At 37.3% G+C, this 72089-nt stretch overlaps 1 protein-coding gene across 1 annotated transcript; it reads right to left on the bottom strand.

The window, feature by feature from the left end:
• Nucleotides 1-466: 466 nt before the first annotated feature.
• On the bottom strand, nt 467-59784 carry SP3 (Sp3 transcription factor). The gene is made up of 7 exons (XM_027055468.2): nt 59645-59784; nt 58875-59029; nt 58221-58343; nt 48960-50319; nt 10299-10491; nt 4696-4892; nt 467-2226 (listed from the first exon to the last, which is right to left on the bottom strand). Exons 1-7 carry the CDS (start codon nt 59649-59651, stop codon nt 1910-1912), a joined length of 2352 nt encoding a protein of 783 aa, XP_026911269.1. The 5' UTR covers nt 59652-59784; the 3' UTR covers nt 467-1909.
• Between the last annotated feature and the right edge of the window lie 12305 nt (nt 59785-72089).

Consider the following 72089-nt stretch of genomic DNA (forward strand, 5'->3'; position numbering starts at 1 on the left):
TCCTTTCCTTTTCACTCTGCCCTTATCATGATTAGACCTACACAAACTCAAAACATAACTTTTTCAACTAACTCGTGCCACGGTTACCAAAGTATGTCTTACATTATCAAGAATCTTCACGTAAACTCACATTTTTAATAAATCAAAATATTCTGCACTGCTTTAACTGCGGAAATAAAAACAAGGTTTGCAAAATGGGATTATTACAATCAATGTGAATCAATGTGGACTTAGAATTAAAAGATTTTTTTTCAAAAGTTTTATTTAATGAGCTCATTTTCAGGAGAAAATCAGTCAGCTGCTAGGGCCTCTACTCCTCCCTTTTCAAGTAAATATCCCTTCTCCCAATAATTTCAGTGTCTGAGATCAAGAATCTGTGAGCAAAAGGTGAAGAAAAATGAACCATACAGAGTTTTCTTACCCCATACCACTGCAAATATTTTAAATGCATAGGAATACAACAAACTCAAAAGAAAAAAAATAGTGTTTTATTAACTACCACACTGTTATAATACACTTTAAACGTACAATAAGGTAGCCTTTAAGTTTGAGGTGGTCTTAAGAATAACAAATGAACAGAATTCCAAATTTTGAAACAGGTGAACTGCTGCAGTTATAGGTACACATTATAGCTCTTACAAGACCAGCAATGAAACTTTATTTTGTACATTTTTTAATAATTGAAAATATAAACAATAATTAAAAAATAAAGAGAAAATACAGCATAATAAAAAACATACATTGCTCAATTAAATGTACTGGATACATAGAAATTTTAAGGGAAGAAGCAAAAAAGGAAAATGGTTGATATTTAAGTGCAGACTGACTACCTAGACAAAAAAAAAAAAAAAAAAAAAAAAGACTTAAAAAAATATCATAAACCTCTAGTTTTCTATGACTAATATCCATATGGTTGGAGTATCGTCACTATGGAAGTGATTTTATGTTTGCATATGTTATACTTTACTGGTAATTTACATGATGGCTTTTAAGGCCCTGGCAGACATATGGTTTTTGGAAACAAGATTGGATTTAAAAAAAAAAAAAAAAAAAAAAAAAAAATCACTGCTAAGACGCAATACACCTTATTTTTTTTGGTCCTCCAATATTCAAGAAAAGGGATAATTCACTTTAACATTTTCTTACCACCCAAATGCCTCAACCTATACATTTTAAACTTTTTTTTTAAACATTGGTTATATTGCCCAACTTCGTTATTGAAAGAATATTAACAAGACATTATTTTGGCAAATTAAATCTTAAACATGGCTTTTCAACAGGATTTTAAAAGGTGACTATCCCTAGAGTTCCATGTTAAAATGTAGTTTTCAAAATCTTACAAGAGTAATGCTTAAAATATTGTACATAGTTAACCTAATTAAAATAATTAGCTTCAAAATGACAAATTGATAAGCTAAGTAAAGCCTACACTATGTAACATTTGCTTGGAAACTTGATTTGTCAGTTATGCATAATAAAAATTCCAGTCATCAAGAAAATTACAAAAATTTTTTTATCATAACATGATTTCTTTCACCCACCAACTTTTTTTTATCTTACAATAGATAAATACCAACATGTTCTCATTTTTACACTAAACCACACAGGATTGATGCATTTGGTTAGACTACCATTCGCATTGTTAAATTCAATTTTCTCTTTATATAACTTGGTAAAATTTCATTTCTTCTAGATTCCAAAAGTACCTACAAAACCCATGCAATTTTACCATTTTTAATATACTATGGAATATCATACAAAGTAAGGCATTTCAGTGTCATGTATAACCAAGTTACTGTCAATCCAAAAATTTTTGCACATCAATAAAAAGATATCTAAGAACTTAGGAACAATATTCTTCTCACTACTGTATAAAAATAACCACAATGAATAAGTATTTGTGTAATATTTACTCCATTGTCTCGTTTCCAGAAACTGTGACAAGCTGTAAAGGTATTTCAGTGTTGGTAAGGATATCCTGATTGCTGGTGGTGGAAGTATTAACAGTTCCTATCCCTGAAACAGAACCTTGTTGAATATTTGCAAGGATAAGTGTTGTTCCTCCTGCAGTAATCAAAGCATCGTCTCGTGCAGCTTCCACAGATGCCAGCACTGTACTGCTAGAGTGAATACCTTTTTTATTCTGATGTGTTTTAATATGTTTGGCAAGGTGGTCACTTCTCATAAAGCGTTTTGAACATTCTGGACAAACAAATTTCTTCTCACCTGTTAAAAAGAAATTAGGTTACTTAGTTTTCTAAATTCAACATGAAAAGACTGATCATCTGCTGAGAAAGAAAATAAGCCAACACTGACAGAGACAAGAAGCAGAGTTCAGTTCCATTAAAAGTGTATTCGTTTCGTGAGCGGTCCTTGCAAGATTTCTCACACAGAGTACTCTTCCCTCAAAATAAATCTGTCCTCTTTACTTCTGAATGAAAAGTGATCTTCAAAGTTATAGACTGATATCTGGATACGACTTGAATACCTCAGCTATGCCAATAGTTTGTTTTGAAACATCTGTTAGAAGACACCGTACAGCTAAAAAATGACCATCTGCAAAGAGCACACTGTTTTAAGCTGTATTTAAGGTATTATTAGCATGTCATATCCACGATACTAAACCTTTTAAATGTGAATTCAAGGAACTACACAGGGTACTTAAGATTAAAGCAAAAACATAGCCTGTGCTCCAATAAGACTGATAATCCCAGGAATAATGGAGATGGCTAGCTGATGTGATTTTAGCTGGAATAGTCAAGAGCAAGCCTGATATACCATGATGTTATAGTTAATTCAAGACCCTGATGCCTAACTTTATTTCCCCAGTATGAATAAAATCCTTTTTTTAAATACAAAAGACTGACTGAACTTCTATTATGTTGAAGACAACTACAAAAGAGAATTACTGGAGGAAAAGGCAAAAGGCAAATCTAAAAGGAATCCAGAGAGAAATCAAGTAGTAAACAAATCTTGTATTTTGTGATTCTCTTCAAAATTCTTACCTATCTCTTATTTCAGCACCTCCACCTTAAGTAGGTCCTCATCAGACCTCACGCCTGAACTATGCTGCAGTGACACCCTAAGTCATTCCCCCTCTCCTATCCAGTCAGTCAATGGCAGACAAATCTTCCTTAAATACCAAATCGTATCAGTGTGAAACTTCACCATGACACTAAGTGGTACGGAAATATAAGAATAACTTGCAGATTATGAAATAGATTCTCTACTGCCTAACTTAAAAGGACCTCCATAACATAGCTCAATCCTACTTAACAGAAATGTGCTATATAGAATCTCACCTTCACTCATGGCAACTGGTCTCTCACCTCTTCTATTCACATATCATTCTATTCTTCTGGGAAGGTATTTCCCAAAATTTCTTTTGGAATTAATCCTGAGAGATGCTCCACGGAAAATGGCACAACAATCAAAGGAGGCTGGGAAATGCTACACATACTACATCTCCCAACTTAAGAGATGCACAGTCTTCTTAATGTTCAATTAATGGTCCTAGGAGGTGTTGCCTTGAAGGTAGCTGGACTAAACCCTGTTTAACTCAGTGTTTCTCACATTTATTTGATCACAGACTTTTTTGTCCCCTTTTATGTTATTCCTTTTTATATCCTGATCAAATTCCACAGAGGAAAATTCTGTTACCAGGCCACTTTAAGGTCCCAGCCCACTGCCCAACAATGTCTTACTATCCCATGCAACACTGATCTCTGTCTCTAAGTATACTTGACCTATTTTCTTATTTTGTTTGCTGCAACTTGAAACAGGTTAAGCTCATCTGTCTAACCTGACAAATAAGACAGAAAATAAGTAGCACATGTAATATATATACTACTACATACTTCACAGGTTATTTTATATATTTAAAGACAATGTAGAAGGTGTGAAAGTAGAGTGAGAGCTTATTTGCTTACTCTAACAGAGAACCTGGATTTGAATCCAGATCTAGGACCAACACTTTCATTTCACCATGCTTCTTCCTTCTAAGCTTTATTGTGACTATAAATATATATTTTTCAATTCTTCAGTGTTGAGCATAGACTGATGAACACCTTGACCACTGTATGGTAGCAGGAGAAAACTCTAAGATACATTAACTTAGGATTTAGTTGGAGTCACTCCTAGGCTCATTTCATGTAACAACCCCACAATACCATGAAAAACAATCAAACAGAAGAGTTCTTCCATCAATAATGCCCTGGTTATTCCTCATTGAAATGTTTTTTGCTTACCTCACAGATACTAAAACGAGAAAAGGTAAAATACTTCAATTTATCAGAAGAAAAAAGAATTATTCTTTACAATGTTGAAGAAAAATAAAGACAGATCAAGAGTAAAAGCAGACAACTAATTTAAAAGGTTAACATAATAAACAAGAATTGCATAAATGTGGCTTAAGACATTAACGTTACAGCAAAACAAAAAAAGCTAACTATATAAAAAAAAAAAAGCTAACCAAAGTCTGCATAAAATAAAATGTTATTTTACAAGATAAACCATATTGGCTTATTTGGAATTATTGTTCTTAAATTGGTATTACTGAAGATAAAAATTGAATGTAACTAGTCATATTTTAAAAGATTCAGATCAGTAAGATGTGGGGAGAGGGGGGAAACTTCAAGATACTATGTAGCCCTATAAGTCATTTTTTTTTTTCAGTTAAAAGTAAATATTAGTAACCTGTATGTGTTCTTCTGTGCCTCTGTAATTCATCACTTCGAGTAAATCTTTTACCACAGAACATCCAGTTACAAACAAAAGGACGCTCCCCAGAATGCCAACGCAGATGAGCTCTCAGATGTGAGGTCTTCCCATAGACTTTACCACATCCTGGTATATGACAAATGTGTTGCTTCTTTTTTCCAAGATTGGTACCTCTAAAAAACACACAGAGAATAATATATACTTCTATGGAAATATTCAAGTAAACATTACTACTTCTATATTCCCAAGCTGAATTTCAAATTGAAGACGTTAACGCCATGAGGTCAATCAGAAACCAAGACCATTTAAGATCAATTTAAATTTAAAAAAATGTGTGTGTGTGTATGTGTGTGTATATATATATATATATCTCAAACATGTAATATCACATTATTAATTTTACTTCAGATTTAATGTGATTGCTGTCCAAATGTAAACATGCTCAAGAATTATATAATTTAAAAGGACATTTCATAAAGACAGATTGTACAAATAAAGCTACTTAAGTATTCTGTCAGAACCATTCACAAATTCAATGCATAGGCCCAATCCATGTCCTAGTGGTATAAGAAACTAAATAGTCTCTTCAAAGTCACAATGTCAGCTAATTTAAAAATTAAATAAACCAAGAAATGACTACATAACCAATCACAGGTACAATAAAAACGATAGGCACCTTAAGCAGACTTTAAATTAACATGACTTAAGCATATTTATTCCTTTATTTGTATAGCCACACCCTGAATATACACGGAGACTTGGGAGAAAATCGTAAAAAAAAAAAAAATCTAGACAAAGCTACTGTCATAGCTCCCTTAGCACTACAGAAAATAAATATAAATCAAAATTATCTTTATAGTTAAAATTCCTTTCATATTAACCATGCAAAGATACCCCAAATTACACATCAGAGATATAATAAAATACAGTTTCTCCACAGCATAAAATTTGACATTTGTTACATTTCAGTATTTGATACCAAGAACAGGGTTTGGGAGATATGTGCTTAGATGAATGAACACAGGTATTTTAGCCTAAGCAAGAAGAAAACTTTTTTGATTCCAGAACTGATATTCAAATAGTATTAAACACTATAGAAAGTGTTATTTCCCAAGCTTTAAAAAAAAAAAAAAAAAAAAAAAAAAAAATTGGGCTGGTTACTAAATAAAAATAAATGAGTTTATAAAAAACATGACACTTTAGACTCACTGTCAAAATCATATAAACTCTGCAATGTTTCGGAGATTAAAAAAAGGTACATTTAAGACCCCCCGCCCCGACTTCCCCTCCTCCCCCAATCTCACAGTCTAGGTATATAGCCTGTAAACTGTCCATAAGCCTGAAAATCCTCCTTTATATATTATACCTAGCGTTTTTCAATTTTTACTGGAAAAATGCATATTTCCCCACATTTATATTTTAATGTACTCACACTCAGTAGCATGTGAAATTGCCATAGGACAAACAGTGCTAAACGGTGCAGTGCTGGCTGTTAGATGCCATAGGTGTTCTGAACAGGGAGACATCAATGTGGGCTCCAGTAGTTAGAGAAGGCTTCGTGGAAGAGGTGGGTAGGATTTAGATAGAAAGGAGGGAAGGCATTCCAGGCAGAGGAATAGCATAAGTAAAGACAAGGAGGAGTCATGCTGTTGTCTTAAGGGCAAGGACGTCATAATCTAACACAATTCTAGTTTCTGCTCCAGTCCACCCCCAATTTCTATAACTCTCTTCCAAGAGCTGAGTTGAGTGAAACAGGTTTTTCTGGCTCACCTGCAATGCCAAAGTATTAACCAAAGCCAATATTTCATTTAATTTAGTTTTTAAAATTTACTTTATTCTTACACAGCCCTAAGAAAAAAGAGTAATGTTTGTGGTTATTGGTGTAAAAACCAATTTCACATATTGTGTTCACCATAGCAATTTCACAGAGAACCCAATTCAGTTCACTCTTGTACTCATGACTTCTTGCCTCTATGCTAAGTGTACCACTCAGGTGAATCCATGTGCTTTTAAAATAAACTCAAAAGTGCTAAATACTTTACTAACTAAGCAAAATTTAGCTTGAGAGCACTAACAAAGCACAAGATTGTAACAAATTACAGCAACAAATCTGGGTTCTCAAAGAACCAAAGAGCCCGGGAGAGGTATTTTCAATTGAATTATAAGAAAATGAGAAATACTATTTGAAAATGGGACAGGCATCTGGGGGAGGGGGGGGGGGGGGAGATGGGGACAGGATGCACACAAATATATCGAATTTAAGGGAAAAGCCTAACACCCGGGTCCAAATTTCTATTTAAAAAGGAAATTTTATTCAAGATAAGATCTAGATATGTTAGATATGGATTTATGACACGTGATGTGAAGGAAAAGAACTTTCTCAACAAATAAATATAAAGGTAATAATAGAAGATTTAGTCGTAAGTTTTCTTCTTGATTTATGTAATCAAACCACTAACACCTATACCACCTAGAAAAAACAAACAACTTTGAGTTTCTATTCCTAATTGCCTAAACTTGTTCTCAATAGTTTAACAATGCCAAGACAGAGTGACACAATAAATAATGCTGAATGCTCAGTATGGGAATTAAGAAAAGTGAAGTAAATCAAGTACTTTCTTTTGCTTGGAATGGAAGAAATGAGACACCAACTGAAATTGCTGACAGATTTTGCAAAATAACTTAATTTTTAAAATATGGACTGATGTTTAATCCACACAAACCCCACATAACAATAATGCTTTTAGAATTTATTCTACTTTATTAAAATTACCTGCCTCTTCCACTAGAGTAAAAAGTTTCTGAGGGCTGGTTCTGCTTAATAAGTATTGGTTAAATGCCCAGATGAATACAATTTTTAAATATTTAACTATATTTTACACCTTGCTCAAGAAGGTAAACAAAATTTTGTTCTCTGAATATTCCACTTGATATATGTGTATTTTTAAGAATATAGCTGAGGGAAAAAAGGCCAATATTCTAAAATTTTTAAAGTACTGCCCACCTCACCTTTGCAGAACCCTTTAGAATGCTCTGGATTTACTGTATGCTATGCTTCTACTAATTAGATGCAACAACTATCAATGATACAATTTTGCCTGTCATGTATATATCAGTTGAAGTTTGTTCAAATGAGCTCTAAGAAACCATAGTTTTTTTTCTTAAGAGCTTCCATTTTGATTGCTTAGAATAATTTTAAAAAACGAACTCACAAAAGTTCTAGAAAAAATAAGTCTTTTTTTTTAAGGTATTTCATAAAGACTGATTCACTAAAACTTTTGTGCATAAAACAAAGTTTGCAAAGTTTTAAGTGGTGGAACTCTTCTTTTACTTGTATAACAATGCATTATACAAACCACTGACAAAGGCAATGTAAAACTAGGAAAAAATATCTGCACATATGACGGTTAAACACACGAATTAACAGATTCACAAAAGACAATTCACAAAAGAAATCTTAAAATGGTAAAATAACACACCAAAAAATGTTCAATCTCACAATGTAACAAAAAATATACTAAATGAAATAATAATGAGGAATTATTTTTCATACCAGACTTTAAAAGGTATTAAAAAAATGATGAAATCCATTGTTGGCAAGGGTGTGGGAAAGCAGATACTTTCATACACCACTGGTAGGAGTCTAACTTGAAACAGATAGAAAAGCAGACAATTCCCTTCGATCCAACAATTTCACTTCTGCCAACTTACAGTGATGAAGTAATCAGACAAAGGTGCAAAAATGTATGTGTAAGATTAGAATGACAGCAATAAACTCTCAAAAAAGATGTTAAATTCTTACGCATCCATACAACAGTATTAACAGCCACTAAAAACTTGATGTAGACTCTATACAGACTTGGAAATATGGTCACAAAAATTTTCAAAATAAGAGCAGACATGTAAACAGTGAGAATGATTCCACTTTAAAAGATACGTAAAGTCTGAAAGGATATATACAAAAATGTTATAATGGTTATCCTGACATGGGGTAGAAGTTTGGTATTGTTTTAATATTCTTCTAGATTTCTGAATTTTTATGAGCACATATTAGTTTAATAAATACAAATCTAAAGGAAGTTCATTTTCAAGAAAATGCGTTAAGTAAAATATAGGCCAGACCTTGACCCTCAATTAGATTGGACTTTCACGAACAAATTTATCTTTAAAGTTCCTCTAAAAAGGAGAGTAAATTTCAGAAAAGTTATTGTCTAACCAAACTTACTTAAATTGGCCAAAACATGTCAAAGAATAAATAATATTTCAAACAAATAATTACCCAGTAAATAAAAATACCTAAGGATCTGATATAGAAGCAAATCCACTCAAGAGGTAGTAAGTACAGTTTAGTGGTTAATGCTCTGGAGTAAGAAACTGGGTCCAAATCCCAGGTGCATGTTGCTCTTAAGAATCATTCAACCTCTCTGTGCCTCATTTATAAGACTTTCTAACATCTAAAACTCAGTAAGCCCTCAATGTTAGCAGTTATTAGTCATTGTTACCATCACTGTGAATGGGCTGGCCAATGTACAAATCAACTAATGACACCAACTCGAAGGCAGATAGGCTCTATTTCTATTAGCTTAAGCTCATTAACTGTGTTAATAGTATATTTTGTCTATTTATGGCATATTTCTGAGAGAGATGTGTTAAGGCTTTTCACTATGACTAGGGATTTGATTAGTATGTCATTAAGAGTCGTATCAGTTTCTGCTCTCTATATATTTCAATGTTATGGGGGGAAAGTATCGTAACTATTACATCTCCTTTGGTGAAAACTTCGTATTATTAAGAAACCTACCCCTATTTAACCATGTGATGATTTTCACCCTGATCCTTCATTGTCTGATAGTAACACGGCTATCCAAGTTTTCTTGTTAACATTTGCCTAATAAATCTTTTTCCACCCCTTCAACATTCCTGTGCCAATTTATCTGAGATGCTCCCTATAATTAACATAAGGCTGGATTTTGTTTTTAAAATACAATCTGAGTTTCAAGGTCTTAATTATTAAGCTTAATCCATCCACATTTAATATAATCAGTGATCTGTTTTGAGTTTTTCCTGTCATGTTATTCTGTCTTAACATTTATTTTTTTAAAGTACAGAATTAAAATACTACAGTTCCACTTTCTTAAAAAATTCCATCATTAAGCCTTATTATTCATTTCTGTTGAAAATAGAAAATGTTTATGCTTATCAACTATTTCTGAACTTATTTTTATATAACTGCTATTCTCAAGCTAAAAATCAACTCTTTATCTGTATTTAGGCAAATCTCATTGCTGGTTTGCAAATAGGCTAATTTCTCATATGGGCCTGTTAAATGGCATCTGTTACATTTCTTTTTAAGGCAAATTAAGTAACTTTAGTTTTAAAAAAGGCACTTCGATCTGAAAATTCTATCTTACATATTTTGTCCCCTAACTTTTTCTGCCACACTCATACAGACATACACACAAAATGATCATGTAATGAGAAATTTTCCATAATTAAGTGATACCGCATGCAGTATTTCAAAAATTAGGGTGATGATATTAGCAGTGTTAAAAAAAAGAGTATGTTTCATGTGTGCATACCTCCCACCACCTTCTTTACAGTTGGGACAGGTGCAAGCTACCCTTCGAAGTCTTTTTCCTTCTTGATGTTGTTGGTCCCCTTCTTCATCTACCACCTGCACTCTTAAGTGTGTTAGATCATTGGTATTCAATGTAGAATCACCACTGAGCTGCCACTCTTCAGGATCAGGTTCTTCTTCCTTGATCCTAATATCTAAAGAAAAAAGCAAATACAGATGAGAAGCAGCCCACTGGCCCAAAAAGCATGAGATGTGAGCCTCTCTAAGGTAAAGTGAATACTATGTAAAAGTCAAAAATCATGTCTATGGAACATAACCATTGGTCCTAAACATAATCATTGGTTCTCATTTCTATCTTACTCTAAATATCAAAGAATTCAGCCAAAAAGAGAATAAAGCCAGCATGAGAGCTTGCTTTTTAAAAGATTTATTAAGAAAAGTAATTTTCATATGTGGAATTTAAGATACAAAACAGATGAACATAAGGGAAGGGAAGCAAAGATAATGTAAAAACAGGGTGGGGGACAAAACATAAGAGACTCTTAAATACAGGGAACAAACAGGGTTGCCGGAGGGGCTGTGGGTGGGGGGATGGGTTAAATGGGTAAGGGGCATTAAAAGGAGGACACTTGTAGTACTAGGTGTTATACACAGGGGATGAATCACTGGAATCTACTCCTGAAATGATTATTGCACTACATATGCTAACTAACTTGGATGTAAATTAAGGAAGGAAGGAAGGAAGGAAGGAAGGAAGGAAGGAAGGAAGGAAGGAAGGAAGGAAGGAAGGAAGGAAGGAAGAAAAAGAAAAAGACATTTTTTTTAAGCAAGCGAAGGCTAAATCACAAGCAATCTGAAACTTCAATTATATACTCGTTCAGCTTATCAATAAATCCAACAGTCAATTCAGATTGGAGCAAATTCTAAAACCCTTCACAGCCTATATCAATTGTTCCTATCAATAGGTACTATGTGAATGCAAAAGAAGGGATCATTCACTTGAAACTGTTACTCACAAATCTAACCTTTAAATTAAGTCATCATTACTAAAATATCTATAATGGCCACGATGTCACTATGGAAGGAGACAGAAATATGAGAGACAGTTTCTATTTTCAAGGAGTTTTATTACAAACTAGATTGGGAAACAAAATGAGGAGGCAATGGTAAGGAAGAATGGACATGGCAGGAAGTTGTGTCATTTTCTCAGCAGAGCCAAACATCTTTATATCGATAATGATACAATATCATTTTCTACATGAAAACGAAGACGTTTTTCATCTCAGAAAACTTTTTTAAAGAAACAATACAGGATTTAAAACAAACACTGAATATAACCATCTTCGGTAAAGCAAATTCTCACAGATTTTTATTCTGATTTATGTAGTAAACCAAAAATCTTAATGGAAAATTATTATTTTAAATCCAAATTAGTCACTAATAATTGGGGCAAAAAATAGCTTTAAAAAAATCAAATGTGTCTTGTAACTGCTGAATTTAAACTAATGAAAATTAGAATGTATAACCAACAACCAAGAAAAACACCTCAAACAGTGTAAAACTAGTTTATTTTATCAGGATAACCACAACAAAGTATCGGGGGGGGGGGGGGGGGGAGTAGGAAGAAAGGGAAGCATGGCATGGGCAACAGGGTAGAGAGCAGTGCCATTCACCAAAATAGGAAATACTGGAGAAAGACCAAGTAGAATTAAAGAAGGACAGTTAATGAGTTCAAGGTTCAAGACCATGGAGTCTGAACGAGTACAGAAGCAGGACCTATACCTTTGGAGCTCAAAATAGAGGCAAGTGCTGGAGATACAGAAATTATCGGTATATATACAGTGATGGGAGTCTTTCCAAAGAAGTAGGTTAGATCACTCCACGACTATAAAGAGTATGAGAAAAGAAAGTAGCCAGTGAGGAATACAAACATTTAGGGAACAGGCAAAAGAGGAGGAACCTGCAAAGGAAATTAGTATCCAGGAAAATGTGCTACATCAATGAAAGAATGTGTTTCAAGAAAGAAAGGAAGTGGTCAACATCAAATACTGCAAATAAGTTAAGAAAGAAACTAAGAAAGTGGGCAAGAAGTGCGAATGTGTTTAATAACAAGTACAGATAAGTTCTTCAAGAAGTCTGGTTTAGGAGAGAGACAAAAATATGGCAATAGAAGCTTGAGAGGACCAAAGAGGAGAATTAAGGGGAGAGAGTGTTTTGTTTTATTTTTAAAGACACAAAAAACTTGAACATGTTTAAATGCTTATGAGAAAGATCTATTACAGAGAGACTGGTTGAAAATACAGGATTTGGAAACCCCTAAAAAGTGAGGAGGGGATGATGACCCATAGAACCTACAAGTTCAGCTGATGGAGCACAGCCACAACTCCCTCTACAAGCACATCTGTTCATCCCATCAGTAATTAGCTGCTATGTGCTGTGAACAATGCTAGACTCCAGATGCAGAGAGAATTCGATGGCTAGAAATTGAAGGAAAATTGGTTTCTATTTGCTCAGTGAAAAGATGAAGAATTACACTATATATAAAATTCCTCCAAATACAAAACATAAATGTGTATTGACTTCTGTTCCTTTATAATCTGATGTCCATCTGTATCACTATGACCAGATACGTAAGTACTTGCACAAATATTGCATAATACTTAGCTTTGTAAGTTAAAGAAAAGACACAGTACATGGATACCACATATCCATAGTAGAGTAAGTTTGAAGTCCACACATGAGGCAGTTTATCAGATGTTTTTAAAGCTGCTCATCTTACATTATTTGTGATGAGGCAGCAGGTAAAAAGGAGGACAAAATACTAATATCAAGGATGGATAAAGCAGTCTAGAGAGACAGAAGACTTGAAGACACCAAAGAGAAGAAAAAAAAGCAATTGATGAGAGAGGGCAAGAATGAAATGCAACTTGACTGAGGGAATGAAGATATTATATAGCACATTCTGCCCCCCATTGCTAGTTCTCTTACTGGAACCTACAAAATACGTTTAAACATTGTGTCATGGACATAAATACTCACAATTTAGTGTCCTTTCTTACTGAATCTGAATACAGCACAAGCAAAAAAACTTCACATGTAAATTGAACCCATCTTGTCCACCAACCAACCTTCTCCTGGCATCTCCTTTAGCTGACAGCATTACAAGTCACCTAATTTTTCGGACTATCAACTCTAGCTGAGTCCTGTCAGTCCAATTGCCAGCCTCTCATCTTCCTCTTTTGCTAATCCATCTTCTCCACAGCCTCTAAAATGTTCTTCTTAAATAAAAATCTAATGACATCACCTTCCTGATAACCATACTTAACACTAATTCTCTATTTTCTACAGTATAAAGACCACACTCATTAACTTGGTATTCAAGAATGTTCTCAACCTGGCCCCAGCCTGGTCTTCCAAACCTCACTATTAAAAACACTGAAATTCTCAGGGCTCCTGGGTGGCTCAGTGGGTTAAGCATCTGACTCTTGATTTTGGTTCAGGTCATCATCTCACAGCTCGTGGGATCAAGCCCCACACACATCAGTGGGAGCCTGCTTGGGATTCTCTTTCTACCCCTCTTCCACTTGCACTCTCTCCCTCAAAATAAATAAACAACAATTAAAAAAAAAAAACCCACTGAAATTCTCACCATTTTCAGAATACATGCCCTCTCTCAATGTCACTCCCTTGTGTGTGCATCTTGCCTGGACTGTTTTCTATCTCTTTTCCTTTTTCATCGAACTAACCTCTATTTATCCTTAAAGGCTACTTCAAATGTCATCTCTTTTATATATACTTATGGTAGAATTATATTTATTGGCTCATACATCCCTTTAGATATTGAGTGCTTCACTCCAAAGTGCTCAGAAAATACAATCTGACTAAATGAACAAAAACTTCCCTAAGGAGGAACTTCCAATATAGGCAATAATCTACCTGGAGAGACTTTGCCCTCTGCTTCTCTATGCTCCTTCTATCTGCAAATAATACATAAAGAGAAGTGTTTTTTTTATAAGATTAAAAGTCATTTCATAGGGACAGGACCACTAAGTGTTCACTAAAAATAATAGATTAATTGCCCAAAATGTGTTACACCAATTTTTAAATCACTCCACTTGTTCATACGCAATCTGGGGTATTTTAGAATCTTAATGATAAAATTAATTAACCCAATAAATTGGAAATAATTCCCCTTTGTTAACTGCATATCATTTTAATTACAGACACCTTAAAAATAAGTCTCCAGTACTAAGCAGTCAAGGTTACATCTTCCTCAATAGCTGAGTGTACGACAGGAAAATATTTTTTACTGTGCTCTATTAATGTCTTACATGTGGTACCTAATCATTCTTAGAAATCTATTTGTAAGGCTCAGAGGAAAGGGAAGTAATAATCCATCAAAATAGACCATATAAGTATGAAGAAGTACCCAGTATTATTAGGTATCAGGAAAATAAAAAGCAAAATCACAATGAGGTATCATACCACCACAATGGCTAACATTCAAAACAGACCAGGCCAACTGTTGGCAAAGTAGTGGAATAACTAAAACTCTCCCACACTGCTAGTGGGTGTATAAATCGGTGTAATTTTAGAAAACCTTTAGACCACATCTTCTAAAACTAAACCTATGCATACCCTATAACCCAAGCAATTTCACTCCAACAGAAATGCATACACTAAAAGTTCACCTTAAATGAAACAATTCCAATGTCCACCAGTATTAGAATGGAAAATAAATCATAATATATTCATTCATACAGTTAAATGTGTTAAAACAATGAAAATTAACAACCTATATGCAACAGGAATGAATGTCACAAACATAATTTAAAACAAAAGGCTCACATTTTTTCTCTCTCTGTCTCTCTAGAAATTCTATTTTTATATAAAGCTTAAAACAGGTAAAACTACTCTACGGTGACTGCCTATCTTTAAAAAGGGGTAATAACTGGATCTAAGGAGATTGCTGGTTTGTTCATAATGTCCTATATTTTGATATGGGTAATTTTTCCTAGGTGTTCATTCTATAAAAATTCATCAAGGTACACACATATGATTTTACATTTTTCTGAATGTGTATTATACTTCAATATAAATATTATTCTAAATAAAAATTTTTTTGAGTAATCTATAGATTACTTAGGAATTCTGTGTCAATCAGCTTCTTTTGTTGCGGCTTCATCTCTAGTTCCTTATAATCAACTAACACCTTTCCCCGACATAGGAATTTAAAACAAAACAAAACAAAACCTTTAAGAGATGAGTGTGCTCTAAAAATTAAGCCCATAAACTGAAGTTTAGAATATAATATTATTCACTTAACAAGTATGTGAGTGACAATAATGTGCCAGGCACTGTTGTAGGTTCTAAGGATAAACAGTTAATACAACAGTTACCTTCATCAAGTTTCCTATTTAGTTGCGAGAAGACAAAACAATTAAGTAAAAACACAGCATTTTAGGTGATAAAGTGTAATGAGAATGGTAAAGAAAGCAGGAAGTGAAAGGAGTGAAATACTAGCTGTTTTAAATAGAGGGGTCAGAGAAAACTGCCTGGAGGCAAAGGATGAGCAAGGTGGAAAAAAGTATTCTGGGCAGAAGGAAAAGCAAGTTCGATGCATGTTTGGTGTATTCAAGGAAAAGCAAAGAGGCCTGTGTGAGTAGAATGAAATGAATATGGAGAAAGTGTAGTAAGAGATAAGATCACAAAGTAAAAATGTGGAAGAGGAGGAGAGATGATCATATATGATGTTACACGTTGCATATTACCTCATAGACCATTATAAGGACTTTACATTTCATTCAGAGTGAGGGAAGCCACCAAGGCATTAGGAGTAGAAGGGTGATATAATTTAAATTACATCTTACTAAAATAAATTCAGTATCACTCTGGATGCTGCATTAAAGAGACTGTTGGGCACAAGGACATAAGTAGGGAAACTAATTAAATTAGGGAGCTAATATATAATTACCAAAGCAAAAGATGATAGTGGCCTAAAATTAAGGTGTTATTGAGGAAGTAGTAAGGACTGGCCAGTCAGGTAGAGTCCATGACATTTGCTAACAACCTGTTAATTACTAACAGGTTTTTTTGTGAGGTGTGAGAACAAGAAAGGAGTTAAAGACAATTCTAAGGTTTTTGTGCTGTGTAATAAAAGAGATGGAGCTGCCATTAACTGAGATAGGGTAGACTGGAAGGTGAAAAGACTGTGGGAGAAGGGTGCCAATCAGGCCCCCATTTTTGGATATGAAAGTTTGGAGGTGCCTATGAAATAACCAAATGATGATGCTCATCAGGCAGTTGATGGCTCTGGAGTTCAGGCAAAAGCATGCCCTGCAGATATAAATTTGGACATCCATCGGCATATACAGCTGATTATTGAGAGTGACTTGGAATGGAATACAGACAAAAGGAAACCCTGGGCACTTCAACGTTCACAAGTAGAGGAGACTAAAAGGAACCAGCCAGAGACACGAGGAAACTAGTGTCCAGAAAGCAAGTGAAGCAGTCATTTCAAGAACATAATCATAGGTGTCAGTGCTTGATGAGTCAGGTAAAATGAAGACTGAGAAATGACTTTTGGATGTAAAAATGTGGTAATCACTGGTGATCTTGACAAAAACTGTTGCAGTAGAGAAGTTAGGACACAATCCTGCCTAGAGTAGATTGAAAGAATGAAAGATGAATTGCAAACAAGTACATACGACACTTCCCAAGAGTTATGCTGGGAAAGCAAGCATTCTAAGAATGTCACTGATGTTCCTAAGCTAGCCAACAAAGGCAGATTTAACATGTCTAGTAGCAAATACATGTATTAATATATACTAACAATATAAAAAATGAATATGCTTAAAAAAACAAATGTGCTTATTTGAAAGGACTTTGGGTACATAAGAAAAAACAAGTTTAAATGCAAAAAAAAAAAAATTGAAGCAATATAAATAGAAATTCTCAAAGAGGGATGCCTGGGTGGCTCAGTTGGTTAAGCACCTGACTGTTGATTTTAGTTCAGGTCATGATCTCATGGTTGGTGGGATCAAGCCCCATGCCAGGCTCTGCACTGACAGCATGGAGCCTGCTTGGGATTCTCTCTCTATTCCCCTCTCTCTCTCTGCCTCTCCCTGCTGGTGCACATGTGCAACGCTTTCTCTTTCTCTCAAACATTAAAAAAAAAAAAAGAATGTTAAAATAAACAGCACTTTTTTTTTAAGTTTATTTATTTATTTTGAGAGAGAGCGCGGGGGGGGGGGGGGGGGAGAGAATCCCAAGGGCTAGAACTCACAAACCCCGAGATCATGACGACAGCCAAAATCAGGAGTTGAAGGCTTAACCAACTAAGCCCAGGTGCCCCAATGGCACTATTTTTAAAATTATATTTACTCTCTACCTCAAAATGTTTAAATTTCCTTTTCATCTGGTTTGGTATATGGCAGTATTGTCTCACGTTTATGGTTGTTTTCATGGCCTACCATAATAAAACAAAATAGGAAGGAAGGAAGGAAGGGAGGGAGGGAGAAAAAGAGAAAGAGAAAGGAAGGAAGGAGGAAAGAAAGTTTGGCTGCTTTTGTGGATTAGGAAGATAAAGCCAGCCAGTGGTCTCCAAATCTTTGATTGGCACTATTAGTAAAGGTGTGAATATGCACCCCATAAATATTAAGCATATACACTCTAATTGACTATAAAATATTAGAAAACAAATACATGTAAGAGATTAACAATTTTAATTTTATTGTTAATTACAGTAGCTCAATATTAGATAATGCCACAACAAAATATTTAGGGCAAGATTCAATGTTATCAATAGCAGAGAGAAAGTGACTACTCTGCCATTTTCTTGGGTGTTCAGTGATAACTTCATTTTCTTTGCTAGTCAATGCATGGCTTCTTTACGTGGATATTAAAGACACTTGTCCACTTTAAAGGTTATTTAGTTAAAATCAGAAAATATAAATTCATTCAATTCAAGGATATATAAATAGCAATATGCAGCATCGTGCTAAAAGCATGTAAAAAGAGAGAGAGAGTGAGCAGGCATATCATATGTAACACAAACAGAGCTGACATGGAATCAATGAAGGCACCAGTGGTAATCTGTATGTATAATCAATATTAGTCAGGCATTAATAACCCAGGACATGCATAGATTTCTATTAAAAATATTACCAGAAAATGCTAAACGCTTCCTCCTAAGACTATTTATCAACAGAGCTAATAGAATATTTAAGATACATTCTTAACTGGTTTATCAAGTCTGGAATATGCATATTTAATTTAAATAAATAATACTAGATAAATATGAATTACCATACTGTTGATAAAATGAGATATTCTCCTTTATCAATAGTATATCATTAGGATTTTTGTTGTTCTTATCAAAGGCTTTCATATTCTGCCTTCAATTTTTTAAGCTCTGATGAAATTATTTCATTTGATTCTAAAGTTTTATTTACATTTTCCCTTTAATCAGTTTCACCTGCCATAAAAAAAAAAAAAAAATCACCTGAACAGAATTATAGGATAATCCTACAAGATCTCATATATTATTTTAATTAGATTTTCACATTCATAATTATTCAGATTCCTAAGGCTATGTGAGAGCTACCAAGTCTCTTTTTCCAATTTTTCTTTCAAGGAGCTAGTTCTAAACTCCAGACATTGATTCCTAGAAATATAACTGTGCTAGTCTAATCAAAAGAAATTAACACTTTAGGGGAAAGTTTTAAAACCAAACTTTATTCCTTTACCTATTTTAAACAAAATATATGTACATATATTATCTGTGTTTTAACATGAAGCAATCTCTTTCCCACAAATCCTATCTCTCTAAACCTAGATTATTCTTCTATGACTGCTCCCTTCCCCCTACTTAAAATTAATCTTTCATCTCTACTAATCTTTTTCAAATCCTCCTTCTCTTTTTTATAGTTTTCAGAATCATCTTCAAAGCTTTTCTACCCAAGTAGAGATTATACAATAGGATTATTCATCCTAGTAAATATAGACAATAGAAGCTTTTATCAGATACACACACACACAAATGTAAACATAATTAGAAATAACTGATTTTCTAATATGCCTTATAGAAGACTTCACTTTATAACCATACCACAAATATATGAGAAAAAGGCTATGTGACTTGCAATTAATATACTGTAAACAGTAAAATATTAAGTCTCTGTTAAAGGGAGCAGCGTTCTATCAAATAACACTTAAGATTTACTCCTTGTTCAGACACTACTGTAAGCACTTAATATATATTCCTCTACTTAATAGATAAGAAAACAAACAGTAGTTTCAAGTAGTTAGAAGTCACATAATCAAAAATGGATAGAGTCAGAACACAAGGAAAAAAAATTATGCAAAACATACTCCAACTATTGCTAAAAATCGGTTCTCTACGGGGGTTAGTTCCCAGGAAAAGTAGCTTAAGTAAGTTAGCTTCCCTACATATGAATATATGTCTTTAACTGTAGTTTGATCAAATGAAATCAATGTGACTTTTAAAATCTGGGGAGGATAAAGAAAATGTTGTATATACCTACAATGGAATATTGTACAGCCTTACAAAAAAAAAAAAAAAAAGGAAATCCTGTCACATGCTACAATATGGATAAACTTGAAAACATTATATGCTAAGTGAAATAAGCCATTCACAGAAGAACAAATGCTGTATGATTCTACTAATATGAAGTATCTAAAGTAGTCAAAATCACAGAAACAAAGTAGAAAGGTGGTTGCTAAGCACTAGGGAGAGGGAAGATGGGAAATGGATACAGTTTCAGTTTTACAAGAGGAAGAGCTCTAGAGATCTGTCCCATGAAGGTTGAGTGTTAACTACAGAACTAGACACTTAAACATGGTTAAGATGGTACATTTAATGTGATGTGCTTTTTACAATTAAAAAAAAATCTGGAAAAATCTTCCCTGTTGCTTCCCACCATAGAGGACTTCATTTGAGGATCCTCACAGATAAAATCTTCAATGTCACAGATAACAAGTTCAGAATAACTGTAAAGGATACACATCAATATAAGACAGTACTGCAGACAGTATAAGGCTCCTCCCTTCCCCCATAAGTTTTACAGACTAGTTTTCCTCTCTCCCTCAGATAAGAAGAGACTTTAAAGTTACTCTAAAGTTTAAAAAAAAAAAAAAAAAAAGATAAAAGTTGTTCTCTACCACATCCCCAGGTTAAAAAACCAAAAAGGATGACAGTTTCCAATAATCCCTGACTGCTAAGGAACAGCAAGAAAGTGATCTGTTACAAGTGGTTATCACAACTCTCTCTATTCATGCCCTAATAGTACCAAACATTCATTCTAAGAGTAGATTCAGTTTTCGGAGACAACTGAAGATGAACTGAAGTGACATATTATGAATATATTAAATACTTAAACTGGGAGATAAAACATTGCTCTTTATTCAAAACTGTGACCATAACATAAGCTGGATCTTATAGAAGTTAATTAACATTCTTACCACCTGATTTCTAAATATTCTATCCCTGGAAACAACTTCCTAGTCTAAGTATATGATGACAAAATTACACTTAAAAAAACTCTTTTTCCTTAGTAAAAAAGCAAGGGTGGAAATCTACAAAAACAGCAACCAAAAAGTTATGTATGATTCTTTAACCTCACCTCACACAATCCTATTCTCAGTTTTCATGCCAGCTACCCAATAAACTTCTTCCATGTTCATTACTAAGTCATTCTCATTTCATGTTGCAAGAACTCTCTTCTAAAATACATGGTTTGCAATCCTCTCTTAAAATATCTCTTTACCAATACTGAGTTGCATGTTAACTAAAATTTTTAAAAATATATTTCTTTAAAAAATAGTCATTACAGATTTCAGTTATGCTTTTTAGATACTACATATTATCATAACTTCTTGAAATACAATGGCAATGGAATACAGCATAATATAAACTCATTTTCTCAAATTTAAATAAGGTAGGCTCTTTTCATTAAGTTTTAATTATAAAAACTTAAAATTAAACACTGGAGAAGAGTACTACTACTTCAATGTTTATTTGTATACCACTTTATTTTTGTTAATGTTTATTTATTTTTGAGAGAGAGAGCACACGCACACAAGAGAGGGAGGGACATGGGGGGGTGGGGGTGGGGGACACAGGATCCAAAGCGGGCTCCGCACTGACAGCAGAAAGCCCGTTTGCAGGGCTTGAACTCACGAATCATGAGATCACAATCTGAGCCGAGGTTGGACACTCAACCAACTGAGGCTCCTGGGTGCCCTTCGAATCACTTTAAAAATACACTGAAAACTTCTAAAATTCAAAACCTTCAAGGCATGAGTTGTTTAGGATGGTAGTTTACAAGATAACCACAGGGTACCATATTTTGAATGGAAATCTCTCCAGAAATAATTACATACTTACCTAGTTTCTTTAGCAGAACCTGAAAATATTATTTAATCTTTAATGACTGCAATTCATTATTAAAATAATTTGGTACTGGACAAGCCCTAGAACACTGCACTAAGTCCAGAATTCCATTTTTTTATTTCATATATCTACTTTTTTTTTTTGCCTTCTTCCCAACTCTAGTGATATCAACCCTGTCTCCCAAGCTACACACCCATTATCCTTTCTAATGTGTATCTTCTAACCCAACTTGAAACTGGAAATCAGCCAAGTTTGTTAAAAATTGTATCTGAATACTGGAAAAATTAGGCCTAAAGAATCTGAGGCTTCTCCTAAGGCTTCTCCTGAGGCTTCTCCTAAGAAACTCCAAAAACTATGCCACAGTGGCTATACCTGTTGCAGCTTAAGGGCTTTCAAACTGTCTGTAAAGGACACTATAAACTGTAAATCTGTCAGTAGAGAAAATGAATACGTAGGGTCCCAGGTCCTCATGTAAATCAGAGCAACTCCATGAGGTCAGTTTTACATACTGAGGTTCTGATAGCCATACTGCTACCACTATATGACTAGGAAAAATAATAGTTTGGGGTTTTTTCCCCTGCCTCATTTAAAAAAAATTTCTCCATTTAAACAAAAGATTCCTTTTCCTCAATGTCTCAGAAATGCCTGTTTTTCCCCCTAAGGATTATTCAACAACACTTTCTGTGGATTTTCAACAATCTTAACTTGAGCTGCCATCATCAGGAATAGGAAACCACCTATGTGTACCACCTATGTACAACTTTGAACAATTATGTTTAGTTGTATGTTAAAAGTTTCATTGTTTTTCTATCTTTTCCTTTGTCTTCTACCTAACATCATCTCTTTGCCATACCACCTACATAAGAGGGGCACCTTGTCATTCTTGGGCTTGGCTATCACAAGGAAAATAAACCGAAAAGCCGCACCTCAGCAGTTTTAGAATTTATCCATTTTCCTTTGCCCTTAGATTCCAATGTCTTCAATCCAAACATTTAATGAGCACCTACTGTCACTAAAATTATAATCTAACCCATCAATCAGGACTAGTAAGGTTGTGCTACAGTAATAAACAATCCCAAATCTCAATGGCTTGACACAACAAAATTATTTATTTCTCACTAATTTTACATATCCAATTCAGATTTGCAGGGGGGATCGGCTGGCTCATCAGTCCCTCATGAACCTAAATGCTACCTGACACACACTTCCAAGACTGCCTTGATGAACAAGGTAAAAAGGAATGTGGTAAACCACATCCTGCTTTTAAATTTCAATTCAGTTTATTGGCCATAATTCACATGGCCACACCTGACTTCAAAAATGACAGGAAACATCAAGAGAACAGAATTGGACTATTTATGAAGAATCCTGACTCCCAAGTCCCCTTCGTGGTCAAACATTTAATTTATTCTCCTTCCAACAAGGGGAATACACCTGTCCCCTACCTGTAGAACACATCCTGAAAATTCCATCTAGTAATAGCATTGAGCTCAAAGACCAGGATCTGTTGATGGTATGGAAATAATCTATCAGATCCAGATGTGGCCCCTCTTCACAGAAACCTATTTACTAAAACAAGTTATCTAACTCTCCCTACACATAAAAAATACACAATGATATATGTAAATATAAGTATAACCATAAAAATGAGGTAAGAATGAGGTTAAGTATAACCATAGAAAACCACTCTCACTCAAAAGAAAGGGAACAGGAGACACAACAGTCAGTGGTTCATAGTAATTCATAAACCTCGCTGAACAGACGGGGTGGGGGCAGGGTATACTCTGATCACTAGGAGGAGTTTCTCAGCAGTGTTCTCTATGCCTCTTAGCTCTACCCTCCAGGACGTTTTTCCTTGTCTATTATCCTGCTTACCACAAATGAAGTGGACACAGAATGTGCCTCCCCAGCTAAGCAGAATTCTCAGCCTGCTGGTACAAGGTTAAAGGGCAGGGACTAAGAATATTAAATCTCAATCAGTTACAATTTTTTCACACCTTTTTCATGCTTGTGGTTTCTTCAGCTATACAACTCCCTGAAAAACTTAGAAGGCTTTCTTATATGTTTGATTCTAGCCATTTCCAAGTGCCAGTATCTAGACCACAGATTTTTTTTCTAGATACAGCTTAGACTGACTAGATTTGCTGGCTTTCTTGTCACATGAAACTGTGTCTACTTAATTGTGAGTACTTAGGGCTTACTTACCTTTACCTGGCTTTAGTAGGGAAGCCATACTTTCATCTCTTTTCCCTAATCAAAATGAATTAGTAGGCCGTTACTCTGAGTCACCTTAATGCATTCAGATATTTTAACAATGGATGATGGTCATCACCTTGTTTGGATCCTTGCCATAAGACTTTTAATTATTTTCTCAAAAGGCTTCTCAGTTTCATCTCTTACTGACTGAATGTGAGAACCAGTTGCTTCTTCCAATCCTACAAATCCCCAAATAGCTTCTCATTCCTATATGCAAACCAGCCAATCATTTTCTAGCTCATTTCCTTCTTATATCTTGTCAAATGGAGCCAACAGCAGTTAAAATACAATTTGTTTTCCAGCTTCATCCCCTAAAGCTACAAATGCATTAGGTATATTACTTGTCCTCAAGTTATTGCAAACGACTCTGCACAGCATCTTCCCAGCCTCTAATATCAGTTTCCTTGCTGTCTGATCCTTGAACCACATCTGAAGATTTTTTGTTAGAGCACCCTACAGTATTAATTTTGATTTTAGTCAGAGTAGGCTACACAACACAGGTGCTGCCCAACAGAAACATAATGCAAGTCACTTACGTAATTCTAAATTTTCTAGATGCTACATAAAAAAACTTAAAAACAGTGAATTTTAATAATATGTCATTTAACCCAATATATTCAAAATAATTACACTTCAACCCATAAACAGTACAGAAATTGACCTATTTTACATTCTTATTTTCTTGCATACTAAAATGTTCAAAATCCAGTTTGTATCTTACACTTAATCATATCTGAGTTCAATCCAGCCACAATTTAAGTGCTTCACTGCATCAGACAGCTAGTGCCTACCATATTGAACCATGCAGGGCAAAATTAGGTTGCAGGAGCAATAGCAAGCAAGCCCTGAAACCTCAGTGGTTTATCTTTTTATTCATGTCCATCATAGGTCAGCTGAGGGTGTACTGCATGCTTTCCACACTTAGGGGTCAAGGCTAGCAGAGTAGTCACTATGGTCTGTTTCATTGGCCAAAGTAAGCTATAGGGCTACACCCAAGTTGGGTGTGCCCAGAAAGAAAACCAGAAACAATAGGTAGATAGCACTAATGACTACCATCTCCATTTTTTAAATCACATTTTAAAACTTTCAAATTACATCTTCAAGGAATTGGAATTCCACATTTTTCTTTTTTCCCAATATACACCCACTTCAAAATGCAAAACGATAAAATGGTAAACTACTTCTACTACTAGCCAGTTAAAACAGGAACTCTAGAATACGTATAAGTTTCTTCACTATGGAACGGAATTTTTTCTTCAAAAAGGATTCTGAAGATTTGGTAAAAGCAATTGAAAAGATGCGACTAGAACTCAAAATACTCCTTTTACTTCAATTGTGGCAAACAAGTACTTTAAATCTTCTTTAACTTCTCATGCCAACCCTAAGTGATTACTGCTGCTGAAACAAGTCCAGGCTGAAGAAAAATGGTAGGGGAAAAGCCACATTCCTCAAAAGTAGGGTGAAAGAAAAATAAAGAGAGAAATAATGTTACTCAAAATTAAGGATATTTTTCAAAAAGATTTCCTTATGGTCCTTATCAGTTAACTTTCTGCCCTTTAACACTGTAACATAAAAACCAATTGCCTACTTATTTATCCAAATTATAAGGTAATACTTCAAAGCCTGATGTTTTATTTTCACAGGTTTAAGGTGAAACCCCCTTCCTCTTATAAATAAATGCTTATATTCTATTCCACCTTCATTTAAGCATTCAAAGAAAGAATTTTAGCATATTAGAGGACCCAAGATGATAGCTGGATTTGGTGAAATGCTGGGAATTAAAGAGTATCCTAGTGAGTTACATGTAGTAGGCAATAAAAAAGTTATCACAAGAAAGGGCTTAGGTAAATAAGAAAGCAAATTTTCCTTAGGAAATAAATGCACTGGTATATATGTGGACTGGTTTCATATAGCATTTAATTCCTCCTTACAGAATCTTTTCAAGTCTGGTGTTCTAACTTATTAAAAGACTAGGATAAAATAAGCTCTTTCAAATAAAGCAGAGGCGATAACAGAACCAATAAGCAATCCATGGAGATGCATTTCTGAGAAAAAACAATCCGACAAGTCAAATCTCAACCAACAAAACATCCAAAACCAAATCTATGGAGTCCAAACTAAATTTTCTGATGCCAGACATGAGAACAAATGCCTGTCCTTCTGCTACCCAAAGAAATTATTACCCACTAAAACTTTATAATCCTACAAGATTATCCTAGAAATGATAGAAAATATAGCTTTTTCTATTATGTTTTATTGATGCTACCAAGGCAGCTAACTGTAGTCTCCATCCCTAAAAATCTCCTGAAAATCTTTCTAAGTCTCTTGTCCAGTTTACCTACTCTCATGACTTCATGTCCATCACCTCTACAGAATTTCAGTCCTCTATGTCTACTACCAATAGTCATTTCAACCTAGAACTACAAATTCAATCCATTAAAACTGCTTTCCCTTTGCTTCCCCTAGATCAGTTTCCCTTCCCAACTGTTAATGATTATGCCCTTTTTTAAAACAAAAGACTAATCTTTTATTCCCAACAGCTAATCACCCAAATCGTGTGGATTTGTCTTTTGAAATGTCTAACATTCTTACTTCCTTACTTTATTCCCGCATAACTGAAATAGCTTCCTACCTTCTTTAGTGCTAATTTCTTCCCATTCCAATCTATTCTTGAAGTACGCCTTCCAAGAACTGATCAATTCATGTTATTCATCTATTCAAAAACCTTCAACCTTTTAACCTTCAGTTAAAAATATTAAAATCCCCACCAGTAGTATAGTCAGTGCTCCCCAGTCTTACCCAAACGTGTCCTATCAGCCACCAGTCCCCAAACAACATCCCAGCCTTCTCTTCAGCTATTACAGTATTTCCCCGAAGTGTTCCTTATAATTAACCCAACAAAATACGAATCTTTAGAGATACATAATCTAAAAAAGAAAAAGGATGCTACTTCATTTCCTTAAACAGTCAAGAGGTTTATTTTCCACAGGATTTCTCAGAAACTTTACATGTTAAAGAGAATTATCATTAACTTGTTTAATAATATCTAATAACATCTCACAAACCATTTTTTTGGGAAATGCTAGGCTGTCTCCTGGATAGGCTGCCTCTATGCTCTTAATGCTTTTTGCCTTGTTGGTATATATCTTCCTTTCATTTCTCTACCTATACAAATTTAGATTCCTCTACAGAAGTTCTGGAGGTTCTCTGTTCTCTGTAAGAGGTTCTCTGTTCTCTGTAAGTCTTCCCAAACAACTGGAGACCTCTTTGAACTTCTACACAATTATCTGTAACATACAATTATAACATCACACTGATTTATACTGTCAATTGTACATAGGTTTATATAGTTGATTACTGTTCCATGTGTCTGATTTAAATACCCCCAACAAATCTGTAAGCTTCTTGGAAATATGAAAATATGCATCCTTCTCTTAACCACATAATATCAAAATTAAGGGCTATCTGACTTACTTGACAAAAGACAGTTGCACTCTAAGAAACCTGTTCAACTCCTCTCTTCTCTCAAACTCTTGGGCCTTAGTTACTATCCCTTTGCCAGAATTTAAACAGCAAAAGCATTTATAAAAAATCTATCTAGTTTTTCCCTTTCATGTGTAAGAAAAATCAAGAATATTTCATTGTAGTTTAGTGTAACTGGATAGTGTCTAAAATTTATCACTTATCTTCATATTAAAGGTGATAAAGCAGGGAAACAGTCTCAACAGTCAAAATCCATCTTCCAGGTTTTCATAGGACCATACACCCTCTTGACACTTGTGACACAACCACGTCCAAGCTATTATTATGAACAAGGCTCACTAACCAAAACAACACAGGGGATTTTAGACACCAAAATTAAAGTCCAATCTTACAAATTTCTTTTTTAAAACCTCAGCAATCCATAATGTCCCCTAATAAAAAACAGGAGAGAACAAGACCTACATTTCCAGAAGCTTTTTGGTATAGAAACTTCAAATATATACAAAATTAGAACAATATAATAAACCCCCAATGTACCCATCATGCAGCTTCAACAATCATCTCTGGAACAATTCTGTTTATCCATACCCACATGGTCTCCATGTTATTTTGAAACAAATCCCAGATATAACATTTCATCCACAAACTGTTCAGTATGCATTGCTCAAAGATAAAGAAGTTACATTTTTAAAATCTCTCATCACATTATTCTTAGAATATACAAAACTTAACAGAGTTAAAAAAAAAAAAAAGACTTCAGGTGAAGTCATTTAATTCTTCTAAATTCCCTCACATTCAGGCAAGACTAAATCTAAAATTCCTTTTGCTCCTATTGGCTTTTTTCTCCACAGGTTTATAGGTTGATTTCTGAAACAGAATTCTAAACGTAAAGAGTCTGTTAAAAGCTACAAATTTCGCACAATTACACAACTCAAAGTGATATGAAATAAACAGGTACCACGCATCCCATACATCGGAACAAAGTTAACTGTTTCAGAAGCAAGCAGGTAAAATTTGCCTTATATATTACCAGACAAATCTATGTTTTTTCTGTATCCATTACTGATATTTGTTCATTTATTCATTCTCAAAAAAAAAAAAAAAAAAAAAAGAGGGGCAAGAGGGGCGCCTGGGTGGCTCAGTCGGCTAAGCCTCTGACTTCAGCTCAGGTCATGATCTCACAGTCCATGAGTTCGAGCTCTGCGTCGGGCGCTGTGCTGACAGCTCAGAGCCTGGAGCCTACTTCAGATTCAGCCCCTCTCTGCCCCTCCCCTGCTCATGCTCTGTCTCAAAAATAAAAACATTTTTAAAAAATTTTTTTAAAAAAGAAAGAAAAAGAAAAAAGCAGACGTAAAAATGAGTGAGAAATGACTACTGAATTCCAAAAGGAGACAAACATGTAATTATAATACAGAACAAGGGAAACAGATGCTATTAAACAAGCAGTAATTTAAAGGAGGCAGGAGGCTCTAACGGCTATGGGACAAGGTAGCATCTAAGCTAAGACTTTAAAGATGTCAATCAGAAGGTTACTTCTCTCTGCTCCCAAAGTACTATCAGTTCAATGTTAGTACATCATTTGCCACTTTATATTACAATCTTCTACATGTCTGCTAACCCAATGGTTTCCAAAGGGAAGAAGAGGAGTCCTGCCCTCCCGAGGACATTTGACAATGTCTGAAGCCATTTTTTATTGTCATGACTGTAAGGTAGGGAGTGCTACTGGCATCTAGTGGGTAGAAGTGAAGGATGCTGCTAAACATCCTAAAATACACAGGACATCCCCCACAACAAACAATCAGCAGACCCAAAATATCAATGATGTGGCTATTGGGAGACCCTGGTTTAACCTGTTAGACTGTGAAAACTTTAGTGCATCTTTGTATCTCCAGCATCTGGCAAAGCAGGAATTCTGTAATTATCAGCAGACTCAACAGACCTCAATTTAAAGGTAATACAATTTTATGTATCAATTATACCTTAATACAGTTGAAAGAAAATAAAGGCAAAAGAAAAGCCAGTGAAGATTTCAAGGAAACCAACAGCATGGCCTGTCTTTAGGGAAGAGAACTTATGCAAAGAACATATTGGTACAACTTCCAGTATCCTCCAAAATTGTAAATGCATACATTGTAGGGGGTGCCTGGGTAGCTCAGGTGGTTAAGTATTGATTCTTGATTTTGGTTCAGGTCTTGATTTCAAGGTCTTAAGACGGAGCCCCACCGCAGGCTCCGCGCTGGACATGGAGTCTGGTTAAGACTCTCTCTCTCCCTCTGTGCCCCTGCCCCACTCACGCATGCTCTCTCAAAAAAAAAAAAAAAAATTAAATACATGCACTGTAACCTCTAATCCAGGAATTTTGCTCCTAGATATTTATCTTTCAGATATGTTTACTTTCTCTAAGGGAAAAAAGAGTACATGTATATAAGGATATTCACCACAGTATTAGCTGAAATATGACTGAAAATAAATACCCATCAATAAGAATCTTATTAAATGACAAGATACTCATTCAATACAACACTGTTGTTGCCATTGCTAAGAATGAGAGAGCTTTACACTTAAGATCCAACAAAAAAAAAATTTTTTTTTTAATTTTTTAACGTTTATTTATTTTTGAGACAGAGAGAGACACAGCATGAATGGGGGAGGGGCAGAGAGAGAGGGAGACACAGAATCCAAAGCAGGCTCCAGGCTCTGAGCCATCAGCCCAAAGCCCAATGCGGGGCTCGAACTCACGGACCACGAGATCGTGACCTGAGCTGAAGTCGGATGCTTAACCGACTGAGCCACCCAGGCGCCCCCCAACAAAAAAATTTTTAATGCAGAAGAATGAGGGTGTGTAGCATGATACAATTCTAAGAAAGGCATAGAACATATAGGTAAGGTATGTTAATGTCTGTACATGTATCCTTCCACTAGAAACATTTCATGCATTAAAAATATACATACTTCATGTATCACACATTATATAATATATACATTATATACTATATCATACACAATGTATCATATGTTAAAAATACTATACTAGTGTCATCTATACTTCATTAATAAACTTTAAAAAAAAACCTGGTGGTGATGGCTATCTCTAGGATAGGGAACTGGGTGGTTAAGATAAGGAGGGAAGAAAACTTTTAATACTTATCCTTTTATACTTTCTGAATTTGTGCCTTGTGCAGGTATCATTTATTCAAGAACTAAATACATTTTTTTAAAAGAATTTTAAATGCACTGGGGGAAGACTGAGGCATGGAAAAAGATTAAATGTTATAAACAAGAGCCTAGCTATAACAGTAAAAGCCAGACTACCGATATGAGAATAGAGAACAGATCACAAAAATATGGCAGAGATGAAACCAAAAGGACTTAGAACTTTCTACAAGGAAACAGAGAAGAATTAATCATGCACCAGCATCCAAACTGCTGGAGAAAAAAAAAACAATTGTGCTAATTACTTAAGTAGGCACCCAGTCACCCCTGCAATTCTACATTTCATCAGTAATTTTGCTTTCCAATTCTCTCAGATGACCATTTTATATCTTCTTCCTTCTTAAATTTCTATCACCTGACCTCCTCGCCCATCTCAGCTTGTGTCTTATTACAAAGGGAAATTAGAAGCAGAATGACAAGAATTACCTTATCTTCCCACCACATACCTGCATCTGTAAGGCTCTATCTTATGTCCTTCCTGTCAAAACATGTGATTATCCCTACTTTTATCAGTGGCCAACCCCTACACCTGTGTCCTGTATTTCATCTTGCTTGCCCTCTTAAAAATTTTCCTCTATTATACCTTCTTTCTGCATCAATTTCTCACTCTTCATTGACACAGGCACATGAAAAACCCTACCTCGACCTCAAGTCCATCTCCAGCTACCACCAATTTCAAAATTCCTCTTAACAACAACAAAAACCTTAAAATATTAGTCTGTAATTACTACTGCTACTTCCTCTTCCCTTAAATCTCCTTTTATGTCATTCTATTCAGCCCTCCTCACCACTTGTCACCAACAACCAGAATCCCATTTCTCTATCATCTTACATACCTTCCACAATATCTGAAAAGAACACTCTCCCCCATTCTTAAGCAGTTTATTCACTTGACTTCTTGGATATTACTCTCTTCTTGGAAGTTACTATTTCCTTTGCTGGCATCTCCTCTAATTCTCACCCCCTGAATGCTGAAATCATAGGATTCAGTTCCAAGGATTTCCCTCAATTTTGGCTGTTTTAAGTTTCAGTTACTGAATTTCTGTTCGGTTCTTTTACAAATTTACTATGTCATTTTGTTATAGTCTCTAACTCTGTTAAAAAGTGCTTAAGCTTGGGGGTGCCTGGGTGGCTTAGTCAGCGATCTTGTAGTTTGTGAGTTCAAGCCCCATGTCAGGCTCTGTGCTGACAGCACAGAACCTGGAGCCTGCTTCCAGTTTGTGTCTCCCTCTTTCTCTTCCTCTCCCCTGCTTGCAGTCTCTCAAAAATAAACACACATTAAAAAATTAAAAAAAAAACCAAACCCTTAACTTTAAAAAAAGTGCTCAAGTTTGGCTTTTATCTCCTAGACCACAGTAAACAGCTTGTGTTAGTCTATGTTTGATAATTGTAGTATCTAGAGTTCAAATAAGTCTTATTTCTGTTGTCTGACAGGTCTCACTAATGCTGTCTCATCTTCTCATATGCCTGGTTACCTTTGATTCTGTGCTAGACATAACATTTAAAAAATCTAGAAAAATAATTTGAGGCTCCGAATTATACTACTTTCCAAGCTCTTCTTTACCTATATTCTCTACTAAGTTATTAATTTTCAAAACACGTGCACTTGAAAATCACTTGGGAGCTTATTTAAAATAGATCTTTCCTGGGGCGCCTGGGTGGCTCAGTCGGTTGAGCGTCCAACTCTTGATTTTAGCTCAGGTCATGGTTTCACAGTTTGTGAGTCTGAGCCCAGTGTTGGGCTCTGCGCAGAACCTGCTTGGGATTCTCTGTCTCCCTCTCTCTCTGTCCCTCCCCTGCTCACATGCTTTCTCTCTCTCTCAAGATAAATAAATTTTAAAACAAAACAAAATAAAACAGATCTTTCCTAAGCCTCATGCATGGCAATTAAATTAGAATTGGGAGGAAGTAAACACAAGTTGTTGGCATTTTTTAAAAGTTCCCTGTGAGAGCCTACCATGCAGCCAAATATTGAAAAGCAATGAGCCAAAAGATTTCATCTGGTCACATCTATCTACATTAATGACTCCCAAAGTCTTATCTCTAGCCCATCCACTGTTTATTGAACCATCCACTTGGGATATCTAAATAAGCATTTCATATTTAACAACGCCAAAAAAGAAGTCCTAATTCTCCATTTACTCCACCTTTCCCCACTTTCCTTATTACTAGCCTAGCCAAATTCAGTATCCTCTTTTGCCTATATTATGGCACTAGCTTTGTGCTTAAACTAGCCATTGCAATTCCCACCCCACCCCCGATCCCCATCTGCCACAGAGACCTGCCAGAGTGATCTTTTTAAAACACAAATAAAATGAGGTCATTTCCATACTCAAAACCCTCCAATGTTTTCCTATTAAAAAATAAATAAATAAAAATCCAAATACCTTACCATGGCCTATATCCTCTGGCCCCTCCTGCCTTCTTCTAATCTCATCTTCCAACACCTCTCATTCACTAAGCTCCAACCCCCTCAGTTCATTCTCCCATCCAGGAACATTCACTCCTCTAGATCTCAGTATGATAGGCTCCTTTCTTAATGTTCAGACCTGTACTTCAATTCTATTTCCTTATAAGGAGGTTATTTCCTAAATATCCTACCTAAAATAACCACCAATCTCCATGGGGTTTTTTCATGTTCCCTACTATTCCATAACCCTATGTTATTTTCTTCATAACACTAATCATCTAAAATTACTGTTTACTTTTTTTTTCCATCCACTAAAACACAAAATTCATAAGAGTGAGGACTTTGTCTCTTTACTATAGCAAGGAACTTAAAAAAACATTACCTGGAATACTTTAGCATACCCTCAAACATTTGATGACTGAATGAATGATGATAGATTACTCTCATCTAGGTTGCTGGGAGGATGATGTTACTATTCATCAGAGGAGAATTTATGATATTTATGAAAAGCACCACATGTCAAGTACGCTCATAAAATAAAATTGGATACAAAAACTATCCCAAGAGGGGCGCCTGGGTGGCTCAGTTGGTTAAGCGGCCGACTTCGGCTCAGGTCATGATCTCGCGGTCCGTGAGTTCGAGCCCCGCATCGGGCTCTGTGCTGACAGCTCAGAGCCTGGAGCCTGTTTCAGATTCTGTGTTTCCCTCTATCTGACCCTCCCCTGTTCATGCTCTGTCTCTCCCTGTCTCAAAAATAAATAAAACGTTAAAAAAAAAAAAATTAAAAAAAACAAAAACTATCCCAAGAACCACTAAAATGACCAAGTATTTTAGAGACTGGCTTTAATAAAGTAATTCTCTTAGATTAAAAGTAATAGGGCACTATAGATCAGTGTATCAATGAAAGCATACTAATGAAAATCACACATTAGGTGATTTCCATTTTGCTGGGTCTAAGAATTCTAACTTGCATTATTACTAGTGGCTACATTATGGAAAAAATTTGGCTAATAACAAATTGAACATACTACTTAAAAAAATGAGAAAAATAACTTAAAAACAGATCCAGAGATCATTTGTTAAAGATGCATCTAATGAGTTGAATTAGTTGACCTCTCTAAGATTCCAAGATTTAAACTGCATAGCTACATCAGAACAATACTGCTATTATATTTACCAATGTCAGATAGATATTTGAGACTTCTGTATCGTCCTCAAAGAATTATTCATGGATGCATGAGCACTCTATTTCCATAGACTCTAAAAAAACAAGTGTTACCAAAAACATACATTAAAAATGATTTTACTTTGGAAGGCATATAATGTACTCCAGATAAGAATTATGAATTGAAATTTCCAATGTCTTGCAGAAACTCGAATTATACTGGATGATTTGTAAATCAATAGAAATTAAAATCAAAAACTATGCTCCAAAGTTTCTAAATTATTTTGCTCAAAAAAGTGTCCAGTAAAAACTTTCATATACCCAAAATTCACCATGACCAAACTTAAAAGCAAATGGAGAAAAAATTTATGGTATGTAACAAAAGAGTAATGGCCTTAACATATAAAGATGTCTTAAAGGAAGAAAAAAAAAACAAGATATCTTACAAATCAGTGGGGTAGAAACATGCCAAAAAAAAAAAAAAAAAAAAGGAAGGCAATTTACCAAACACAATTTGCCCATAAAGAGGCAAATACATTCCAGTTCCCTAATAATAAATGAATGTGTCAGATTCTACTTATGCCCTCCAAAGCTTTGCCCATTTGATAAAATGATTATCCCAGTATGAATGAAGTATGCAAAAGTATAATGCCGGTGCAAGAGCATTTTTGCAATATATAGAAAAGCCTTAAATAATTAACATTCTTTAACCCAACAATTCCACTTTTAGTACTTCTGCACGAGTAATCAGAAATGTGAGCAAAGATTTCTATATAATAGGAAAAAATGAGGAATAACCTAAACATCCGACAATAGAAGATTAGTTAAATCATGGAACATCCATACAAACATACTTATCTACAAATAATCATGTAGAAAACTGTGGGAAAATGCACATAATACATTGTTTGAAAAAGTTACAAAGCTGTTGTGTACATGACCTCAATTTTATCAAGACACTTAATAGTATATAATATGCACAGAAAAACAGACTGGAATATTATACAGCAGATTACTAGCAAATAATTTACCAACTTTACTGGCTGTGGGATTACTATTTTTTTTCTGTTTCCTTTTCAGAGCTGTCCTGAATTTCTGAATCTAGGACTCTTGTTATGTTTCTTCCTTCTGATTTTCTGCTGGACAGATAATTTTCTAATGGATTGATAATTTTCTATCTCCTGGTCTAATTTAGAAGTTAAAAATTACATTTTTATTCTTGTTACTTATATAAAAATTATAAATTTCTACAAAAAGACTACATCTATTCTCCATAAAGATCATCCTCCTAAAAATGACAAGAACCTTTACCCACACCTAGATTCCTTTATTTTCATACTTAGCATTCCATTTCTTTTTCAACAATATAAACATTAACTACCAAAAATGAATGCTATATATTAAAACATAATTGATAAAATGAGTTCATAATGATATCCCCCAAAAATAAAGAGCATCTTTGATAGGACTAGGACACCAATTCATTCAAAAACAGATAAATTTTTTAAAAATGAATTTAATAGCTTATCTTGCCTTTTTTTTTTTGAGCAGCAGGCAAAAGTTTATTGGGAATTATAAGATTGGAGAATAAGAACAGTAGGAAAACTCTCTTTACAGAGAGGGGATATTTGAAAGCTAATGCCCTTATCTTGCCTTTTTTGTACAAACCTTTTTTTGGATAACCAAATAGCTAATAAGGGAAAGTTTTTTTATGGGAGAATCAAAAGTCGTAACACAAAAAGATTCAGAAGATTAGAAAAATCACCATTGTACAAACCTTAACGAAATAATCCAAAAGACGATGAAAAGCTGTTAAAACCATTAGTTGAGAAGCGGAGAGCTGGAGGCACATCAACCAATAAAATAGTCTCTGAATCCTAATTTGAACAAATTAATCCTAAAAAAAGCCTCTACATTTTAAAAAATTTATTACTGAAGTATAAATTGGCATACAGTGTCATATTAGTTTCAGGTGTACAAAATATTGATTTGACAATTCTATACCTTACTCAATGCTCACCACAATAAGCGTTAGTCACCATCTGTCACTATACGTTATTACAATATTATTGACTATTTTACACTCCCTATGCTGTACTTTCATTTCCATGGCTTATTTAGTTTATAACTGGAAATTTGTATCTCTCAATCCCCTTCAACTATTAAAAACACATTTTTTTAACCAACTGGGGAAAGTTAAACATTATAAGGCTATTAGGTAATATTAAAAGATTACTAGGAGCACCTGGGTGGCTCAGTCAGTTAAGTGTCCAACTTCAGCTCAGGTCATGATCTCATAGTTCATGGGTTCGAGCCCCATGTAGGGCTCTGTGCTGACAGCTCGGAGCCTGGAGCCTGCTTCGGATTCTGTGTCTCCCTCTCTCTCTGCCCCTCCCCTGTTCGTGCTCTGTCTCTGTCACTCAAAAGTAAATGTTAAAAAAATTAAAAAAATAAAAAAAGATTACTAGAAATTTAGAGTATGGTAAATAATATTGTGCTTATGTTTTTAAATATCCTTATTCATCAGAGCAGTTTTCAAACATCTTAAATCTTTTAAACTCATGATCACTTTTACACTGTCAAGGAGCTTTTGTTTGTATGACAATGTATGTCAAGGAGCTTTTGTTTGTGTGAGTTATACCGATTTGCCAGAGGATGGGGTGAGGGAGAATAGCTGACTAGGAAGTGGTACGGGGTACTGGTAGGAGTGATGAAATGATACTGTATCTTGAGTATGGTGGTGATTACACATAAGTGCATGTGGCTATCAAAATGTGCAGAATTATGCACTAAAAAGGATGAATTTCTCATTTAAGTTATGTCTGTATAAAAAATGAGAATGGGAATGCAAACTGGTGCAGCTACTCTGGAAACCAGTAGGGAGGTTCCTTAAAAAACTAAAAATAGAACTACCCTACAACCCATTTATTGCACTACTAGGCATTTATCCAAGGGATACAGGTGTGCTGTTTCGAAGGGACACCCCCATGTTTACAGCAGCACATCAACAATAGCCAAAGTATGGAAAGAGCCCAACATCTATCGATGGATGAATGGATAAAGAAGATGTGGTCTATATATACAATGGAGTATTACTCGGCAATGAAAAAGAATGAAATCTTGCCATTTGCAACTACATGGATGGAACTGGAGGGTATTATGCTAAGCGAAATTAATCAGTCAAGAGAAAGACGAGTATCATATGACTTCACTCATATGAGGACTTTAAGGTACAAAACAGATGAACATAAGGGAAGGGAAGCAAAAATAATATAAAAACAGGAGCACCTAGGTGGTTCAGTCGGTTAAGTGTCTGATTTCGGATCAGGTCACGATCTCACAGTTTGTGAGTTCAAGCCCCGCATCGGGCTCTGTGCTGACAGCTTAGAGCCTGGAGCCTGCTTCGAATTCTGTATCTCCCTCTCTCTCTGCTCCTCCCCTGCTCATGCTCTGTCTCTCTCTCTCTCTCTCTCTCCCCTTCAAAAAAAAAATAAAAACATTTAAAAAAAAGTTTTTAACAAATAATATAAAAACGGAGGGGACAAAACTCAAGAGACTCTTAAATATAGAAAACAGAGCTGCTGAAGGGATGGGGGGGGATGGGCTAAATGGGTAAGGGGAATTAAGGAATCTACTGAAATCACTGTTGCACTATATACTAGTTTGGATGCAAATTAAAAGATTAGTTAATCAAAATTAAAAAAATTAAAAAATAAATAGGAAAACATTTAAAATGTTTATGTACTCAAAGGGCCTTTGTTTACATAAGTATAATCTATCAATATTTACCATATTAGGAATCAAAACGGGGAAAACTTAAAGCTGTATTAATTTTAAAATAAACTCATTAGACGTTAACATAAATAACATTTTTATGGAAAATATATTTTCAAAATGTGAGAACAGTATTAAGTCTTTCCAAATCTCTTTAATATCTAGCTTATTAGGAAACAACTAGATCTTTATATAAGCTCCTATGTTCAATCTGTTATCACCCATTGTGTATAGCTTCAGGAAACTCCACTGCACACTATATGTGAAGTGAGAGTAAAAAGGGCAAATAACATATTAGTATTATTATGAAAATACCTTTGATCTCACAGACCCCCCCATGAAAAGGGTACCAGGGACTCCCAGACCACATGCTGAGAATCATTCCATTTTGGGTTAAAATTACACAATTCTGAAATTTTACTTTAAAATACTCCAGAAGAACAAAATTTTAAACAGCAGAAATAGAGGAAACAAGAATGACAGAACACTGATAAATGTTGAAACTAGGAGGTGGTTACATTAAAGTTCACTATACATTTCTCTGCTTTATGAAATTTCCCACAGCTCTCAAATAAGTTACAAGTATTTTATTGTCAGTTAAACTTCATTTTTTTTATTTTAGAGAGAGAGAGCAGGGGAGAGGAGTAAAGGGGGGGGAGAGAGAGGGAGGGAGAGGGAGGGGAGGGAGGGAGGGGAGGGGGGGGAGAGAAGCTTAAGTAGGCTTCACGCTCAGTGCACAGCCTGACACAGGGCTTGATCCCATGACCCTGGGGGATCAGGACCTGAGCTAAAATCAAAAGTCAGACATTCAATCAACTAAGCCACCCAGGTACCCCTAAACTGTTAATTTTTTTTTAAGCTTTATTTATTTTTGAGAGAGAGAGAGAGACAGAGCGTGAGTGGGGGAGAGGCAGAGGGAGAGGGAGACACAGAATCTGAAGCAGGCTCCACGCTCTGAGCTGTCAGCACAGAGCCTGATGCGGGACTTGAACTCACGAACCACAAGATCATGCCCCAAGCCGAAGTCGGAAGCTTAACCGACTGAGCCACCCAGGTGCCCCTAAACTGTTAATTTTTTATCCACTTCTGTGATCACTATTATTTCCGCATTTCCCACTCATTTCCTCTGGAACCATTTTTCTACTTAATCCTTCAGTAGTTAGTTTAGTGAGGTCTTTGAATAGTAAACTCTCAGGCCTTGAATATTTAAAATGTCTTCATTACATCCTAATTCTTGAGTAGAAGTTTAATTGCATACAGAATTCTTGACTGCTGGTTATTTTCTCTGAGTACTACGAAGATATTACTACACCATCTTCTGGCATCTGTGTGGCTGATGATAACGTGGTAGGTCTGCGATTTCTATGTAAGTAATCTGTCTTTTCTGTTAAAATTTAAGATTATCTTTCTCCGTAATTTTATTGTAAGTCAGGGGTGAACTTATTTTTGTTTTCCTTAATACCTGAAGTAAAATTTTCATCTGTGGACTGTATTTCTTCAACACAAGAAAATTCTCATCCATTATCTCAACAAATACTACTTCTCATACCATTCAATCTATTCTCTTTTTATAAAATTCCTATGCTGGTGGCTCTCGATCTTTCAAGTCTCCTGACTGCTTGTTCATTATTTCTATGCTGTATTGTGGGCAAATTCCTCAGTACATCACCATTCGCTCACTCTTTTCCTAGGTCCAGCCTAAAGATTGCCCTATTTCCTCCTTCCATTCCTCCACAAATTTATTTCACCTAATCTAAAACAATGCTGACAAGACACACCACCAGTAAAAAAGAAAAAGCACTATCAATTAAATATTGACATGCCATGGATTGTGATATATACTCCATGTTTCAGAAATATTAAATGTTAAATAATGTGTGTTTTAGAAGCAATGAAGTATGTTTAGCGTTTCTAGGATTTCTGATTATTGGTTTACATATCAACCCTTGTTTTACAACTTCCTTTTTGTCATTAATGATTATAAACATACTGATCTTATTTTATTATTATTTTTTTTTTTAGAGAGAGAGCACGAGCAGTAGAGGCAGAAAGAATCTTAAGTAGGCTCCAAGCCCAAAGCATAGCCCGACAGAGGGCTTGATCACACAATCCTGAGATCATACATGACTTGAACTGAATCAAGAGTCAAACATTTAACCAATTGAGCCACCCAGGTGACCCTAAACATATGGATTTTAAATTAAACTCTTCAACAGGCTGTTCTTTCTTTAATCTGACATGAATTAATTTCCTAATTATTGATTTTATTGGCTATCTTTCATAGATTTTTGCATTCACCAAGCATTTTAGAATTTTGGTTTTCAAGTTTATCTTCAGTAAAATTTTTCCCTCTGTATCCCAAGTCTGGAATTGTTGCAAGTGCCTCCACAAATCTCTTCTGGCCCCAGCACAGATCCAGATCTTATATTGGATTTAAAGGAAATATTAGGAGTATCACAAATCCAGACTCTGAGCTAACAGTTCAGTGTTTCAGACTGGTTCAAATGCTGGTCAGATTGTGTTCCTGTCCTCCTATTCCCTGTAACTTCTTCACATTTCTCTAAGTGTACAGCCTCATTTAAGCCATACCTTGGAGTAACAGAGACCTACACTGTTTTAAACTCCCCTCTAACAAAAAGGAGCTGTACTCCAGCTCTTGGTTTTGGTTTTGTTTGTTTGTTTGTTTGTTTGAGGGAGAGCACACACATGCAAGGAGGGAAGAAGGGCAGAGAGGAAGAGGGAGAAAATCTTAAGCAACCTTGATGCAGGGCTTGATCCCACGACCCTGGAATCATGACCTGCGCCGAAATCAAGAGTTGGATGCTTAACCAACTGAGCCACCCAGACACCCGCCAGCTGTTGGTTTTAAGCAGTGAATCTGATTCTTGGCTCTTCCTTCCTCATGTGGGGTGACTTTTATCGATATTAATAGATAATTAAATGGGATATAATTCCTGACTTAAATACTTAGCAAGTATGTTCATCCTGTTAAAAAAAAAAAAAAGGAACTAAAAATTAAGCAGGATTAAAAAACTGTACAGGCAATATAATTATAATATTAAAAAACATACATGACACCATGTTTTATCTTGAGAAGAGATTAGAGACTTCCACATTCTACATTAAAATTTTCAAAAAGAGGGGTGCATGGGTGGCTCAATCAGTTAAGCATCCAACTCTGGATTTCAGCTTAGGTCATGATCTCACATTACATGAGATCAAGCCCACCATCAGACTCTGCACTGACAGCTCAGAGCTTGCTTGGAATTCTCTCTCTGCCCCTCCACTTCTTGCACGTGTGAGCACTCTCTCAAAATAAAGTAACATTTAAAAAAATTTCCAAAAAGAAAAAACTATTTCCATAATGTTATTTTCCATACCAATCATGTACTACACTTTTATAAGCAGATAAAGCAACTTCAATAAGTACAGAAAATACACACAACTGAATGAATACAAAGTACTGGGGAAATCAGAGTATGAATGATTTTCCCAAGCTTTAAAATAAAAATTTTAGAAATTTCCAAAATTTAGTGAAAGACCATGACATGCATATACAGTATACAGATCACAAACGAAGAGTTCATAATTAGAAACAAAGCAGGGTATACTGAATAATATCTAACTAAAAGATCCTCAGATTGTGTTAAATAAAACACTTTAAGGTCTACATAAAACAGTAGCTAGGTCGATCCTCTATTTGTATAAGAGGGCTAAAAGATTTACCAATTACCTTAAATCATCATGGATCACAGTCATTCACATTTTTTTCCATTCTTTAGCTCTACAAAGACTGCATTTCCCACCATACATTCTGTTTTTCAAGCAACAGTTTTGGCCTTTTAGCAGCATTTGTCCATTCCTATAATCAGCCAATTCTGACATGTGATTAATTAGATAAAACCAAAAATTATTACTTTCACTTTGTTATAATCACCAATAAAAATATTTCAGAAGATATTTTCCCCTACACTTACCATGAAGAAAATACAATAAGGCTAGTACCTTCTTCCAAAAAATGAAAGAAAAAAAAAAAACATACTGATGTAAATTAAATAGCAGAACATCACATCAGTGTAGTATAGCAAAAAACAAAACAAAAAAACAGAAAACCCACAAAGGCTAGTTGTAAAAGCCTTGGGCCAGTTTCCTTCTCTACCCAAATGTTAGAAAAGTAACAAGATTATTGCAAGAAAGAATTACATTATATATCTAAAAACACCTAAATAGTAGTTGACACATTTTTCTCTTTTACCCTTGCCCTTCAACACTTAACTATGAAAAGTTTTAAAAGTCCAACTTTTTGTAATGCTTCCATTTTCTCCCTATAATTTTAAAAAGCACAGCTACCAATTAGTCCACAGCTATGCAGTTATCCAAGGGTAATAGGAAATTCCAAACATGAGGCTTTTTGCTCTAAAGAAGTAATGAGAGGTGCCTGGGTGGCTCACTTGGTTAAGCATCTGACTCTTGATTTGGGCTCAAATCATGACCTCAGGGTTTGTGGGATTGAGCCCCACACTAGGCTCTGTGTTGCTGACGGAGCCTGCTTGGGATTCTCTCTCTTCCTCTCTTTCTCTGCCCACACCCCCCCCCCCCCCCGCAACTCGCATGCACACACTCTCTAAAAATAAATTAAAAACCTTAAAAAAAAAAAAAAAGAAAGAAGACAGACTTCAAGCTGTATTACAAAGCTGTAATCATCAAGATAGTATGGTACTGGCACAAAAACAGACACTCAGATCAATGGAACAGAACAGAGAACCCAGAAATGGACTCACAAACATATGGCCAACTAATCTTTGACAAAGCAGGAAAGAATATCCAACGGAATAAAGACAGTCTCTTTAGCAAGTGGTGCTGGGAAAACTGGACAGCGACATGCAGAAGAATGAACCTGGACCACTTTCTTACACCATACACAAAAACAAACTCAAAATGGATGAAAGACCTAAATGTAAGACAGGAAGCCATCAAAATCCTCGAGGAGAAAGCAGACAAAAAACCTCTCTGACCTTGGCCACAGCAACTTCTTACTCAACACATCTCCGGAGGCAAGGGAAACAAAAGCAAAAATGTACTGGGGGTCATCAAAATAAAAGCTTCTGCACAGCAAAAGAAACAATCAGTAAAACTGGAAAGCAACCGACAGAATGGGAGATGTTTGCAGACGACGTGTCAGATGGAGACTTGGTGTCCAGGATCTATGGAGAGCTTGTCAAACTCAACACCCAGGGGACAAATGATCCAGTGAAGAAATGGGCAAGGGACGTGAATGGACACTTCTCCAAAGAAGACATCCAGATGGCCAACCGACACATGAAAAAATGCTCAACATCACTCATCATCCGGGAAATGCAGATCAAAACCACAACAGGATACCACCTCACACCTGTCAGAATGGCTAACACTGACAACTTAGGCAACAGCAGATGCTGGCAAGGATGCGGAGAAAAAGGATCTCTTTTGCACTGCTGGTGGGAATGCAAACTGGTGCAGGCACTCTGGAAAACAATATGGAGGTTCCTCAAAGGATTAAAAACAGAACTACCCTACGACCCAGCAATTGCGCTACTAGGTATCTACCCAAGGGATGCAGGTGTGCTGTTTCAAAGGACATGCACCCCAATGTTTACAGCAGCGCTATCAACAACGGCCAAAGTATGGAAAGAGCCAAGGTGTCCACTGATGGATGAAAAGATAAAGAAGATATGGTATATATATACACAATGGAGTTTTACTCGGTGGTCAAAAAAAAGTGGTCTTGCCATCTACAACTACGTGGATGGAACTAGAGGGTATTATGCTAGGTGAAACTGGTTGGTCAGAGGAGGACAGATGTCATGTGACTTCACTCATATGAGGATTTTAAGAGGCAGAGAAGATGAATATAAGAGAAGGGAGGCAGGAATGATATGTGAACAGGTAGGGAGACAAAAACATGGGAGACTCTTAAATGTGAAGAACAGGCAGAGGGTTACTGGAGGGGTTGTGGGAGGGGTGATGCGCTGAATGGGTGGGGGGCACTGGGGAGTTTCCTCCTGAAATCACTGTTGCACTGTATGCTAACTTGGATGTAAATTTAAAAATAAAAAAGAAAGAAAAAGAAAGAAGCAATGATTTCCATAAACCTTTCTTCCTACTTCAAACACCTGACTGAATTTTAAATGTGCCCAGTCTTGAAGGATAAATTTGTATTTATATAACAAAATCTGGTAGAGAACTAAAATTTGAGAGCCTGAGTAAAGGCAGTCTTGGTGTGAACTCTGGGGACATTTTCTGACCAGAAAAAATGTTGGAAAGAGACATAAATCCATACTTTGTCTCTCCCCACTGATTTTCAAATACACAGCAATGGTAGACAAAATAAAACTTCAAAAAACAGAACTTCTCTAAAACAGCATGCATTTCTCAACGGGAAAAAAACAGAAATATAATAAGTGAGTGGGGTTGCAACTTGGGGCATGATGAGCTGCTCTATGTTCAGTCTGGTTTTTAAAGGATAAGAGGCACTAAACATACCCATCATGAGAAGGGGCCCAGAGTCAGATGCACTGCCTTAAACAGGCAGGAGCTGGTCATTTTTGTTAAAGGGAAACTTAAGAAAAACGAAAAGTCAAAGAAATTCCAGAGCCCCAGTAAAAAATCTGTGTCTTCTCATTTATTGTAAAATTGTTACATACTTAACAAAAACAAAAATTCAAACCAATGATGTAAAAGTATTTGAAGCATTTCATCTGGGCATACTATGCTCTAACACAGATTTAAAAAACCTTATTCTTATTTTCAACTAAAACACATCCTAAAATAATTTATCTTGCTTCTTGCCAATTAAAACTCCAACACACGAAGGGATAGTTTTCCTATCACCAAATCTCCCCCAAATTAAAATTTCCTGGGTTTCATTGCTAAAAATGCTGTTGTATACTATGCAGCATTTATTCTCATTCTACTTTCTCAAAAATTTTCCCCATTCCTTTAAAACTGGAACAAAATTCACTTTTAATGGCCTTATTTTATTTTACCCTTCTTTTATTTTACCCTTCCTTGCCACCATTCAATAAACTAAATTACCACTTTAAAAAGCCCACTTCATATTTAATTCCTACAGTGTTGTTATTCTGATAGTATTTTAGAAGTAATGTATTTGAAGTATTTGGTGCTTTGTAACACTGATTTATGACCAACATAAATCCACAAAATCACAAATAAATTCCCTAGGGATGTTTTTCTAACATGTACAGATCTCCACAACCTTAACTTTATTCAAGCTTTAAAAACTGGTTTAGGGGCGCCCGGGTGGCGCAGTCGGTTAAGCGTCCGACTTCAGCCAGGTCACGATCTCGCGGTCCGGGAGTTCGAGCCCTGCGTCAGGCTCTGGGCTGATGGCTCAGAGCCTGGAGCCTGTTTCTGATTCTGTGTCTCCCTCTCTCTCTGCCCCTCCCCCGTTCATGCTCTCTCTCTGTCCCAAAAATAAATAAACGTTGAAAAAAAAAAAACTGGTTTCGAAAAACTACCAACTAAATCTTCAGAAGTCTGTCATTCTCAAACTTTTTGGTCTCAGAACTCCTTCTAAACTCTTAAATATTACTGAAGTCTCCAAAACTTTGTTTGTGTAGGTTATATGTTTTGATATTTACCATATTAAAATTTATGACAAACTGTAATTGTTTTGTTTAAAAATAGTAAATTATTATGTCAACATAAATTAACATTTTATGAAAAATGATTTTCCAAAAATATAAACAAAAAGTTTAATGAGACACCATGTTTTACATTTTTGTGAATATCTAGGTTAAAAGAAAACAACTAGAGTCTCATACTTGCTTCTACATTCTATCTGTTTGCAACATGTGGTTTGGGCTGAAGCATAGAATATCTAGTCTTACAAAGATACGTGGCTAGAAAAGGAAGAAATAATTTGTCTTTCAGTCAATTGTGGGTATTCTTTGATACTGTATCAAACTTGACAAGTGGCAGTTTCTTATAAGTCAGTGGCAGTGTAAAATCTGAAACCATATTGATAAACTTTCCATACACTTGTTACAGGTGTATCTCAAACTTTGAATGGATCTTTTTACTGCTGCATGATTTTGTAACATGAACTGGTTATCTGACAACTACTGGTTCACTGAGTTATCACACAGATCTTCCAAATGTTGGCACATTTTGTTATAATACAGTATCAAATCCTATTTATTAATATCATATCCATCTCATCAAAAAAGTAATTATTAACAAGCAATCAAGTTCAAAGAAATAAACTTGAGTTTTCCAAAATTCTAATTTTCACTGGAAAACCCAAATCTTATCATTGGTAGCAAATACTGTTAGGCTTTTTTCCTTAAGTGATAGGCTCACTTAAATCTTTTTTTTTTTTTTTTTGAGAAAATATTTGCACTTAAATACATGAGTCTCTCAATAACCATAGTTTGTCAGTTGTTCTTTCAAGTAAAAACACTCTTTCACAAAAATAGCATTTAGTTCACCTTGCAACTCACACAACTGCACAACTGGAAAAGAAATTTTTTTAAAGATAATCATCTTGTTTATGGTATGACGTAGAAATTGCTTCATTAAAGCATACTTCCCATTTTGTCACAAAGAATATTACAAAGACATAGCAGGAACTGCAAATTAAATACGAGACAGCACTTCACATCCACTAGGATGGCTATAATCAAAAAGAGGGGTGCCTGGGTGGCTCAGTCAGTTAAGCATCCGACTTTGGCTCAGGTCATGATCTCACCATTGGTAAGTCCAAGCCCCACATCCAGCTCTGTGCTGACAGCTCGGAGCCTGGAACCCACTTTGGATTCTGTGTCTCCCTCTCTCTTTGTCCCTCCTCCACTCACACTCTGTCACTGTCTCTCTCTCAAAAATAAATAAACAAAAAAATAATAAAAAAATTAAAAAAGATAGTAACGGGTGTTGGTTAGAACATAAAATGGTGAAATGGTGCAAGCCGCTTTGGAAAAAGTTTGGTAAGCAGCTCTTCAAAATGTGAAACATAGTTACCAAACAATCCAGCAATTCCACTCCTCAGTATATACCCCAAATAAATAAAAACATGCCCACATAAAAACTGTCCTCAAATGTTCACAGCAGCATTATTCACAATAGCCAAAAGGTAGAAACACAGTCTGTCAACAGGTAAATGAGTAAAATGGGGTATATCTATACCATGGAGTATAATTCAGCCACAAAAAGGAATGAAATACTGGCCCAGGCTACAATACAGATGAAACTTGAAATTATTATATTAAATGAAAGAAGTCAGACACAAAGAAGCCACAAAATGCATGATTCCACTTATCTGAAATAATCGGCAAATCCAGAACAGGCAAATCCAAAGCGACAGAAAGTAGATTAACAGTTGCCAGGGGTTAAGAGGAGGGAGGGAATGAGGAGTGACTGCTGATGGGCATGGGTTTTTTTTGGTTTTTTTTTTTTTTGCGGGGTGATGAAAATGCTCTAAAATTAGATGGTGATGATGGCTGTACAAGTGTGATTACATTAAAAAAAAAACACTGAATTATATACGTTAAAGAGTGAATTGTGAACTTTACGGTATGTGACTTGTACTTCAGTAAAGCTATTTTTTTAAAAAAGACATGCAGCACTCGAGTCAAGATTTAGTAAAAACAACTATTTTGACTGGTTCATCAAGGTCATTCTTCAGTGAAAATAGCATTTTTCTTTAACTGCAAGCACATGGTCATGAAGAATACAACAAGCCTGGAAGTGGTACTACTTTCATTTTTGCCAGGACAGAAGCCATTTTAGCCACCATCAGGGAAATGTCAACATGATAAAAAAGGCAAATAACGTCAGTATTATGAAAAGTGGTGTCCTTGACATCAAGGACCTCTGAGAGGGTTTCTGGGATCCCCCAGGGATCCACAGACCATGCTTTTACAATGGCTGCTCTAAACCACTGCTTCAGGAGGCTCAAATGCAATTAAAGTCTTGCCAAGTACAGATCTGAGGCTTCAGAACAATTCTGATTTTCTAAGCATGTATGACAAATTTCTTCAAAGAAAAAAAGTAATATCTATGGTGATGGGAATTACTTCAAAAAATTAAATTCAAGTGTCCTAATGTAAGAGTTTGGAATCTTTGACTCACTCAGGTTATAACAGTAGTACAATCAACACAATAACCCAAATACAAAATAGAAGAGTAAAACTAAGGATTTAGTGCACATCAAAACACTCAATAAAGCGTTATCTAAAGAACATTAAAGTAATAATGATACCATCTCTTTTACAACTGTTTAATTTCTACACAACATTCGAAAAATAGACTTCTGAGATTTCTACCCATACTATCAATAACCATGTATCTAGCACGGTTAAGTTTAATGCTCAGCTACACACGTGTAAGAATAAACTATTACAAAATCAAAGAATTTTAGGTCTGGAAGGCACCCTAGATATAGTCACCTAGTCCAACAACCCCATTTTATATAATGAGAAAACCAAGTTTGCAAGAGAAAAAGTAACTTGGCCAAAATCACAGCTAGGTAGTAGGGGAGACAGTCTTGGCTCCCAGTGCTATGTTTTCACCATGCCAACCTAATTCCCCAACCAAAAATAATGCGTAAAACATTTAACTTACATCACACCAAGCACAACCAAGACACCTTACCTGCCAAATAAAAATTTTGTAATGCCACCAATCAACACCAATCAAAGGTGAAAACAGATATAAAATTGGGGAAAAACTACAAACATACTTGGCATAATGGAGAAATGATTCCTTGACTTCAAAACTTTTCAGTGAAGAACAATCTGGAAGACACTTTGATGTCTACCTTTCATACAAACATAGGGAAATGTATCATCACCTTTAAAGATACCCAGATACTGAAAACACCTTAAACCAAAAAATATCCCTACGTGTTAACAAATCACTGATCTATGGCATGACATGACTTAAGACTCACCTGCAGGACTGTCAGCATTCTCTCCTGGGTGTAGCTGTATACCAGTAGAATCTATAGAGTTCACTGTAACTGTCTGTAGATTTGGCAACTGACCAGTGCTTAGACTAACTGGAGTTGAAGTCAAGGCTCCACCTGCTGCAACTTGACCAAGCGTGAGTGTCTGAACAGGCGTCAAAGTTATTTGCTGGGCAGCCGTATTCTGTATTTGTAAATTCTGCAAGTTCTGGACCCCTTGTACTTGAAATGTTTGCCAAGTTATCTGTCCAGAAGGGGTCACTGTCTGTGCCTGAATTAAAAAGGTTCCAGGATTCAGCTGCAACTGAAGATTTTGCAAAGCCTGTTGTGATATATTTTGACCACTGGCTTGCACACCATGGATTGTCTGTGGTGTAATACCTTGCACAATTTGGGCTTGACTGGTTGGCTGCTGAGACTCTTGAAGTTGTAGATGTTGTACAACAGGCTGAGCTGTAGAAACCTGAATATTCTGAGCCTGTGCCTCTTCAGAAACAGGCGACTGGATATAATTTCCCTGAAGATCTGAAGAATGGACTTGCCCACTAGAAGTAGTCAAGCTATTTGTGTTTTGTTGTAATATACCTGTACTATCTATAGTAACAGGCAACTGTGATGAAGAAGATGTTGGCACAAATAAATCTGTATCAGTATTTGTTTCATTAATATCAGGAGAAACCCGCTCACCAGTCCTTTCTGAATTGTCTGAACTATCCATAGCTTGTCCTGTGTTTATCAAATGTCCATCGGCATTAATGCCTGCAGTCATTGTCTGAGAACTGCCCGAGAGTCCCAAAGAATCTAGATCGACACTATTGATTGGTACAAAGGTAATATTTCCTGGCAGACCAAGAGGCACATTCGCAACTACTTGGGTTTGGCCAGGAAAAGATGAACCACCAATTGCAACTCCCTGAACCTGGACTTGACCAGTCTGTGGTATGAGATTCTGGATATTAGCAGGAGGTGTTCCAGAGGCAAGCAAGGTTTGATTAGAGCCAGGAATGATCTGAATTTGACCACTTTCTTGATTTATACCCCCATTATCTGAAGAGCCTGTGAAACCAATCTGAACTTGCTGACCATCTGTTGACTGAATCTGTGGTATTACTTGATATTGAACATTGGACACTGTACCATTTGATGAATCTGATCCTGGTGCAACTGAAAATATTTGCTGATTCTGCAAATTCTGAAGGGGAAGGACATACTGCCCACTCGAAGTAGCAGCACTTGGAATCTGTACTAGATTACCAGCTTCATCTTTTATAGTTGTAGGTGTGGCTGACAAAACCTCCCATCGGTTTGGTGCTCCTCCTAACTGTGCAGAAGCCAAATCGCCTGTCTGGATAAAGAAAACAAAAAATGTTATGTGATATATGTCTGTGAAATATTTGAATCAATCCTCAAAAAAAAATCTTAAAAACTGACATAAATCCTACTACCTGAAATTAAAAGTTCTCTTAGTAACACAGTAGACTTCAAATACTGAGACAGTACTATACAAACCATAATATTTACTATTATTTCCAATTTTGTTAATTATTACAAAGATAACCCATGCTATTTGAGCAGGAAAAAAATTCAGAGTATTCTTTGTTTTATGACCACAAACTGGTCTTCTATTCCCTCACCTATGATCTCTAATCCATACAGTTAAATAAATAAAAATACAGGTGGCTAGAAAAGATTATGAACCGCTCAAACCAAACATTATCACAAACACGGAGGAGTTCAAAAAATATATATACTAAAATACGTATCACTAAATCAGGTACATTATATTTGTGTACAAAAAGGAAACATAACCAGTACAGTGTTATCAAATCACCTAAATAAGAAAAATTAAGATTTGTGTATTACTGCTATAAACCTTAAGTCAAACTATTAAAGCTCCCCTTTTATGGCACATATTAATGTCCTCCAGAGTAAACTCTTGGCTAGGACTATTCCATTAGCAAGCCATCATATTCTTTACTTTTCCCATGAACTACAAAAAAAATATGAGACCTTAAAATTTTTTAATGAGGAAAGATTATTGCCCTGTGACCACATGGCAAAGTCACTCCACCTGAAAGGTTTTTCCAGAATCTAAAAGCTGGAGGATACAGACATGATTTTATCTACCACTCTATTTATGTTTGCAGGAAAATGACAGACATATACACTGTGTATTGTTACGTAACAGAATTTAGTTATCATCCTCATATTTTACAGATTGAGCAACACAGGAAAGCAGAAAGCAATAAAATCTTACACATCAACATCAAAGGGCAAAATTTTTTAAGAAAATAAAGGTAATGTCTCACATTGGAGCCGTTCTTTTAATGCCAAGTACTATGATAGTGATTTATGAGATTATTATCATCTACTCCTTACAACAATTTTGTTAGGTAGGTGTTATCACTATTCTCATTTCACAAATGAAAAACTGAGAAAAATCACACAGCTATCAAATGGCCAAGATAGGATTTAAAACTAGGCCAAGTCTAACTACAGAACCTAGGCCTTTAATTCATACCAAACTTGTCTCCCACTAAGATCAAGGGTAAAGACACAGAGAATAAGACCTTACATGAATTACCCTCAAAATAAAGTCATTCCTATGCCACTTCCTTCTCCATCTATATGTGAATTCCTATGACTATGCTTATCACTAGACAACGAAAACATAAGCAAATCTAGTCCAGCATTCTCAACCTAGGACCCATGCTTGGGCTTCAAGGGATCTCTGAATCCTCTAAAATAACACAGCAACTTTTTGAGAAAGTACAACTGGGGAGCAGAAGGATAATCTAGGGTTACACTGTATTCTCAAAGGAGGTCTATGACCATAAAAAACAGTTAAGACATATACTGTTCTCTCAGTATAAACCAGTCCACAAAACTTAATGCAAATATTGTACAACCAGATTTTAAAAGTTTCTTAAAGAAACTCACCACCTAATTCTCATGCAGACGCATAGTTGAAAAGCATGTATTTCAATGGATGAACCACAGTTTAATAACTCAATTCAAGACATTTGAGCATATGTGCCAAGTTGAAATAAGCATGAGTAAGCACATGAAACACACACTCTCTATTGTAAATGGTTCACAGTTTATCCAAGCAGACACAGAAATACATGCTACTACTATGTGAATATAGGTGTGCACTAGCCATAGAAGGGGAACATAGAAGATTGGGGGGGAGAGGGGGGGAAAGTATCACATGAGATATTTAAAGTACTCTTAGAATAAATTTATGATTTCACTGTAGGCATCTAGGAAAGAGAGACAGGGGCATTAATAAAGGCATAAAAAAATATTCACAAACAAAAGGAAATTCTAAAGAATGGACAGTTTGTGGAGTTCAAGAGAATCCAGAAAAGGCTCATATTCATAGAGAAAAGTAATGGGGAATAAGACATTTTTATCAAGGCCTGTAGTTAATGGCTTTGTAGATCCTGCTAAGGAGTTTGGACTTTATCCTGCAGATAATAAATGAAAGCTATAAAAGGTTTTTAAGCAAGGGATGCAATCAGGATCTGTGTTTTATAAAGATAAACTAAGGCCCAGTGAAGGAGACTGAAAGAAAGGCGGAAGAGACTAAAGACAGATAAACTGTGGGACCCAGTACAAATGTGTAAGCTTCAACTAAAATAATCATCTTTTAAATACAAACGTTTAAACTTATCAAACTTAAATTACTAAAATGAAGACCAGTCATTAAAGTTGCATGTCATTCTTCAACTTCTATCTGGTATAGGAATTATAAGCTTAAGTCATCGTTCTCAATATCTGAGTAATAATTCAGGTTTCATTTCAGTCTCTTGGCATCTTACATAATCTAAAGACATTTACATCTAGACTTTATACTGAAATCTACACTAAAATATGTCTAATATCCAATCTTTATCTTCCTAAGGTTGTTGTTCACCTCTGAATTTTGACCAGCATTAAATTTACAATTATTCAACTTATATCAAAGAATACAGTATCTCAGGTACAGATTGTTTTATCATACTGGCATTTTATCTTTTTTAATTCTTTAAAAAAAGTCAAATTTATGGCATCTGAAGTATTTTTTTTTTTACAAAATAGTAGTAAAGGCAAATAATCAACCGTCAGTGAACAGCTTTTTAGTCAAGAAATTCCTTGAAAATAAATATAACTACTCAAATGACAAATCTGACTAAGTACTATCCAAGGATCCAGAAGTTAAATAAAATAAATTGTGGTACCACTTTTCCCAAAAATGCAGGTCATTAATTGAAGGGAAATCCCCAAACGTTAAGTAACACAGCATGATGCATCTGAACTTTTTGAATAAACCTAAGGAGAAATGCATACATAAGAAATATTTATGAAGCACAAACCCAGAGGGAAGAAAAACAGCAACAAATAATTTAAGCAAGAGACAGGCAAAAGGGTTCTTTTAAACGAAATAAATTTAGTTTTAAAAAATTTACCAATACTAATTTTTTTAATAGAATTGGAGGAAAAACACTGAATCAGAAAACTATTAGACTTTCATGGTTTAAGCCACAATTATGTTTGGAGGAGGTAAGTATATTACATTATAAAGAAAAGAACTGACTTCTAGCTAAAACTGTGGGATTGTGTGTGATTTAAAGCAGGACTCAATTTTCTTATGTTAAAAATGGGGGTGGGGGCGCCTGGGTGACGCAGTCGGTTAAGCGTCCGACTTCAGCCAGGTCACGATCTCACGGTCCGTGTCAGGCTCTGGGCTGATGGCTCAGAGCCTGGAGCCTGTTTCCGATTCTGTGTCTCCCTCTCTCTCTGCCCCTCCCCCGTTCATGCTCTGTCTCTCTCTGTCCCAAAAATAAATAAAAAAACGTTGAAAAAAAAAATTAAAAAAAAAAATGGGGGTGGGGGGCACCTGGGTGGCTCAGTCGGTTAAGCATTCAGTTAAACATTCGACTTCAGCTCAGGCCATGATCTTGCAGTTGTTGAGTTCGAGCCCTGCGTTGGGCTCTGTGCTGACAACCTGGAGCCTGCTTCAGATTTTGTCTCCCTCTCTCCCTGCCCCTCCCCCACTGGTGCTGTCTGTCTGTCTGTCTCTCTCTCTCTCTCAAAAATAAATAAACATTAAAAAAAAAATTTTTTTATGGGAAAACTGGGACACCTGAATGGCTCAGTTGGTTAAGCAACTCACTCTTGATTTTGACTCCAGTCAGGATCTCACCGATCTGGAGTTCAAACCCTGCTTCAGGCTCTGCGCTGACAGGGCACAGAGCCTGCTTGGGATTCTCCCTCTCTCTTTGCCCCTCCCCCTCCCCTGTTTGAGCGAGAGAGCCCACACGCCCGCTCTCTCAAAATAAGTTTAAAAAAAAAAAAAAGGGAAAATTATTACCTCACAGGATCTTAAGAATCAAAATAAAGCGTTATGCTTTATAAACTATAAACCACTATGCTATAAACCACTATGCTATAAAGCACTATCCTAAAATCCTATCATTATGATTACTCAGATTATGAGGACACAGCATGATTTGAATGCCTAGTACAATCCCTGGCATAAAGATCAGTAAATATTTATTGAATGAATAGTTAAAAGTATTTACTTTAAAATCGCTGCAAAGAAAATGACAGAAAGAATGGATCAATAAAACTGACCTTGAGATATTAAAGTCTTCTATGAAAAACTCCCAATTTTAAACCAATTTCTTTCCATAATTCAACAGTAAGTCCCCCCAAACTTTCAAAACTATAGAGCCTTTACTAAGCCCATTCACTTGTAAGAGAAATTTCATTAGCAGCACCCCAAAGAGATGACGATTCATAAAATCAAGAGACCAAAGTAAAAACATGTGATGTTAAGCTATTGGAAACACTAATGTTAGGCTTATTGGAAACACTACAGGTACAAAAGAAGAGAGACCTAAAAACACATAACCCAGGTAAGAACTAGCATTTGGTTTAGGTTCAAGATAACTCTCAAGAAAAATCCACCAGTGTTTGTCTCAGTAACTCTTCATATTCTTATCAGACAACTAACAAACACCAAGCTGACATGGAAGTTGGCATTATCGTAAAAAGTTGTAACTTGAAGGTACTCTTAGGTCTCCCTCTGTACATAAACACATAATCACACCGTAAAAAGGACCAAAACCAAGAGTAGCCCTAGGACGTTGCTATAGCAATTCATTACAAGGGCTTTCTCCAGTGCAACGAGGCATAAAAATGGAGGGGGGAGGAGCAGTTGAATGGGGGAAAAAAAAAGAGGCTATCTTCTCAGATAATACCTGCGGAAGGGTGGAAAAATGCATAGCACTTATTGCATAGCATTTGGAAAGGATTATTAACTTCTCAGTTCCCACAAATGGCTTTGTGAAAGCCAGAACCCGGCAAGGACAAAGTGTTACTGGAAACAAAAACAAGTGTGAAGCTAAGGTGGAAAGAAACTAAGAACGACTCAAGTTTCTTAAAATCTTCAAGGAACACCAAAGAACTCAAACCAACTTCAAATAAAAACAATTACCCAATTAACTGATCACAACTTGAAGTACAAATGAAATAAGCAAATAAATAATCCAGAAGCTCACATGAATACAGATTGGACAAATTAATGTGACATAAAGGTCTACTTCTTATATTTCTTGATTTATTTTTAAACAACTTTTAATAATAAAGTACAAAAAGGGCTTTGACATCAAACCAACTTTGGGAGTCCATACTGTGGAACATTACAGTCGAGAATGCTTTACGATTAGACCTATTCAACACTGGTCTGAAGGTAACCAAACATTCTTGGCCGGGATCCAGAAAGAACCCCTAACATATTATAACAAATTCTAAATTCAAAATACTTAAAACAAATCTCCAGTGTAGCTCACTGGCTTTTCAATGCCCTTTTAATCTTAAAATACCAAACTCAACTAGCATAAAGTTGAATTTTATGTGTACATTTCCACTTGATTTCATACACAATACTATATGCAATGTGTTACCCTGGATTAGATCCTGGAACAGACAATGGGCATTAGTGGGGAAAAAAGTAAAATGAGAATGAAGTCTGTAATTTAGTTAATAATACTGTATTATTGTTACTTTCCTAGTTTTGACAAACATGGTTATATTAACATTAGGGGAGGCTGGGTGAAGGGTATAATGTAACTCCCAGTTCTATCTTTGCAACTTTTCTATAAATATAAAATTATTGCAAAATAAAATTTTAAAAAAGCACAGCTACAAAAGCTCTTAACAGGCCTCTCATGATTCCCAGTAATTTGAGTGATTACAGTTAGATTACCTAAGCACATTTTTAAGTAGGAAAAAATGCCCATAAAAATTGCTTAAATTTTTTCATTTTCTGAGATGTACATGTCTGAAATTCATTTTTAAAATGGAAAACTAATTTTCCCACTTGCTAAGGCAAACATACTCAAGCCAGTCTTGCTAATTCTACTCGGTGAAAAAAATTTATGCATGCATACCAAACATACAAAGAAAAAAGTGCTCCTACTGATTCTAGTTCACGTTCATCTGGCGGGAAATGTGATGTCAGTAGAGATTTGGTAACTGAGAGGAGGAGTCAAAGAGGCAAGGAAACAAGCTCCCTACAAGTATATGGCCACAGGAGGATGAGACTAGAGACAGTGTTCTACTCCCAGGGCTGAGATTCCCATCTACAAGTACATATACATATACATATTTTTCACCCATAACTTCCTCCTTCACTCCTCCCCTCCCCCTCCCCTAACAGTGAGCTATATACACTTGCTAAGTTGTGGTTACAAGTTTTTGTTCTAATTGAAAATATTTTAAAAGATAAGTAGAAGCAATCTGCTTCACAATTTTACTTGTACAGTGGTTTTTTTAAGATAAACCATTTGTTTTGGCTCTATGGGCCTAGAGGAATAATTCATTAAAAAATGCTTACCAATCCATAAGTTTAAAAGTAACAATGCCTCTCACAAATATAATTTTATGCTTTTACATTTTAATCAGCTTACAAAAGCACAAAACCTAAAATACTTTCTAAGACATTAAAATTACTCATATACCTCTACAATATAATTTGAAGCACTAAAAATACAAATACAATATTTAACAATATAGCTTAACATTAGCTTCACTTTTAGTGCCTAGACATACTAAGAATTTCCTGCAGACTATGCCAAATATCAAACTTTTCTGTCTACAGTGACTATTCAAAATATGTCTACACAAACCAATTCCCATAATCCACCTCAAAAAAAAAAAAAAACTGGGAGAGGTTTTAATTATTTAACAAGTGAACACATCCACATGTTTAACACAACAGCTACGATTCAAACAGATAAAATTCACAACTGATTGTCTTAAAAATTTTGTCTAGCTAATTTGTATTAAGCACTCGTGAAACACACTGACTAGCTCCACCCTCTGCCCCCAAACTAAAAACACTACAAACAGGATCCCATCACATTGTATCAGACCGGTAATCATAACAAAATGGAAATACAGCTCTGCCAATCACATTCAACTGTAAGTATAGTATACGTTAGTATGCACGTAAATACAATTCCTTACATGTACTTTTGTTTCTAACACTGGTATTCCATATTCAATTTCAAAAGCCAAAGTATCGTCTAAGTAACTTCGCGGATTTCAACCGTCGCGAATTAAATGTTTCACTTACTCCACTTAGGAAAAATCACAAATTTAAGTCATCTGCAAAAACTAAAATTCATCAATTTAGAATGGCCACTAAAAAAAAAAGCACTCACAAAGTATTCACTGCTGCATACAGAAAGGTAATTCAAAGACTAAACCTTCATTCCTTTTTTGGTTTCTTTTTAGCAATTTAAGATTTAAATCAGTAAGAACTAGTAAGTTGCAGCAGAAAAAGCTCCAGGTTCAAAAACACTAGAAACTAAAGACACTGCCTCTGTAGTTGATACTATCTATGGCCGATAGGCTGTGCTTGAAAATTTTGCAGTGTTCAGCGAAGGAGTTTTCAGCACTGATATGAAATGCTCAAACATCCATTTTGGAGTCCTCCACCCCCGCCCTCTCTGACTTCATTTTGTAGTGAATTTGGATCGAGGCGCCACAGTGACAATTTAGAGAAAGCCGGGGCTGGCCTCTGATCCACAGAGGCATGCTAAGGAACCCGAAAGGGCGCCCCGGCTGCGCGATCCGTCCGTATCGCGGAAGACGCGGGCGCCCGGGAGGCCTTTTGGGCAGGCGGGCGCGCCGCAGGCCCGGGATGGCGGGCCCAGGGCCTTGGCGGGGGCGGGCCGCGCGCGCGAGACTTACCGCTCCGGCGGCGGCGGGGGCCCCGGCTGCGGCAGCCGCCTCCTCCTCGTCGTCGCCCGGCGATGGCGGCCCTATCTTGCTGCAGGTAGCGGCCAGCAGGGCGAGCGGTGACGGCTGAGTGTCCTACCCCCGATGGGCGGGTTCAGAGAGGGAGACAGGGGGAGGGGGTGGCGGTTAGGGCCGGGCCGCCGCTCGCACAGGAAGTGCGCCTCGGTCCTCGCAGGCTGCGCCCGGGCGAGCGCCAGCCCGCGCTCTCCTCCTCCTCCTCGACTCCGGCTCGAGTCCTCCCGCTCGCACGCACACCAGCTCCACCGTCCGCGGGAAGGCGGGCGGCAGGCTGCGCGCCGGGCCTCCACCTTCCGCCCGGAACCCACCCCCGGGAGGGCGCAGACGCTCTCACGCTCGCGCGCGCACACACACACACACACACACACACACACACACGCGGGCGCGCGCACACACACTCACACACACACACACTCACAAAAAGGCGGCGGGAGGGGGAGCGCGGGCGGGGTCGGAGCGTTGGCGCCTCGGGCGGGCAGCTCCCGGGGCGGGGGGAGGGGAGGAGAGAGGCGCGGAGGGAGGGGAGAGGCGAGGGGAGGAGAAAGCGGCGCTAGGGGGGAGCCGGGCCGGGGCTCAGCCGCTCCTCACCTGGGCCGCCGCCGCCGCCGCCGCCACCGCGCCGTTTCCGTGCTGCTGCTGCTGCTGCTGCAGATACTCGCCGTGGCCGCCGCCGCTGCCGCCGCCGCCGCCGCTGTCCACGTCCAAGGCAGCCATTTCCTCTTGTTTCACGGGCTTTTCGGGAGCTGCAGGCACAGCGCGGGGGGGTGGGGGTGGGGAGGAAGGCGGGTGGAGGAGAGGGAGGGGGCCCGCGGGCCGAGGCGAAATTACTCCGAAAGCCCGGACCGAGTCCCCTTCCCCTCCCCCACCCGCCCCCCGGCGGCGGCGGCGGCGGATCCCTCCTCCTCTCCTGCTGCTGCCCCCGCCCGCCGCTGCCTGTAACCCTCCTCCTCCTCCTCTTTCCCTCCTCCTCCTCCTCCTCCCCGCGCTGCCCCTGCCCCCTCTCCTCTCCTCTCCTCCCCTTTCCCTTCGCGCCGCTCGCTCTCACTCGCGCTCGCTCCTCTCGCACCGTCAGTCACTCACACGCCCGCCCGCCGCCCGCGCCCGCACACGGGGGGATGCGCTCCCGGCGGACCGGGCCGCCCGCCCCAGGGCCCGGCAGGGACACGGCGTTGCTGGGGCTTAAGGGGTGGACGGTGGCTGGCCGGGAGGGGAGGGAGGCGGAAGGGAGTGCGGCTTTCTGCCTCTCACAGACACTCGGTCGCACACACGGGGCCGGGAGCCGGCGGCGGCGGCCCCGGGCTGGCTGTGGTCGGCGGCGGCGGCGGCAGCAAGGGTTGCTCTCTCTCGGCTTTACGTACCGGTCATAGTGTGTTTAGGGCACCTCAGGCGGGGCTCCCCGCCGCCTTACACATGGTGAGGAGCGAAGGCGGCGGCGGCGGGAGAGGATGCGGGAAGCGGCGGCGGACACGGCCGGAGCGGTCCGGGGATTTTTTTTTCCTATTTTGATTGACTGTGCGGGAAACACAAAAGGTGGAGCCTCCAGCCCAAAAGGGGGGAAGAGGGTGACAGCCCGCCCGGAAGTCCCGCCTCTCTTCTCCGCGCTCATTCGCCGCCACGCTCTTGGTCGGCAGTGCTCATTGGCCCGGATGCCCGTCAGTCGCTCGGTCAGCCGGCGCGCTTCCTGTTTGCCCCCGGGTGGAAAGAGAGAGACAATAAGCGGCCGTGGCGGCGTAGGTTCCCGAGAGCGGCTACGGCTCGACTGTTACCCCGCTGTGCCCGCCTTGCTCGCCGGCTGCCGCTGCCAGGCCCCAGACGCAGGCCTCTTTCACCTCGCAGGTGCTTGGAGCAGGCCCAGCCAAGCTGTAGAGAGCTGGGCCGGGGAGGAAATCCGTCCCCGGCGGCCCCGGTTCCACTCGACGCTTCCTCCATCCCGACAGCAGCCTCCGCCGGTTCTCCCCAGGGCCTCACGCTCTCGGAGCCGCCGCTTTGCGCTGCCAGAAGGCCGCCGCCGCTCAGCCCCGGGGCTGCCGCTACGGCCGCTGCAGCTACTGAGCAAACCAGACCCGCCCCACGAGCCCGGGGGGAGGGAGTTGGTATTGGGGGAGACACCCCCTCCGAGGCTGGAGGAGGATTTTCTCTCTCACACATTCAGCTCTTAGATTCACAGTCACAGCCATCTCGTTCCCATCCCCCTTAGCCCCAGGTTTTCCACTCGTCTCCCACTTGTACGTACCCTGGAGGCAGGCATTGAAAACAAAAATCTCAGTTCACCTCACTAACGGGAGGACTTTTTTCATTCTGGCCAGTGGCACCAAAACAGGCACTTAAAGTGTATCTCATTTGGTACGTAGCGAGTATATATATTCAACGGGGCAGAATAATTTTTTTAATCCACTCAATCATTTTGCTGGTCAAACATATATTATTCCCTGATTTTGGATCGTCTTGGTAACAAGTCAACATCCGAAAAAACCCACCAACTATTACCAACATCTTAAAAACAGTGATTCTTAGTATTTTTTCTTGGAACATTTTAGTTATTTAGTTTAAAATCTCATTTCACGTATTGGATTAGTTTAACACTACTTTGCCCTAATCACCCTTCATATCTTGCTTTTGTCCTGGAGGGAGAGTAATGCTTAGGCTTTGTGTTTGTGTGTGTGTGTGTGTGTGTTTTGCCAACTAACATTTCTGCGTATGACCTTTAGATCTAATTGCCAAGAAAGGTTAAATTCAAGAGGTGGAAACGCTGTCCACAATAACCCTTTTTATTAGAAATCTAACTCAAACAAGAATTAATGTTTCAATTATTGTATTTTGTGTGATAGAGTTGTGCAGTCCAAGCAATTGAACTAGATTTTGTGTGTGCTAACTAAATACAATTCTTAGCCCGTTTGTGAGACACTAAATTTGCACCTCGATTCTAAGGCACTTATACTTGTAATCTATACTCATAGGATCAAAAACACTATATTTGACACTTATGTACAAAAGACATAACTTCTAGGGAAATAACCTAAAAACCACAAACATGCAAAAACAAGACTTGAAATTCAGAATTTCAAGTTGATCTCAACTAATAGTAAGACCTTTGGTCTCATATTTAAATAGAAGAATAACTTTAAAAGGCGAGTAGTATAAATGCTGTACTATTTTACCCTTAAGTTTTTTAAAGGAAAATTAAAGCATCAGAATAAGCTGGCTTGGGATGGGGGGAGGAATGGGAGGCTTGAAGAGGAGGACAGACCTGAGAAAAGTAGAGTAGGAGAGGAGGAACGTCACGGTATTGTCACTTTTCTGGCATGGATATGTTGGATAGAGGATCATTCTGTCCCTAGAAGAGGGATTTTCAGCTGTTTCTCTAAGAGTGGCAATGTGTTTTATGAGTCTAAGTTACCACCTACGTGCCCCTTTTACAAAGTCTTAGTCCAGCCACCTATAGAGAGCAAAGTATTTGGCCACAGGAATTCATTTCCTCATTGGTGCCAACTGACAAATGGAATGCAGAAATCCTTTTCAAACCTCTTTGGTTCATAGACCATTCTGACAAGATGCAAAAATACCTCACTCATTTAATCTTTCTGAAAAGGGAAAATAACCTACCAGAGCTAACTATTCTGCTTTTAATGCAGCTCTTTTAAGAGCTATATATACCAAAAGTATTACTACTACATGATCAGATTCAGAGGACCCCCTCAGCCCACACTTAAAAGAGTGATCGTCATGCAATATCTTAAGGCTGGAAATGAAGACAGTCTCTGGACAGAATACCTTTTTCTTGGCTATTCCAGCACTGTAGTCAAATCTTGAAGTACAGCTTATGTTAATTAAAAGATAGCAGGGTTTTCTCAGTAGAATCTACTGCTACATTACATAAGAATCCAGAACTGCAGTTGCTTATTACGAAGGGAAGCACCATGCTGGACATCATTTATACTTTCTCCTTTGCAAAGATGATTTCAGGAAGTTCTGTGCTGGCCACTGTTTTACATCACAGTAGGAGAGCTGGGTGTTACTATATTTTCCTTTATCCTCAATTTCCTCACTTATTTTTGTATCTTCTATGTCTTTGTGTAAAGTTTTCTGAAATCCTTTGGAAACATAAATGTCAAAGGGCCTAAAAGATTTCTACACCCAATCCATGAACTTTAACCCATCTTCAACCCCCTTTTTCTCTACAAAGAGAAGAGGCTACTAAATAATGCTGGATTCACATCTGTAAGAGCCTAGCCATTCTGTATTAAAAACAGCAACAGCCCCGATGAACTGCACCACAGCTGAAGGACTCTTCCCTTTCCCTCATAGTCTCTACTGCTTCTCTTCCTTCCTGAGCATCTGTAAGTGGACCATATGAAACTGCCAATACTCAACCATTTTCATCTAAATGGCAATTTTTAATAGTTATACCTAAATCAATGTCTCTTTGACATAACCTTTGTTGCTATGATTGTGACCCTCCTCTTACCTACCCCTGGATCTCTTTAACCTGTTCACACTGGATTTCAAGAATCTTCAAGTTCTATTTACATAATCACTATCATATTTCAGAAACATTCTGGTTGACATTGACTAGTATACTTAACCCCCTTCATACTTTCTATCTTCCCTACCTTATTAAAAATATACCTCAAAAAAGAAAAACAAAAAATATATACCTCAAAGACATATTTCTTATTTTTTCTTAATCTACCAAAAGAGAGAGTATTTGGGGGCTTTTCCTATGTGCCAACTCCTTCACATTTTTAATCCTCACAGCCTTAGGAGATATGTATCATAGACTTATCACTTTATAGATGAGGAAACTGAGGTTAAGCAAGATTATGGGACTTGTTCCGTGTTATTTTTCAAATAGGTGGCAGAATCAGGATTTAAACCCACTTGTGTCAGTTTCACCAATCAACATATCAAGTTTTCTTAAATCACCAGTTTAAGAGTTTCATCTACCTATTATGGAAAAAAGAAAAGATAAAACACAATAGGGGTACCTGGCTGGTTCAGATGGTACAGCATGGGACTCTTGACCTCAGGGTCCTGAGTTTGAGCCCCATAGTCGGTGTAGAGATTTATACTCAAAAACAAACAAACAAACCCCTCATACACATATGCAATAAAGTAGATAAAATAGGTACATATGTATAAGGAAGATCATTTAAATTTTTTTTTTATTTTAGAGAAAGAACACACAAGGGGGGAGATGGGTCTGGGAGAGAAAGAGGCTCCATGCTGAGCACAGAGCCCCGGAATCACAACCTGAGCCAAAATCAAGAGTCAGATGCTTAACCAAATGAACTACCCAGGTGCCTGAGGAAGATCATCTTTAAAGCAAGTCTTAGGGTGTGAACTCCATGTGTCATCATATTTTGAATGCTCTAACCAATACCTAACACATTGTGGATGTTTAAAATTAAGCAGAAAGATTGTTAAGATAATTATCTTGTGGGAAAACAAATGATGAATTAAACCAATAAATACTATATGATAAAATTTGTTCAACCTTATAATAATCCTCCTCTTTCAAAATCACTTTTCCCAAGTAAGTTAGACCCTCATTTTCATTCATTCATTCATTCATTCATTAATGAATAGCATCCTAGTACAAAAGGACTCATCTTTTCATAATTCGAGGGATCTCATTCTCTTGATCTAACTTATTGACATACCTAGATATTCTAAACTTTCTAATTGCCCATAACACTTATGAAACCATCTTAATGTCAGTCTAGGAAGCTAAGTGCGCTGACAGATTTCTGAGTCATTGCAATTTTCTGAAAAAAGATGGTTTATGTATTTCTACCTTGTTAATGTGTCTTCAAATGGGGCATCTGGGCAGCTCAATCGGCTAAGCATCCAACTCTTGGTTTTGGCTCAGGTCATGATCTCACGGTTCCTGAGTTTGAGCCCCGTGTTACCCCAAACCAGGCTCCACACTGACAGTGCAGCACCTGCTTGGGATTCTCTCCCTCTCTGCCCCTCGCCCCCCTCAAAATAAACTTTAAAAAAAATGTGTCTTTGAATTATAGCATCTTCTTAATTGCCTTTCTTAGAATAATATAAAACGCTAGAAAGTCTCTTGGTTGTAAATTAGCAAATTGATGAGGTAGCCATACTTAACAAATGACACTACTAGTCTGATTCCACTAAGGTATGATGTCCTTAAACGATGAGAAACAACCTTCAACCTGAACTATATTCATACTTTATTTCATGATTCACTGTCTTTTAATAGAATTTTTTCTATTCTTTAATCCTGTAATCCAGACATAGCCATCAACTACAGTGGATCCTTGAACAACACGGGTTTGAACTACATCAGTCCACTTTATGCAGATTTTTTTTCAGGAAATACAGTACAGTACTGTAAGTGTTTTTTCTCATGATTTTTTAATATCATTTCTCCGCCTTACTTTATTGTAAGAATACAGTGTATAATATATATAACATACCAAATATGAGTTAATTGACTGTTTATGTTATCGGCAAGGCTTCCAGTCAACAGCAGGCCATTAATAGTTAAGTTGTAGGGGATTTAAAATAGTTAGGTTGTAGGGGTATATGCAGATTTTCAACTGTGCAAGGGGTCAGCACCCCTAACCCCATGTTGTTCAAGGGCAAACTGTATTCCCAAAAGAGCCAACCATACCCAAGGCCTAGTTAGAGAAAGTAAGAGAAAAGGGAAAAAAAGAATCAGGTGGCAGGGAAAAAGCTGGATAGAACTGTATAAAGTATTGAAAACAGTTTTTACCTGAAGGAATAGAAGTTTTCCAATTACCACTAAAATGGTTGAAACGTCACACCATGTCATCATTCCGTTTCAGCCCAAGAGGTGGAGTACAAAATAAATGCAATTATACATACACATACATCTATATATATTATATTTATAATATATAGTATAATCCACAATGATTAATAAGTTATGGTGTATTCATTAAGTAACATTTAAAATAAATGAAAAAAGATGATTCATTATGGATAAATCTCAGTAACGTTAAGTGAAAAAAGCTTGTATAAATTTTATATATATGGAGTTGAAAAACATACCAACTTATATTCTGCACTACATGTGGGATAAAACTGTAACATCTTGCATGGGAATGATAGACGCTAAATTTTATTTTTTTAATGTTTATCTTTGAAATAAAGAGAGTACAAGTTGGGGGGAGGGGGGGTGCAGAGAGAGGGAGACACAGAATCCGAAGCAGGCTCCAGGCTCTGAGCTGTCAGCACAGAGCCCAACGTGGGACTCAAACCCATGAACTGGGAGATCATGACCTGAGCTGAAGTCGGACACTTAACTGACTGAGCCACCCAGGCGCCCCACAAATGCTAAATTTTAAGTGGTGACAACCCTGGGTGTGGAGAGGAGAATGAGATCTGAATGGATTTCTCAAGAGGCTTTGTATTTGCAAGTTTTACTTAAGTTATGCTGAGTATGTTATTCTGGTATTGTCCTCTATTACTACTGTTTGCCTGAAATACTTCATAATCATAACTTTAAACAAAGAGAATAAATTAATAAATGAGTCTATGGCAGAGTAGTAAAATAAACATGCCCAGGCAACTGATTGACTGAAGGAGTGGAGGGGAGGGAGAGAATGATTCACATATGACTAAGTTTTCCAGCTTTAGTAACTGGAAAGATGCGTTAGAATAAGGAATATAAAAAATGGGAATGGGTATGGGTTGGACAATCATGAGTTTCATTTTAGATGTGTTGAGTTGGAGGGGCTAGGAGAATATCCATGAGATATCTAAGAGACTATTGTAAATTTGAACCCAGAGCTAAAAAGAGAAACAAGTGTAGGGCATGGATTTGGAAGCCTGTGAAATAATAGAAAAAACATATATTGGCCTCTGCACCTGGCTCCTGGCACAGAGCCCCTAAAACTCTTGTGATTTCCTAAGCGATAAGAAGGTACATCTAACTCTAGGTACATCTTGTGTTCAAATATTTGATCTTTGACCCTGGATCTTGACACAGAACACCTAAATCCCTTGGAATGTCCTAGATGATAGGAGCATCTTTTGTTCTAATGAGGTGACTTGGGGTGGGCTCCTGGACAGGGGCTGGTCACTAGAAAGACCAAGCCATGATTAGAGGCTTAGAACTTTCAGTCCACCGCCACCTCCTGGAAAGGTACTGGAAAATGAGTTAATAATTGGACATGCCTATGTGATGATGGCTCCATAAACATCCTCTAAGTACAGAGTTTGAAGAGCTTTCCAGGTTGCTGAACTCATGAAGCTGCTACAAAGGTGGCATGCCCAGAGAGAGTATGGAAGCTATGCCCCCCATTTCCCCTGTCTTGCCCTATGTGTCTCTTCATCTGTTTATCTACATCCTTTGTGGTAAACTGGTAAAGGTAGGTAAGTGTTTCCCTGAGTTCCGTGAGACATTCTAGCAAATTATCTAATCCTAGGAGGAAGTTGTGGGAACCCTGATTTATAGCCTGTTGATCCAAAGCACTTGCAATTCAGGGCACCTGGGTGGCTTAGTCTGTCAAGCGTCTAACTCTTGATTTGGGCTTAGGTCATGATCTCATGGTAGTGAGATCAAGCTCCATGTCAGGCTCCCTGCTGGGCATGGAGCCTACTTCCGACTCTTTCTCTCTTCCTCTGCCACTCCCCCATAGGAACATGCTCCCTGGCGCTTTCTCCCAAAAACAAAACAAAACAAACAAACAAAAAACAAAAAGAAAGAAAGAAAGAAAGAAAGAAAGAAAGAAAGAAAGAAAGAAAGAAAGAAAGAAAGAAAGGAAGGAAGAAAGAAAGACCCAAAAAACTGGTGAACTGGTCTCTAACATCAGGACAGTCTTGCGAGATTGAGCCCTTAAACCATGAGGTCTGACACTAACTCCAGGTAGATGGTGCCAGAACTGAACTGAACTGTAAGGCACTCAACTGGTGTTGGTTGGTGTGGGCATAAACATGCACATTTGGTACCAGAAGGGAGAATGTTCTGAGCATCGTGAATGTGAGAATAAAGAGAAAAACCAGGGAGCTTTTCCTAGATGGAGCCCTTACCATCTTCATAGGTGCACTTAACTTCAAACATGAACAGTCTCCCCATCCTTAAAAAGCCTCCTTGTGACTCCGAAGTTTTCTTGAATTAATTGTCTTCTTTCTTTCTTTCCCTTCCTTCTCTGAGGTCTCAATAACTTTCTACCTACTGCCTCCCTAATTTAGTGCTATACTCAGTTTCTGTGCCTACGATGCTACTCAAAATTGCTGTCTGAAAGGTTGCCAAGGACTTCCTCATTGCAAAACCATGGGTTCCCCATCCGCGCTGATTTTCATTCTTTTTCAGGTTTCTTAGCATTTGACACTTAATCCTTAAAACTCTCTCCTCCCTTCAAAGGTCATCTGCTCTCTGGTTTTCTCCCAAATGAGTATTTCTCCATTACTTCTCAATGCTGTTCAGTAATGTTATCTGTGATGATGGAAGCACTCTGTTCGCACCTACCATGTGGGGCTATTGAGCACTTGAAATACAGCGAGTATGACCAAAGAACTGAATTTTTCATTGTATTTAATACTCATTAATTTAAATTTAAATGGCTGTGTGTGGCTAGAGACTACCATATTGGACAGTGCAGCTTTCAAGTTTCTTTTTCTCCTCCTAGGTCCTAAATACAAAAACATTACTTCAGACTCAGTTTTTGATTTCCTGAACTTCTCTTTAAAACTCATCCTCTGGAAGCTGAACCAATCCTCGGAACTTCAGCCATGTCTCTAAATTTAATCCCCAAATCTTATCTTTAATTGCCTCCTGTCACCTTGACTTCCTCAAGCACTAAAAATTCTCTTAATGTCTTCGGGTGCCTGAGTGACTCAGTTGGTTAAGTGTCAGACTTCAGCTTAGGACACAGTCTCGTTCACAACTCATAGTTCATGAGTTCGAGTCCTGCGTCGAGCTCTGTGCCGACAGCCTAGAGAACCTACTTTAGATTCTGTCTCCATCTTTCTCTGCCCCTCCCTGGCTTGTGCACTGTCTCTCTCTCTCTCTCTCTCAAATATACATAAACATTAAAAAAAATAAAGGGGCGCCTGGATGGCTCAGTCGGTTAAGCATCTGACTTCGGCTCAGGTCATGATCTCACAGTTCGTGAGTTCAAGCCCTACGTGGGGCTCAGTGATGACAGCTCAGAGCCTGGAGCCTGCCTCAGATTCTGTGTCTCTCTGCCACCCGCCCCCCCTCCCCCGGCTCTGTCTCTGTCTCTGTCTCTCTCTCAAAAATAAACATTAAAAATTTTTTCTTAATAAATAAGTAAATAATAAGAAATAAAATAACAATTCTCTTAATGTCTCAACATTTACCTCAAACTCAGAATATTCAAAGCTGAACCCATAACTCTACGGAACCAGTCCCCCTTTCCCTTATGACATTCCTGTCTCTGACAACAGTGTCCTCAGCATTTTCTCACATGCCCACACGTGAAATTACCCCTGTCACATCTCTTTCTTCTCCCATTGGCAGCCTGTTACCAGGTGCTAACAAGTCTTCCTGCAGAATGTCTCAGCTATCTGCCCATTGAGCCCACAAAATTTACTGAACCCCACCCTGCCAGATACTGCATGACCTCCACCCTCAAGAAGCAGATAATCTAATTAAAAGACAAAATATTAATAATATATGAAATTCAGATAATATAGAGAAGAAATAACAAAGTCTAAAGTTCACTAGATGCGTTGCCAAAGCAGTGCCCTCTGAATTCAGAAATCACTGAGGGGCAGTCACCTCCTTCTGAAAGAGATCAAAGCATGCTCTGCCCTGGGCTGGCCTTCCGTAGCTCTGGAGAGTACTCCAGACTTTCCGTGATCCTTTCTGTTCTGCATCTGCCGCCAAAGTAATCTTCCTTTACCTTGCTTTAAGGGGCTCCTGGGTGGCTCAGTCGGTTAAGCGTCTGACTTCGGCTCAGGTCATGATCTCGTGGTCCGTGAGTTCAAGCCCCGCGTCAGGCTCTGTGCTGACTGCTCAGAGCTTGGAGCCTGTTTCCAAGGGGCTCCTGGGTGGCTCAGTCGGTTAAGCGTCTGACTTCGGCTCAGGTCATGATCTCGTGGTCCGTGAGTTCAAGCCCCGCGTCAGGCTCTGTGCTGACTGCTCAGAGCTTGGAGCCTGTTTCCAAGGGGCTCCTGGGTGGCTCAGTCGGTTAAGCGTCTGACTTCGGCTCAGGTCATGATCTCGTGGTCCGTGAGTTCAAGCCCCGCGTCAGGCTCTGTGCTGACTGCTCAGAGCTTGGAGCCTGTTTCCGATTCTGTGTCTCCCTCTTTCTCTGACCCTCCCCCGTTCATGCTCTGTCTCTCTCTGTCTCAAAAATAAATAAACGTTAAAAAAAAAATTTTTTTTTTTTTAAATGTTAGTGGTTCCTGGGGGGTGGCTGGGTGGCTCAGTAGGTTAAGCACCTGACTCTTGACTTTGGCTGGGTCGTGCTCTCAGGTTTGTGAGTTCAAGCCCCGCATGGGACTCTGTGCTGATGGTGTAGAGCCTGCTTGGGATTCTTTCTCTCTCATAAATCAACATAAGGAAAGTTTTTAAAAAACGTTAAGTCATTCCGAAGATGTAGCAAACACAGGGTCTCTCTTGCAACTCCTCACTGCCCTGTGTTTAATCACCCTTCCCACCAGGACTGTGCTTCCCACTCTCCTGCTCTCATACAAATTCTCACATGCCTTCAAGCTTCCTTTCAAGTCTTAACCTCTGCCGTAAAGCCATTGCTTCCAACAATTGGTTATTCCCTCCCCTTTAACTTTCCATTACATTTGAATATGTACCCTTAATTCAAGACAGGGCTGTCACCACTGTTTAAATTATATACATATTGTGTACAAGCATGATGTATCAGCTTCCCTGACTTCCCTGAATCAAGGAAGGAGAGGGGTATGGTTTGAAAACAATATAGCTCTTCATTTGTGTCCCTGGGACATTTGTCTTAAAGCTATGGCATGAACTTATTTGAATTTCCAATATTAAAGAAAAATGGTAGATTTGTATGCTTTATCAAAACACCTACCTTGTTTAATAAAAGAGTTCAAGAAATAGATCTACGGCGGTGAGCAAATCGAAGATAACCAATAAATATCTGTTGAATTATTCACTGCTTTCAATAAACCACACATTTGGATTGTTGGGATTAAAGTTTCAGACTTCTTATTTTAATGGAGAAACTGCTAATAAAATGACCTGGGAGTTGTAAAGCGGCCACAAAACTAGTATTCACCAGCTGAACAAATCATCAGAAACTCATAAGGAAATCTTTAAATGTTTTTGTTATATGCCATTTGAAATATATACAATATGTGTAGCATATATGTAAGTTGTAAAGCATAATAAATAATAAGTTACGTGACCCGGTCAACTAATTTATTTCTCATATTGACAGGCCACTCATAATTTAAGGGTTCTACCATACTTGAGAGCAAGTGTCATTATATTTGCTCTAATTATATATATTCCAGTGAGTTACTTGCTCAGTCTAGTACATTAAAAATATAATTAATATTTTTATTGAAATATTAACATTTACATGAATATTTAAATTCTGCAGTCAATATTCCTGCCTCACTCATAGCATTTGAATGCTTTTTATTTATTTCTAGCACAATCATGTACACATCTAATGAGTTTTTCCTTTTTTTTACTCTATTTTGAACATTCTGATTTCATACTACCGTGAGATAATCTTTCTACTTCATATTTCCTCCACACTGAACTGAATAAGCCACTTATCTGCTTATGTTACTAGTCTAGTCAAGTCATTTCATTCCTTCTTTGTATTGACTGTCCCTCCCTCTGGTTTTGTATGACCAGCTTACTGCATGTTCCTTCTTCTAAGTCAATGAGATATAAAATGAAAAAAAAAAAAATTGGTCCTAATATTGATCCCTGGAGCTTTGTAATCCATCTGTTCCAAACTCTTCCACACGTTGATACCAAAGTCAGTGTTTAATCTACTTAAGCAGTTCATCCCTGTACCATACTTCTCTAACTTCTAGATTAGTTGTTGGTATAGTATTCTTTTCATGGTGCTTTATCCCAAGTAATTGGCTCATGGCTTCCCTCAGCTGATATGTGTCATTATATTTCACATCACTGAGGCAGATGAGATGTGAATCCATGCTGACTCTTTGAATTAAATAATAACTTTCTGATACTTCCAATCATTGATTTTCTACAAAGTTTACCAAGGTCTTATCCTCCATGGAAATTATACTTGATACTTCTAAGTTTTAGGGGCACGTGGATGGCTCACTTGGTACAGCATACAACTCTTGATCTCAGGGTTGTGAGTTTAAGCCCCACATTGGATGTAAAGATCACTTAAAAAATAAATAAACACTTTTTAAAAATTAAAAAAAAAATAATTCTGAATTTTATATGCAGGAGAAAAGGGATATTTAGGGAATGATCAATAATTTAATGAGGGTTTTGTTTATTATAACTGATATAGACAGTCTATAAGTGTTTTAAGTCACCTTTATTGGTGAATTCAAGCATCTATTAAGAATCAGGAAAAAATAACTTGAAATACAATAGTCAAGATCTAGTAGTCAAAACTCCATAGAATTATGCCTAAAAAGAGTGAGTTTCAGTGAATGTAAATTATATCTCAGTTTGTTTAATGGGAGAAAAAAATCAAATAGAGAAAATCTTCACTTTAAAAAATCTGATAGGAATACTGAAAGTGAAAGACCAGAAGAAGCGCATAGGGACTGGAACCTGTACATAGGGGAGGTTTAACTCATCATGGAAACTTTTTCGAGGAGGAGATGAGAGCATATGAATAAAGGCCAAGCAATGAATAT

Source organism: Acinonyx jubatus, chromosome C1 (assembly GCF_027475565.1).
Source record: "Acinonyx jubatus isolate Ajub_Pintada_27869175 chromosome C1, VMU_Ajub_asm_v1.0, whole genome shotgun sequence".
NCBI lineage: Eukaryota > Metazoa > Chordata > Mammalia > Carnivora > Felidae > Acinonyx > Acinonyx jubatus.

Excerpts from the sequence above, each read along its gene's own strand:
- SP3 (XM_027055468.2), bottom strand. Across the intron at positions 58,344-58,874 it reads CGGCGGCGGCGGCGGCCCAG|GACACTCAGCCGTCACCGCT; the intron begins GTGAGGAGCGGC and ends CATCGGGGGTAG. Across the intron at positions 50,320-58,220 it reads CCCCCGCCGCCGCCGGAGCG|ACAGGCGATTTGGCTTCTGC; the intron begins GTAAGTCTCGCG and ends TTCTTTATCCAG.